Below are 72089 nucleotides of genomic sequence, written 5' to 3' on the forward strand. Positions count from 1 at the left end.
TAATAATTTAAATATAGTAATTGGAGTTAGTGGTAATTCTAAGATCTGTGAGATGGTGAGGTTTAATGCATCTAAATATTAATTAGTATCAATTACCCTCTCGAAGGTTTTCCATGGTACAATTTTTTGTTAGGCAAGTTTCAAGTTTACCTAAAAGCATCTATTAAACAACTAAAGGCTTACTAATTAGATTAGATTTATTCCTAATTATCTAGGTGATTAATAGGTGAATTCATTTTAAATATCTATTATAAGTGTATGCATGTGGCAAATACATATACTAACCTTGATCTTTTTTTTTTTGGCCAAAATATACTAACCTTGATCAATTCATTTGATTTGAAAAATTTCACAAACTCACATTTAATTGAACTGAATGATCCGTCGTGTGGTATATATCTAGTTTGATTGAAAATCAATTAATACATAATCAATGACCGTAAAATTTGGATCTACATATGCAAACATTGTTCAAGAATCCTAAACCTGGATACTAATATCAACTTTTGGAAACACAACCAAATGTGGAAAATCACATTTTGGTAGAAAGCAATCCATTATCTCGTTCATCTACACTCTTTCAACGTGATCAAACATACACACTATATATGTTACAATATAAGTAATACCTAAGTGTAATGAGTCATATTTTTTCTGTGAGATTTGATACGATGAATAGTGAATATTGAATATGAATACGAATAATATGTCTAAACACAAGCATGTTTGATGCTAATATCACTCAAATAAGTCACCCTTTATAGTTTACAATCACAAAATATAGCCGTTTTAATGTCACACAAGGCTTAAAATAAAATCTCCTCATAACTTATAAATGCTACAAGTGAAAAAAGGTAAAATAAGCATATTTAAAAGAAAACTAGCATGCTTGTATGTAAAAGAAAGAATAGTAAAATGTATTTAAACGGATTTTCTGGGGGGTGATAATTTAAAATTTTGAGTTTTAAATATTAATTTAATTTAATTTAAAACAGTTTAAATTTAACATATTATTTTAAAATCGTCAATATATCATGCAATCTTAAGTATTTTTTATTTTTAAGGTTGTACAAAATTCTGCTTATTTTGAATGGAAAGAAAATCTACGCAAGCCTTAATGTAATTTTTAAATTAAAATGCTCTGTGATATATATTTTTTAACCAAACAGTTTAAATGACAGATATTTGATCAAGCAAATTTAAAATTTAAAATTTAAAATTGAACGATGACATATAAATATAAAGTAATAATTATAACTTATATTAAGAAGATTTTTTAATTTATTTATTTATAAAACAAAACTCGTGTAATAAGACCTAAAACATCTCAGGTAATTAATTAATTTATTTCTTTAATTTTCCTGATGAATTAGTATAAATAGTTTTTGTCTGAATTTCTTATTATTTCTCGGATGAAGAACAAGTTGGTAAGTTATATTTTCTCCAGTTTCTCTACGAATTTCGCACAGTGCAGTGAAACGAGCTTCGCTCTTGCGAAAACCCTAGGGGCGATCACTAGATCGAAGCTCACAGGGCTAGGATTTGGAGAGAAACAATGGAGGGAGTATTGTCCTCTAACGATCAACAGATCATGGTCAAGTCGTTCTTAGAGATTGCCGTGGGGCAAACCGCAGAGACGGCTAGACAATTCTTGCAGGTCCTTTCACTGCGAATCTTTTCTTTTGACTATCTAATCTAAGGTACTCTAAAAATGTGTTGACCTAAAAAAATGATTTCTTTTGGCTGGAAATGAATTGGGTGTGCTTGAAATTTTACTTTTAGCATATTTGCTCCTTATAGTTAACGTTTTTCCTTGAGTTGGCTGGAATATTGTATTCTACATCGTAGAGAGGAGTTTAGTGATGAAAAAAGATACTCACCACCCAGTTGCTTGGCGTCTTGGGGGCGCTTTCCTGACTGGTAGTCGAATTTTTGCATTTTCTTTACTTCTGGGGGAAGGCCGAAAACATAAGCTTATTCTGGATGACTATCTGACACAAGTGCTTTCCTGACTCGTAGTCGATTTTTTGCATTTTTCTGTACTTCTGGAGGAAGGCCGAAAAAATAAGCTTATTCTGGATGACTATCTCAGACAAGTGCTACTTTGGATTTGGATTTGTTGGATCCAGAGGCATTCCTTAGAGCATTAACCTGCAAGAAATTGAGAAATCAGGAAAATAAGTAATTATTGAAACAGATAAAGGAAGAATTATCAAGAAGTTATCTCTTAAATTGTTGAAGGATAAGTGCCTGTTTGGAGAGGCAAAATAAACAATTCTAAAAGCCCAAACCATGGTTTTGGCAAAATAAATCCAAACACCCTATTACTATCAAGTAGAATTCTGAAGAATGATGTTTGAACAGGCTACAAGTTGGAAACTTGAGGAAGCTATCCAGCTGTTTTATCTTGGTAATGACGGTGGCGCAGGGCCACAGCTATCATCATCACATAATCCTCCTGCAGAAAATGCTGATTCCTGGACGGGTCACCCTTCAAGGTAATATAGGCATTTGCTGCCAATGTTTATGTTCAAATCTTTATCATTTGTTGGTTGTTCTTAACGCTGCTCCCTTCTATTATTAATTTCAGTGAGCTGAGAAAAGATACTGCCCTTGAAAGTAGCGGTGGTGATGATGGAGATGAAGTACGCCCTCCATTACCTGTTAAGAGGGAAACCCTTTATGATGATCCAATGCTGTTTGGGTATGTTTGATTTTAATCGTCCTTTTCTCTCCTTGGTGATTAAATCCTTATATTTTGATCAAGATGTATATTCGGTGCTTTCCCATTCTTTGAATTGCATGTCTGATATGCTTTTTATATCTAAACACTGTGTTTCATGGCTACACGAAACATGCAAAACATGTTTCTATTTATTTAAATCTCACTAGACATTAAATGCTGCATTTTATATGCACCACGTGAAAGCTGCATTTTTTATCTCTCATTTTGTCTTTTGTACCTTATTGAAACGCAGCATCCTGTATTTGAAAGGATTGTATCTCACAAATGATTCCTAAGTCTTTCCCTTTATGTTAAAAAAAAAAGGAAAAAAAAAAGACAGATCGGGTGATGGAGTTCTGTTTTTTTTTTTTTTTAAAACCCCATTTTGTTCCCTTGCTGATTGGGTCTCCCAATTTGGTTTTCCATATAATTCCTTTCTCAATCTGATTCCTCACATTTAGGTATTCTATAATTTTTAATTTTACCTTGTTTAAATAGTTATTAGTAATGAAACTGATTCTTAGTCTTGTATTATATATTAATCTACATATTTGGTGACTAAGTGATTGTTACTCTAAGTGATTGTTACTCATTGCCACATCTGCCCATTTCATCCTACAGTATATTGTTGAAAACGACATCATGGATGAGAATTCATTTGTGAGAACCAGTTTTTTGTTTTTTGTTTTTTTGGGTATGATTGAGAATTAAACTGAAACCTACCCATTTATGAGGTTCCAAATTGAGAAGGAAATTTTATGAGGAACCAAATAGAGAAAGCAATTCTATGATGGGTTCAACTAAGAAGTTCCATCTGTCACGTAAAATGGGGGTTCAGTCATTTTTTTCCCGTTCAAGTATACCTGATAATTATGTTATTGTCTTTGCTTATCTTTTGTTGTGAGTCTTAACATACAATGTTGGTTCTTGTCTGTCAAATTATTCACTGAGTTGTTTTTCATGACCTTTATATAGAGTATCAAGGATGGGGCCTCGTACTCAAGAAGGTAGCTCGTTAGTTGCATTCCGTAATTTTGAAGAGGAAATGAGACGTCCAGGGGTTTGGGAGTCTGAGCAGGGCGCTGTCTCTACAGCAGAGAGTTCTAGGGACAATCTTGCTTCTCTATATCGCCCTCCTTTTCATTTGATTTTCACCGGTCCATTTGATAAGGTAAACAGGTTTCGTTGTTTGTAGTGTTTGGGTACTGCAATATAAAATATGTTATTTAAAATAAATTTATGATATTAGGATGTTGGTCAGAAGCATTGTTGGTAATGGTTGTATGCGCTGTTGCAAAAAGTTCTGCTGAAGCCTGGTCTGTGATAGACTGGGATGTAGTTGCGATGTTGTAGTAGAACTTGCAAAGAAATGACTTGCTTGCTAGTTATATGCTTAACACAAGAAGCCTCTAGTTAGATCCTGACAGAGACAGCTAAAGAAGAATTTTAGAGACTACAAGTAGTACATCATACCCGCTAAATCATTTTATGGTGCCTGTGGATGTTCTAGACTTTTCATGGTGTAACAACTAAGATTTTATTAAAAATATATCTTAATGATTCATTCGGTATATTGACGCTAGGTACTATGTTAATTATTAATTCACTTGATGACCTCCTCTTTAACCAAGACTAACCAACCAGCCTTCTTTGCAAGACAACTTACTCTATTGATGTTAATTGATGAATGCTCAAGAAGCATAGGAACGGAACCAAAAATTGAGGAATAGTGTATCTATTGGAGATTTGAGACCTATTATGTGATGGCGAATGGCTTTCCGACAGTCAATTATCCATCAATTTCATGTAGAAGAATTTCATTTCTTTGGTCTTAGATGAAGTAGAATCCAATTGAAGTTGAAACCAAACTGTTTCATTGCTCAACTTAACTATGATAATTAGTTATCAATGTATCCAAATCATTTTGGGTTCATCCATTTTACAAGACAGAACGAAGAAGTCAGTTGTCCATGGAACATGTTGGAAATCACATTTTACCTGTGATTATTCTCAAACTATTGCCTTACTTTGTTTCGTCATGTTTGCCAGTGAGTGGGCTATGATTCTTGGTCAATTAGTGTGGACACTGGAGTTTCTTCATAAGGATCACATGGTTTTTTATGGTTAATATGGTGGAATCAAATGCTTATTTTGGCAATAGTTTCCTGTTTTATGATTTATCATTTTTATATGTTCACGTTTGTTTCTTTTTGAGGGTGTTGGCTGAATATTCTATATCCTGTGTTTATTGTGTCCAGTGTTTTTGACATAAAATGTGAGCTCACAAGGCCTGAATGACAAAATACATTGGTGGTCAGCATGAGAGAATCTTAATCTTATTTTATGGTTATTGTGAGGAACCAAAGACCTATTCCCAAAGATTTAAGGTGAGGATCTCCAAAACCAATACCCTCTCTCCAAAATGGATTGAGGATGGGAAACAACCATGGAGATCCGGAAGTGAAAATGAATCAATGAAAAAGAATAGAAATGCTTAATGGACTGTGACCCTTGGGTGTTTAGTGGGAAGCTGATAGGATCCAAGATGGGTAGAGAGAAATAAGGAAGATAAATCTCTATTAACATATGAAATCAGAATCGAACTTCATAATATTAATAAGAGAATGTAGAAATGATAGAAGAAAATAGAATAAATCTATCAAGATAATATAAAACAAAAATCTCGTTTTATATTTCTTTCAATAGCCACGTTTATGAGAATTTTCAAAGGACCAAAAGCCTCAGAAGTCTGTTGTATTCATAATATGCCTGCTATTGAGTTGGTGAGCATATTTATAATGCTAAATACACTCTAAAATAATGAATAAAATCTAGAGAACTAAATAGTTAAATAAAACTGAAAAAAAATCTCCTAAAAATCTATATCTATATAAAATGCTGAATAAAATCTAAAGAATTAAATATCTGAATAAAATCTAAACAATTAGATTTCTTGATAAATGTTTAGATATCTAAATAAAATCTAAACAATATTATTAAATAGAAAATGTATAAAATAAAATAAAAGAAAACAATATTTATTCCTAATATATCTCTAACTTCTCAAATTATCCATTATCCCACCATAATCGGTACTCTATCAATACTTCCCCCTTGAAAATTCGCCTTGTCCTTAAGGTGAGACATAGGCAATAGCTAAATAAAATGTAGATATCTAGATATCTAAATAAAATCTAGATAACTAAATATCTAAATAAAATCTAAACAATATTATTAAATAGAAAATGTATAAAATAAAATAAGATAATATTTATTCCTAATACATCTCTAACTTCTCAAAATATTCATTATCCCACCATAATCAGTGCTCTATCAATACTTCCCCCTTGAAAATTCACCTTGTCCTCAAGGTGAGACATAGGCGGCAATAGCTTTCTTCTGCATCTGGAGGTTGAGATGGGAGTGAGAGATAAAGGGCAGCAACTCCAATGTGGATTCCAAAAGGTAGAACAAGAGGTTGCATGGAAACTTCAAGGATAAAGTAGCAGTTAGACCTACCATCCACCAAGTTTAGAACCTTGTGCTCAAAGAAGGTCTCCTGAAGCTTCATCATTGTTGGAGCAGCGTTTCCTAAACCTGCAGGAAATGAATTTGGTTGGCTTTGATTTGTTTGCTTGGCACAATTGGTGGTGCCCTAATGTTGGAATTAAAGACATCAAGGAGGGCTGTGATGTAAAGGAATAGGTGCCTTTCATAAAGTGAGGAAAAATGGTTAGCTAAGGAAGTGCATGTTGAGATAGGCGGTGATGGTGAAGTTGTAGAAGTAGTGTAGAGGTGGTAGGAATCCATTAAGGATTGAACGACTTTGATACCAAATGATAGGATCCAAAATGGGTAGAGAGAAATAAGGAAGATAAATCTCGATTAACAGATGAAATTAGAATCTAACTTCATAATATTAATAAGAGAATGTAGAACTTATAGAAGAAATTAGACGGAATAAATCTATCAAGATGATATAGAACAAGAATTTTGTTCTATATTTCTCTCAATAGCCACGTTTAGGAGAATCTCCAAAGGGTTAGAGATCTCAAAAGTTTGCTGTATTCATGATATGGTTGCTTTTGAGTTGCTGAGTATATTTATTGTGTTAAATACAATCTAAAATAATAAATAAAATCTAGATAACTAGATAATTAAATGAAACTGAATAAAATCTCCTAGAATCTATATCTATATAAAATACTGAATAAAATCTATAGAACTAAATATCTGAATAAAATCTAAATAATTAGATATCTAGATAAATATTTAGATATCTAAATAAAATCTATATAACTAAATATCTAAAAATCTAAACAATATTATTAAATAGAAAATGTCTAAATAAAATAAAATAAAATAATATTTATTCCTAATATATATTTAACTTCTCAAATTATCCATCATCCCACCATAATCGGTGCTCCATCAGAAGCTCCTTTTAACTTGGGTTTTTGTTGTTTAATAGACTGAAGTCAAATGCTTTTTCCCCCTTAAATAGTTTTCTGCTATTTGATTATTTATCATTACTTGTGTTAATGTTTGTTTCCTATTGAGATGATTGATTGAAGGTTCTCTGGCCCACATTCTCCTATAAATTGTAATGATTGTGTTTGAAATAAAAAGAAATTTTAGAGTGAAATTCTCCCCAAGAAAAGGATAAAGGATTTCATGAAATTAGACAGGAAAAGATAAGCTATCATACATTCCCGATAATGATATTGATATGGTTAGGGTGATTGGGTTGATTGGCCGTTCTGTAAAGGTCCTGTTAAATTTTAGGATTAAAGCAGGACTATGGTGACTCAGAAGGCTAGGCTTCCCCTCGCTCACTGTCTCAGCCTTCCAATTTATTATATTTATATTGTTTTGGAATTAGATATTAATTTTATGATATACGATATGTTATTCCTAAGTTTGACTGATAGTGGATTCCGAAGCGTCTAGATTATGATAATTTTCTAATCCTACAGGAGCCCTCTTTTATATGTATGACTTGTATTTGGAGAATTGGTGGTTTTCTCAAAGTCCCATATGCATTTTGCTGATGAGGTTTTCTTGGATTTACACTCCTATTTATTCTAATTCCTGACATCAATGACCGATCAATTTGTGATTGATGAAGGCTAATGTTGAGGCTCTTGTAACGTTACCACATCATCTCATCTGGTTCATGGCCTAAAACTAGCATTGGTTTCATTGGTACCTCATTAATTGGCCCGTGTGTATCATGTTCAAGACTAATCTCAATTACATGAGATTGTGATATAATTTTTGGACGCTCTGTTGAATATCTCTTGTTCTATAAACGGTCTCTTAATAGTCAAATGCTCAGAGCTATTCTTATTACTATGGCTTTTAAATGCAGGCAAAAACGGCTGCTTCAACAGAGGACAAATGGCTTTTAGTGAATATACAATCTACCAAAGAATTCAGCTCACATATGGTATTATATTTTTGGTGCTTCCTCTATTTATAAAGCATACTGCTCAACACACAATGCATATTATCATTGGCTGATTTCTATGTTGCTTTGTGAAGCTTAATCGAGATACTTGGGCCAATGAAGCTGTCTCTCAGACCATTAGCACTAATTTTATATTCTGGCAGGTCAGTTTGTTGCTTTGTTTTCTTCAGTGCTGTGGTGTGTGATATTTTCCCATTTTTCATTCAAGTCCTATTTCACACCATGCTATTATTCGCACCCCCACATTCAAGAAAAAAAAAAGGAAAAATTATGGCTCGTCATTATCTTGAAAAAAATGATATAGTTAACTCTTCAGATGGATTGATTTATTCATGTGACTCGTAAGGCTTGCAGTGCTAAACCATATGCTCTTCCATGATTATATCTGCAGTCTTTTCAGACTGGTCATGTGGTGAAATGGAAGAGCAGAAAAATGAAAAGAAAAAGAAATGGGCTAGTGTAACATTTTATGGTTGGCAGTCATGAAGGAAGAGCCATAGATAACCATAAACTAGTATGCCCTTTGGGACAAGTTACAACATGTGATGGTCTAATCTACTCTTTCTCTCATATCTTAGCTGGGATCATCTTGATCCTCATGGTTGCTATTGGAGGAAAGTTTTGGAGAGGACCAAACTGGAGTGTACAAAATAGTTTTTGCTTTTTGTGGTCCAGCCTAGTTTTCCCAATACTATGACTTGTCTATGTCACTTGGAGTTTTTACCTGCAAAAAAGATTGTGATATTGAGTAACGCATTTGTCCAGGCTAGATTGGAGTTTAGACATGTGTGTCATGTTTCCTGGTTTAATCTTATTCTGATGTTTGCCTGTTATTTTGAGCATAATATTTGTGCAATCATGTTGTTAGTAAATTTAAGTCATGCAGTTCTACATTGTCAAATCATTCTTTCTGTGAGCATAGGTTTACGATGATACAACTGAAGGCCGAAAAGTATGCACTTATTACAGACTGGATTCAATTCCTGTAGTGCTTGTAATTGATCCCATCACTGGCCAAAAGATGCGTATCTGGTCTGGAATGGTTCAGCCTGAAAGCTTATTGGAGGTATGTGATACATGGCAGCTTCTGATGGGAAGGTTACACGAGAAAATTATGGGGAAATAGTTGCACTGTTTAATTTAATTTTGAACTCTACCTTTGATTTGTTTCTTTGCTGATTTGATAATTCAACTGTTATTTTAGGGTCTGCTAGCATTCCTGGATGCAGGCCCTAAGGATCATCACAATACTTTATCTCACAAACGTCCAAGAGAAAGTTCCAGCCCACCTAAAATTAAAGGTCTTGTAATTTTCTAGTTGTATTTATTCACTCAATCTTAGAATTAACTCTTATTGTTAAATTTTGTTCTCATTTTTCTGTAGGCTTTATTTACATATGAACAATATGTATAACTGACACCTGCAATGTCTTTCAATTTGATGCGCCTTTTCCCTTTTTGTTCATGCTGTATTCTTCTTATCATTTCTTTTTGTTTTTGTATTTGAGGGTGTTTTCCTGTTATTCCTCTTCAGTGTTGAATTTATCGTGATAGTCTTGCTATAGTTGTCATCATCATGCTAGCATATTTGACAATTCATTCTGGTTTTATTCAGATGAAAGTAATGAAGATGAGGAAGTGTTAAAAGCTTTGGCACTTTCAATGGAAGGCATGAAAGAATCAAGTGTATTGGCTGGAACAGATAAGGATGCTGAGTCTGTTGACCAGGGACAAGAAACTGGCTTGCCTTCAAGGCCCACATACCCTCCCCTGCCTGAAGAACCCAAGGGTGATAAGAACCTCCTATGCAGAGTTGGTGTCCGGCTTCCTGATGGATGCCGAGTTCAGCGTAACTTTTTGCGCACTGATCCAATTCAGGTAAACTTTGTTTTCTTTTAAACCTGTAGGATTTCATTGGATTGTGCTGCTATGTTCTTGTCATGGTTGTTCCAATGCTGATTTTATATGACTGTTGATGTGCATTTCCTTTCCTCCCGGACTTCTGGATGTCTTGTGCTCTTGTTTTGGATTATGGCATGCAAGACTGCTATTAAAAATGACTATTACGGATGTGAACATATCTTCAATTGTTTTATTATGCACACAATTTGACATGACATATTACTATTTTCAGATATATGAATTATCATACGAACTGCTGCTGGACTATCAACTGCCAAGTGTAGTTTTGTGCTTGTGAAATACGGGCATATGTTCCATGCTTGGTTATTTTCTATCGGCCTTGGGAAGAGAGAACTTACCAGAAGGATGCTTTTATTTTCTTTTTCTTTCTTTCTTTGTTGTCGTACGAGCCAAAAGAAGTGAAGCCTGGTCGGTCCATGACCACCTTCAAATTTCAACATCTAAAATGAGCTTGTGCTTGGAATTGTCAATTTCATTAACATAGTTGAAGTTACTTGGTTGGGATTGCCACAAGTTTATATGCCTTTCATTTTTCTTATTACTCGTGTATTTTGAGCTTCAGAGGTCTTCGGTCAAAACCTTCATTTGTCTTCATTTATTGGGCTTGTATTCTTAAACCTTAGATGCCTTAGATCCAGTATTCTTTGGGGTCCCAGTTGGTGTGGTGCCTATGTCTTTTTGGCTCTGGTACATGTATGAAATTAGAATCTTGTTTCTCATTCAGTTTATCCCAGTAGAATAGGTTACAAAATACAAGGCCAAGATAGCTATCAGGTCTCTGAGTCGTGTAACAACCAGTAACAAAATGAATTCAAAAGATATTCTAATCAAATCTAATTCTGTGAGATAGGAAAGGATATCAATAAGAAATAGCTAGATTAGTCAACTAATGGACCCAAACAAATTTGTCATTGTGTTGGTTGTATATTTCTTGTTCTGTAAAACTTTCATGAATGGCTCTTGCTTTGCACAGCTTCTGTGGTCATTCTGCTCCGCTCAGCTAGGGGAAGATGAGATGAGGCAATTTCGGTTGACACAATCAATTCCAGGAGCTTCCAAAGTGCTGGACTATGGAAGTAATGCGACTTTAGAGGAATCAGGGCTTGCAAACTCTATGATCTTGATGACATGGGAATGAATCCAGATTTTTGGGTGACTTCGCTGGAAAAGTCAGACTGGGGAGCTTCTGTTTGGTGGTTCCTACTTATATAGCTATATGTTTTTCCTTCTTTGACATGGGTTCGTGTTCAAAAGGTAAACGGGAGTCTTAATTAAACTCTCATGTGTATATACTCTGAATGAAGGCTAAGATCAATGCCCCTATATCATTGCTTAATTATTTCCCCCTTTTTGTTTGAGGATATCTTAAAATTAGAGGAACTTGTAAAGAGAGAGGCTTTTGAAAGTTTGGTTATATTCATCATCCTCTAATCCTTATTAACAAGTCAAATAAGGAAATTGAAAATCCAGCAAGACATTTATCTTGCAATGGAACATTTCTTCCTTGTTCTGCCCAATTAATAATTCATGCAGGGTAACCTTCAATGACTACTCTCTATTATTGCCCTTGACATGTTGAAAGTCTCTTTCTTTTTCTTTGGAAAAAAGATCAAATTATTTTGTTATTTCCCTTTCAATTAAAGTATATAATTTATATTAAGTTGTACTATTTGGATTGTATGAGGTGAAATATATAATAAAAACAGGGTAGGTTATATTTTTGGCCTCATACTTGATAATCGATTTGGTCCTGTGGTGTACCAGCTTGAAGTTGAATCCTTACCTACCATGATACTTCATTTGTAAAAGATGAATGAAATAGGAAGCTTCCATGCTGATGAAATTAAGCAATGCATCAACGTACAATAATTAGAGGTGAATTAATTAATTAGCGGAGCTGGTTTGGATGTTAATGGGAATTGCAAATAATTTAAGTCCTGTGATATTACTTCAGACTTTTTCTGTTCAATGGCCCCTTGTCACCTCACCGAATCTTGAGAGAGAATATTTTAGAAAGGTACAGAAATGGAGACATCCTTTTTAGCTTTGAACCATCTCAAATTGCCTACAATACAAGTTTGCTTTGTTATTATATTTAAATTAAATAAGGGGGTTTAATGCTTACAAATAATTCAAATTTGTGTTTAAATAATAGATATATACTGGGTCTGATCAATGATGTTTTAAAAATTGGAGTCATTTGACCTGTATGAAGATTAAATGGCTCAAAATTTATTGATTGGATTGAGAAGCAAATTGATCATAATGAACTTAATGTATATTTGACAAAATGTTGGCATAATATTGGTGGAAGAGGTATTTTTGGAGGCGGGAAAAAGGGCAAGTTAGGAAAACAAAGAGGAAGACTGCCAAAAGTTGTTAGGCCGTTATGTCATTCTGGTGACCTCAATACGTTCCATTTCCAATATTCGCTGCATCACCTTTATGCTGCTAATGCATCACACTACAGTGAAAATGGATCTCTTTGATATTTTAAAGATATATTCTGATCTCTGCGGGCGCGCGCGCGCCGCGTGAGAGAGAGAGAGAGAGAGAGAGAGAGAGAGAGTTTATGTCAGATTCAAATGGTGTAAATTATATGAAGACCTATACTTTGAAATCTGAATTACAATTCCATGACTTACACAATGTATAGCATTCGTCACTTTGCCTTGTTTCATAATTTTTTTCCTGAGTTTGTTTTCTTAGGTGCATGCTAGTGCTGTGCAAAAATCCTCTAATTTAAGTGGTGGTATAGCCGAGCCATTCCTTTTTAAAAATCAACTGAGCCAATCAAAACCAATAAAATAAACAAATCCATTCGCCGAGCAAAAGGAGAGAGAGGGATTCGAACCCTCGATAGTTCTTTGTTTCGAATTATACCGGTTTTCAAGACCGGAGCTATCAACCACTCAGCCATCTCTCCAAAAGATTATTTCTATTTTATCGTTATTCCACCGAATAGAACATGACGATATGAGTTAATACCCTTTCTATATATTGGAAAGATATCTGCTATGGGTCTATTTTTCTCTGACCCAATTTAACATGAGATGGTCCTGTCCTATTCGGTCCTTATAAATACTGATCTTTCATGATCAAAAAGATTGAAAAGATTAAATTATTTCTTTGGATTAGGCTAGGCAGAAGACTATGCATCTGGACCACTTAGTCTAGTCTAGTCCTATTATTGTATTTAATATAATTGTAATTAATTTATTTTTAATAAATTCTTCAAGTGTAATTGATGTTAAGGAGATAATTGCATGAAAATTTATTGAGTTTATTTCTAAATTGTTGTAATGTTATGTTATTGAAGTTTGTTAAGTGTTGTTTTTGTTGAAATTACAAATTTAAATCATTTGAATTGTAATTGAAATTTTTTTTCTTCTTGTTGAAAATTATTTTGGATTTATTATGATTATAAGTGATTTTATTATCTTAATTGAATTTATTAGATTGAAATGGATTATTGTCTTTCATAAAAAAAAAAAGAAAAAAATAGCTAAGTAAGTACTAGACTAACGGGATCAGTCTTCGAGTCCTATGACCAAGTTTGATCCTATTAATCTTTGATTTATCACTAAACAAGATCAAATTATGAGTTTCTTAACCTAGTTTTTTTTATGAAAGAGACCAGACTTCGAGTTAGGTTAAAGTTCAATGCCGTCTAGTCCTTTGCGTAGCTTTAATATATACCTTTACATTAAAAACTATGTTACAATTATTTGTGTTTGTGTTATATAAATTTCTATAGGGTTAAGGGATAAAAATATCCGATAAGTTTTTTAAAAGAAATATTAGGTACCCTTACCTTTCAATTAAAACAATTTTGCCCTAAAACTTTCAAAAAGATAGCAATTTCGTCCCACCGTCGTCTCAAGCTCACGTTGACTGTTAAATAAGGTTGTTCGACCAAGCAAAATAACAAGTGATCCAACGTGGATGACATGTCAGACCCAACTCACACACCTATTCATCTTCTCATTCTCCACGAGCGGTTAGTCAACCCCTCTCCACATTTCTCCAGCCATTGTCCCTTCCTCCCAACCTTCCGTCGAGATTCTTCACCCACGTCGCCATGAACTCGTGCACCAATGCCACTGAAGACCTTTGAATTCGTCGCTGCACAACTAGATCGGGCCACCTAGGTTGCTGCCGTTGAGATGGTGTCTAGTTGGTTTAGTGCTCTCCTTTCTAGTTGGACTTGCCGGACCTCAAGGACGTGGTCTAAACTCTTTTCCGATACTCAGAAGGGAAGAACACGTATGGGGAAAATGAGGCTAAGTTGGATAGTGATTAACCCAAAGGGATAGTACGCGGCGAATGTTCTGAGCCCGAAGCCAGTATCAACGAAGTGGCGATGGCTTCGATTTTTGAAGTGGGTTTGGCTTTTGGTTTTTAACCTACTTGAATTGGGTTTGATTGTTATTGAACTGGATTTGATTGTTTTTAACTTGTTTGAACTAGATTCGATTGTTTTTAACCAGCTTGAATTGGTTCGATTTTAGTGTTCTGGGTTTATTTTTTAGCCTAGTGTCTGCTTCCTTAAACTGATTTTATTTTTGCTTTCTTGAACTCTCTAACTCATTTTGAATGTCTGTTTCTCCTTCGTTCTCTCTTATATGAAACTGAAACTAGATATGAAAAGTTTGAGATTAATTTTTTTTTATTGGTTGATTTTTCTTTAGAAATTAGATATGAAGCTTGAGTTGGGTTTTGAATACTTGATTACGAAACCTATCGTGAATGACAATCTATTAATGACAGTTGAAAAAATGGATGGGGTTTTGGGTTGATGAGATGGATATTGCAGAGAACTCAAGGGAGAAGGGTGGATTTGTTTTTTTTTTTTTTTCCTTTTTTAAAAAATGCCAGGTGAGTGCCACATAAACACATAAAGTTAAAGTAACGGTCAACAGACGATCACACTAACAACAGGGTGAAATTGTTCCCTTTTTTTTTTAGGTTTAGAAACAAAATTATTTCAACTAAAAAATAAGGATATTTAATATTACTTTTAAAAAACTTCAGGGATAATAAACAATCACCAAATGGTCACACTAACAACAAACAATCACACTAACAATAGGGTGAAATTGCTCCCTTTTTTTGAAGTTTTGAGACAAAATTATTTCAATTAAAAGGTAACGGTATTTAATATTATTTTTAAAAAACTTCAAGGACATTTTCTCCCCTTAATATATCTTTATATATTGTAAAGCTTGATGAGATTCACTATTCATCTATAGTATTTTGAATAGTAAACCTCCATCAATTTTTTTACTGGTTATTTTTTTTAGATTTTATTTTTATATTATTAGGAGAATTCAAAAGAAGGGGGCTTATGATGTACTCATAATTGAAAAAAAAAAGAAGATAGTAAATGTGAGACTACAGCAAAAATCCTTGAACTTTGTCTTTTAAAAAATAAAATTTAAAACTTTTATTTTTTTTGGTCAAATGCTTATATAACTTTAAAATTGATTACATAATTTTTTTATTTTTTTTATATGATTGGGAGAAGTTGAAAGAATGTAGATTAATTTTTCCTTAAGTTCTAAAATAAAAAAAATTATTTTTAATAATTTTATATAAAAATATTGTTATTTATTTATTCTAATTAGCAAAAATAAGTGCACCAAAATTAAATATATAATCATTTTTATTTTCATCATTACAGTTAATAATTTTTAATTGCTTATACAATTCTATATGACTATATCACACATTTTGAACGTTATTATTTTGATAAAATTATCACATTAATATTTATTCAATTTTTTTTTTTTTGCGTTGTTTGGTTTGAGGGTAATGGACAGAGGGGAGAGATGAGATTTGCATAAATTTGTTTTTTTAAAAAAAAAAGAAGTGAAAGTTTTTTAATTGGTTTTCCTTTCTTTTTCATCTTACATTTTCTTTGTATTAAATTTATAACACCACTTGTCTTTTCTTTCAAAATTGAAACCACTAAAATCTTCTCTCACTTTTCGTAATCAATTTAAACTCTTTCATACAAGATAAAGGATTAATTTTCCGTGCGATGCACGGGTATAAAACCTAATTACAAAAAATAATTTTCATGAAGCCATGAAGATATATATATATATATATATATGTATATATATATATATATGGGGTTCAAATCACTTTTCAAGTAAAGCACTTATTAGTTCCTTGCATCCAAATGAAAAGCCGAATTGTGAACCATAGTACACTCATTGTTAAAATTAATTAATGATCTTGACCACTTAAATCAATGTAAATGGTTTAGTGGATTGGCTTGGCACCATTACTGATTGTTGTAGTGAGATTTGGATCATTGAAATTTAATCTCGTCCATTCATATTTAAAATTTTTAAACCGTAATTTTTTATATGATAAATTTATTTTTTTTAAAGTGCCAGCATTAAAATTATCTTTATTTTAAATTTATATCTATTAAAATATAAAATTAAATTAAATTTCAACCATCCAAAATTTATTTGGATGATCTTAATTGATTATGGCACTCCACGCTCTTCAAAAAGATGAGCATGGAATGTCTGCTCGATGTTTCTTCTTCTTTTTCTTTTGGAGAGCCATATCCAACCTGACATGAATATGCAAAAACCAAGATAACTCATTAGCTGAATATCAAATATTGCAAAGCCCCCATATCTATTACCGTTTAGAATTAGACCATAACAGAATTTTGATCTATACTGGTAACATAATAGCAAATTTGGGGTAGATTAGAATTAGATACTGATCGAAAAGCAAGGATATGGGACCATGTGAGTAGAAAACAAAAAATTTCTATTTTAATTCTATCATTAGCTATGGGTTCGAATTTAAGAAAAATTTTAGAGAATGTTTGCTCCCCTAAAATTTTCTCGTCTTTCTGAATGATAAGGAAAAAAATTAGATCAAAAGAAAATGCTATTTTAGAGTTTATCAATAATTTACTTGTGTGGGTAGAGATCCGATATTTTTTGAATCTTTATGCAAGGAGTTACAAAAAAAAATTCAACAAAGATAAAAAATGATAAAAAAATACATAAATATATAATAGTAGTTTCTATAGCATGAATGAATAGAATATAGTATTTGTGGCACATGGGGTTTGAATAAAAAAAATGGATTTTTTTTAAATAAAAAGAGAGAATTTCTTGTTCGTGAAGGATGGTCCTGTTGTGGAGCTATGCAATGCAATGTCTCTCAAACTTTTCAAGTTTGGATCCAAATGAAGGGAAAGCAACACGAACAGAGTGGGGTCCACAAGGTGATGCAGCTTCACATGTCTCTCCAATGTCACCATCTCACTCACGTGCACATCTTCGCATACTAACTCCCCATTCAGATCATGAGATTTTTATCCTTTAAATTATATTTCTATTCTCAACAATTTCAATATTAAATAGTTTCATTGAAAATTATTTTTATCAAACTCCATATCTATTAACATAAAAAAATAAGTGACTTAAATTTAAATAATCTAACATTCAAATGAACATTCTACATGAAGGTTAATCATATCTTATGATCATCAATACAATGAGCAAGGGTACATTTTGGCATTATTTTTAAAACCATAATGGACGAGGTATTGAAAAAGTTTGTAGCTCATGCTCCTCATAGCTTAATGAGTTAAATCGGTGGTTAAATCAATGATATAATAATTAAATAAAAAATAATATTTATATGTATATATATAAGATTAAAAATACTAACAATATCATTCATTCTGTTAAGGATTGTTCAGGCATAACATGTTAAGTTTTAATTCTCATTTTTTATATGCATATGTTTTGTTTACCTTATTTATCCTTTTGAAACAAATGGGTTTTCAATTGTCTCTACACTTTAATTTATATTTTTTTGACTTAAAAGGAGGGAAAAATATCATTAATGGATGAAAATAATAGAGCTTCAGCAATAAGGCAAAGGCATACATAGAAACAGAGCAAAAAAAGAAAATTAGCCAATCACTTCATGCAATAGAACAAGAAGGACAAAAAACTGCCACCACTGCCGCCACCAGAACTCCTGCCATCGAACCACCGAAATCCATAGGAAAGAAAACAAGTCAACAAAACCATAAGGGGTGGGGGTCTAGAGAACCACCTAAGAGGAGTCTCACCCCTTTAATTCACATAGTGCCAATAAACAAATCACGCACTCAATTTTATTATAACAATCCAGAAGTAAGTTGGCAGTAATATTTTTTAATTGAATAAAAAAGTTTATTACTAAAATAAGAGTGAAAAGGAAAAATGGTCTAACTGTTCCGGATTTCAGGTTAATTCTGGTTATGTCAAACTTGCTCGAGCTGCTTTTGAATTCGAGCGACAATTTGACTACTGCATTGTGGTGACTACCCCATGTAACGCCCCGATCGAATGCTAGAAACTGTATATATTGTTCCCTCAATAGTTGATGTGCTTGTGCGTGTGTGTGTGTGTGTTTGCATTCACACACACGTACATGTGGATATTTAACACTGTTCACATACCCTTTTTGTTCTTTCAATTAATGTATGATATTGACATACCTGCCTCCTATACATATGTAGTTTGTTCTCTTCAGCAACACTATCTTTGATTCTGAATTTTATGTGTTTTGAATGAAAGGCTATATATGACAATAAAAACCCATACAAAAAAGAAAGTGCTAGATTTAGCAAGCAAAAATTAGCATCACTGGTGGGTGGAAAAAAAGAATTTTTAGATCGGTTGTTGAGGACTTTCTAGGTCGGTTATTGAAAATTAGGTTAATTAAAACACTACACCTACCATTACACTCCAAGGAGATTGCTTTCTTATATTGAAAGAGAAAGGTATGTAATTATCTCTCTGCTCCTTCCTTAATTACTACATATAAACAAAATGTAAGTACTAAATTATTATTTTTAACTATCCCATTGGACCTTTTCCATTCGTCTATTTGAAGATGTGTGTGTGTGTGTGTGTGTGGGGAGGGGAGCTGTATTTAAGATTTATATCTTGCTCCTTAGATCTTCTATGTTCATGAATTCATACATTTAAAGAGAAATTTATATAAAAGGATACATTGTGTGCGAGATTTAATAGCAAAGATTACTTTTTTCAAGGTACTGAAGGCAAATAATAAATACCCCCACAATTGTTAATTGTTTGCATTGTGTGTCTAAGATTAATTTAACATAATTCATTTCTTTTCTTTCTATTTGTTTATAGGATTTTCACCGATACAAATATTGGCTACTCTAATCGATATCCATTTTTTTTTTCTAGTAATGAAAAGACAAAACAAAGAATAAAGAGAAACTATAAACAAAAGATAAGGGACCTTGAATGTAACCGAGCAACTCTAAGAAACTGATTGCATTTTTATATTGTTTTTCCCTTCTCAATCTCTTATTAATTAGTCAAGAGTATGTAAACTAATGTGTATAGTTATTAACCTGTATGTACATGTCATTATCAACACTGATATTAGATTTTTTATACTAAGTATGTTTAAGGATAGCATACTCTATCACAATAGTTTAAACTATTTGGTTAAATACTTCTTAAGTTATATATTTATGATCCATTTTTTAATTCTTAAATGCGGGACTCTTTTTATGTTCTAATATTTTCTCTATCACTTTTTTCTTCTTTTTTTTTCTTGCCTGAACTTGTATTTTTTTTAGTTTTAGAAGCTTCGGGTGTATTTAGTTTCTTCTCATTCTCTTCCTCTCTCTTTTTTAATCTCTTCTTTTTTTATCTTTTATTCCTTTCTTTTTCTTTTTTATTTTTAATTGAATGACTCATGATATCATATTAAATTTTTTATATGAAGAATGCTTAAAGATAATGTAATATTAAAATATAAAAAAAGTCTCACATCTAAAAATTAAAAATAAATTATAAATATATAAATTTAGGAAGTATTTAATCAAATAGTTTAAACTATTTTAATAGAGTTTTTTTTTTTCAAGCACACTTAATATAAAAAATTTAACAACTGAAACTTCAATATCAATGGGACATACCTGTATGGTTTCAAAATGACAACAGATAGTGGATATATCATGAATGTAAGGTTGTATTGTATTTACTTATGATATTATCTGGAGATATTTTTAGAGTTCAAACATTGAACCCCTTTTCTCTCTCATTTCTAACGGTAATGACCAAAAAGAGTTGTTGCATCCATCCTTTCTCAGTGCACTAGTCCCACAATCAACACATAATAATTGACTATTCATCTTTCAGCTTACAATTCTGTGCCATTTGGCTTACGCAATCTTTTTTTTTTAAAAAAATATTATAAAAAAATTCACACGTTATTTTTCTTACTTTTAACTTTCAAATCAAAACAAAACTCTTGCTTAAGTCTTGTATTCCACAAGGCAATTTTTCTAAACAATGTTAAATAGGCTTTCTTAAATTTCGAATCCATATGCAAATAACTCTCTATTGACCTTCAAAACTTGATAACAAGGAAGAATTTTCTTAAGCTCTCAAAGAAACCACTACTATCAAGTATTCTATTATTTTATTGAACCTTATATAGTTATTAATATATAAATTTATATATTCAATTAAATTTTAATGTGTTAATAATATTAATAATAAGAGTTTGTTATTTAGAATTATAATAGATGATACAGTACCTGTCGGGAAAGAGGGGTATATAAGCACTGCAATATAATAAACGCTTAAAAGAGAATTAAGAAGAGGAGATTTTTTTTTTTTGGATATTTCAAAAGAAATAATGTGCAATGTATTATCAATAAACTTGACATTTATGCAAGACCATGGAATTGTTATATATGTATATATATAATGGGTGTGTGCAGAAAATGAGATTCCTGGAGAAGAAGGCCTAGGGCTTCGAGACCACTCGTTACACTGAAAGAGATATGCGGTGGGTTCCCTTCATATCAAATCGGAGCGTGACTGTGTCTGTGAGTGTAAATATAATATAATATATATATATATATATATATGTACAGCAGGCCACCGCCATGGCTACGATCTGAAGCCGCCAGAAGTTTCTAGGTGCATGTGGATAGGATAGGACCCACTGCTTCAGATTCTCTCTTTAAAGTTTACGTATATACATATATGCCTAATTAAATTTGACAAAAATATATTTTTAATTTTTTAACTTTATATAAAATTTTAATATAACTTTTTAAATTTATAAAATATCTTTTTAATTTTTTAATTTTTATATCATTATTTTTAAATAATTATTTTTTATATTAATTATTATTATTTTAAAAAAATTAAATTTAATATGTCAATATTTAAAAATATTTTATTAATATTTAAAAATGTAATGTAAAAATTTATTGAAATAAAATTAATAGTATTAATATTAAGTGACTAAAAATATACTTTATAAAATTAAGAGGTTAAAATAAAACGTTATATAAAATTAAAAAATTAAATGTATATTTTGGTTATAAAATTTACTCTATTAATTTCTTCTCTTTCTATATTATTCACTTTTATTCTATATTTATCATTTTTCTTCTTCTTCTTCTTCTAGTTTTTTTTTTTGTTGGACTACTTCAAAACATTTCCTACACAACCATTTTTTTAATACAAATATATGAGCAAGCATCCCAAAAGAAAAAAAAAAATCCAACACCCGTTAACTTTAAGAATTCAAATAACAAAACTATCTTTCGTTCACTTGATGTGTGATCCAATTTGTACACTGGTAATTGCATGAGGATATAGTCTCTGTTCTCATTAGATCCCGTCTAGCAAATAATTAGACCTAATTAACAAGTGATATAATATTATTCGCGTGGCAAGTAATTTGATTGACATAACAAATAACTTTATAAGTAATACAAAAAAATTGACAAGTAAAATTATTAAATAAACAAGTTTTGTGTAGTCACTGGACATAACTGTTAACACAAGGAGATATATTGATGTTTTTTTTTAAATGAAATTCTCTCTTAAAAAAAAGCTAGCTTTCACTATGAAAGTAACCGTACACGTCAGTTTTTGGTGACACAGCCACCTCAACTAATGGAAAGAGATGCATTTTAGGTGTTGACTTTACTGAGAAAATTAAACATATGTTGTCAAATCTGAGTCTCTTAATTTTCAACTTTTAAATTGCTAGTGCTGAGAACGTACGTACGTACCTCAAGCCTCTTTACGTAGCCTCTCAATCATGTTCCTGCTCGCTGGCCAGCTTATGATAAATATGATCTTCGTAGTATATTTGTCTGCGACAACTTAAGTCTATGTTTGTAATTAAACCTATACAAGTCATGGCTGCTAATTGCTAGCTGAAGCGTAACATTTTTCACATCATATCCTTCACAAGAACATTTGTTTTTGTATTACATAGCAATCCCAAGCCACTTGTTTCAACCGTATATATCTCTCCATATAAGATTATCGATCAATATATCTGATTTTATTTAATTTCACTGCCCTTGTATAAATTAATTCTTGATGCTTTATTTTTTTTTTCTTGGCCACAATCCTTGATGCTAAATGACATGGTAAGGTATCGTGGAATTTTGGATATCGATAAGGTAAAACTCGCTTGAGACCAGAAATTGATTTTTTTTTTGCTTGAATAGTACTATTCCCTTAAATTAAGAAAAAATTTATTAAATTTTTAAAATTTATTAAATTTTTAAAATTTATTTACCCAATCCAAAAATTTAATAAATTTTTAATTTTATCTATATATATTATTAATGTATTTTCTCTTACCAACATATATATAATGGGAGTAAAAAGAAAAATTTATGATAAAAAGTCAATGACATGATTTATAAATAGAACAAACTAATTTCTTTTCTCTCTATTTTATAAATAAGATTAAAAGAAGTAAACTTTTGTTCCCATTTTTTTAGGTAAAAAATAAAAACCTCAAGATTGTTTCATGTAAATTTCTTACCCGCCGATATGTGCATCATCGAGGAATGTGTTTGTGCGAGAGAGAGAGAGAGAGAGAGAGAGAGAGAGAGAGAGAGAGAGAGAGAGAGAGAGAGAGAGAGAGAGAGAGAGAGAGAGAGAGAGAGAGAGAGAGAGAGAGAGTATAAAGGGAGCATTGTTTAACAAAACTTTTTTTTCCTATTATATTGAGATTTGCCTTAGTGGAATTAATTTTGTATTTGTTTTGGTCGAGACTTAATTTTGCATTTTAAGGATAGTCATAATAAACCCAATGATAATATTCACACGTGCGTTCCGATAGAAAATATGAAAAACCAAAGAACTAATTAATTTGAACAGTTTTATATATACACGTCAAATGGATTATATTAAGAAATGCGTGAGAATTAATGTCGAGATGTTAATTATATTTATTCTCAAATATCAGGCATTATTCTCTTGTTGTTATATGAAGTCAGTGCTGGAGAATGATGCTTGGGAATCTTTTACAACATGTCTTTTATTTGAATGTTATTAAACTGTCGTCATTCGTACTCACATGAAAACAATGTCGAAACTAATTTATTTTGTCTTTGATTTTTTTTAAAAAATAATAATGTAGAAGAGTGCATGTGAGGAAAAGAACAGTATCATGATTTATTCTCTGTTACGAATGCCCTTGAGAGTTATTTTGTTGACACACCGGTAAATTATGAAATGTAAAGAGATGTAAAATAACTCTAACCCTTCGTTTAGATGAGGAAAAAAATATAGAGGAAATAAATATTTTTTTATATTTTCTTTCTACTTTTCCAATCCACATGAGTTTGTTGGATTAGATTTTACTGTTGATTGTGAAGATCTTATTGATAGATAATTTATGAATATTTTTATTAATATTCTTTGAGTTTGAAAGTATATCTTAGACCTGGTGATGATGCTTCCCGATCCAACTCACATAATTTTTTTATACCAAAAAAAATTTCAGTTTCCATATGAAACAAAGAATAAAAGAATCTTTTTCAAATAATTAATTGAATTGAAAAATAATAAAAAAATAATTCATTATACATATTACATCTCTCTTTTTCCATCTAATGGAAAAGGAAAAACAATAAAAAATAAAAAAAGAATCCTTTTCCTGCAATAATTAATGACATAAACAGTTAATTTGGCATGCAGAATAAATAAAAGAAGAAGAAGAAATGGTATGTGCTTCCAATAAAAAAATAGCAAAAAGGGCAGTTATTATTAAATAATCATGGATTCATGGTAAAATATAATCAGCTAATATAATTAACGTAAATACGTTTACAATACTTCTATCAAACATGATTAGGGTTGTCCGCATAATTAACTGGACTCATTCATGGCAATTTCAATATTAATTATAGAAAAAATGATAGTATAAAAATTAAAAATGTACGTTTTTCTTGCACCTTGAATATTTTTAAAATATCCAGATATTATTTTTAACAACATTATAATTAAGATTGTCCACTCATTTAATTCTTACAACTAACAAGCTCATAATATAATAAAGGATTAATGAGTATCATAAATCTTAAACTATTACGTGAATAACATCATCGATTTTGAATTCTTGAAATATGAAAAAAATTTCCTTAACTTTTAAATTTCAAGCGCTTTAAACCTTACTGTTAAGTTGAAAAAAATGATTGTTATTTTTATAATATGTGGAGCCAGTCACATGTTGGTATAAAACTCATCTTAACCTTTAAAAATAATGGACGTTTTCTCCAATTTAACGAAAGAGTATTTTAAGCCCTATGAAATTTAGAAATTGAAGAAAACTTTTACACATTTTAAAAATTTGGAGTCTAAAATATTATTCACGTAATAGTTTAGAATACATAATAGTTATTAACCCAACAATAAAAATGTTACCAGTTGCTGTGCTTTTTTGAATTGTGAAGCCTATCTTCTTTTTTTGGGGGGGGGGGGGATGTGAAGCCTATTATCATAACTTCACACCTGTAAGGAGACTGATCAAATTCAACTCAACTGATTTTAAAAAAAATAGTGTAAGATATAAATAAAACATGCATGCATATTAAAATGTAAAATTATTTTATATCAATTCAATATTTTCATGACTATCTCGTCAAAATTTTAAAATAAAATATCATATGGTAATTTCTTCGAAATTGAACAAATCACATGCGTGAAAAATATAAATATATTACATAACAACACCATGATGTAATGTAATTAACCTTTTTGGTAATGAACGGCAACCACTTTTGTAGCCTATAAATTGCTAATATTTAATCTGTAAAACAAACAAATACTATACAAACTCCCAATACGTCAACGTATCATATTTGAGACACACACATACATATGGTTCATTTGTTTTTATTATGTTCATTATGAAAAATTTTCTAATGCTCCTATTATTACAAAACTTAGATATAAACAATAACAGTACTCTATATGATGTCTATCTACTTCTGGTTTACTTATAAATTCTATGGTTTCTAATCTAATTAATTCACCAATTAAGTGTTGTAATCTAGTTTTATTAATTTGTAAGTTTTCAAATTACATTCTGATGTTTGATAAAACAATAATTTTGTTACCTTTCCTTCACATACTAGTGGCTAATGGCTTTGACAAGAGTACTGCTAAATTCATAGAATATTTTTAAAATCATTTTTGAACAATTTTTTGGATATAAAACTGACCAGTATATTATCACGTATTTTGGAGCAGTTAATTAACTCTCACTCTTTCACGTATGCCTTTATTTTTCTTCTTTTTGTTTTATGTTGTTTTGGTAATATATAAAATCGGGAGCAAGACACCGGAAGATCCAAAGCCATTTCAACTAGCATTAATTTTATTATATATGTATTGAAAATCTTATCGTAAAAATATTATATATGCGACTGAACTCTTCCAAGATCTATTTCAATAGAAAATGAATGGAATCTTGGGTGCCGACTAAGAGGATAAATGTTAATTATTCTTAAAGCGTTACAATATATGTTCATAATTTTTTGTAAGATGTGTTTAAATCAAATAAAACGAAATCCGTCTGGACATAAAGCAAGAGAAATTATCAGTTATTATTAGAGTGCTAAAAAAACCAGTTCAACAAAATCAGACTGATCTCCTAATAAAAATAACGCCAAATTATATTATTATTTATTTTTCTATTTTATTACTTACTGTCCTAGAAGTGATAAGTGAGTTCCATACATTCACGAAAGTTTAAAATGTAGTAATTCATGTGAATAGGACACTTTTATGCAAATTTTATATGATTATTTCATATTAAAGAAAATGCCACAAGCTAGGAATTGTCAATTTATACAAGGAATATTTTGTTGTGGTTTGACTATCCAATGGAAAAGAGTACAAAACATACAGGCACTTCAAGTATGCTAAGTGGCATTTTATGCATTGTTAGCCAATAGCCACCATGAGGTGTTGTTGAAAGTCCGCACTAAATCACATTCTGTGTGACTCAATTAATTACTCTTGATGAGGTGGGCAACTGAGAGAATAAAATGTGGACTTCCCTTCTCTTTCTCTCTTACTTCACTCACTCATATTACCAATTCACAAGACTTACTTGGAATATTCCACACTTGGGAGTCGCCTCACACCTATTTTATTATAACGTGAAATACTACGTACTGCATCTTTGATTTTTTTTACAACTTGACACGATTTTATTTTAGTCTCTTAATTATATAAAGCGTCTTTAGTTTTGTAATTCTGATATTGTTAGTTTCATTAATAAAAATTGTTGACATTAACTTTTAAATGTTGACACAACATTATGTCTAATTTTTTCAAATGTTGACAATGATTGGTACAAAAAATCACCATTTAGGACTAAACTGATGCTAGCTAGTACTTTATAAAATTAAGGATACTAGTAGTTATATATACATATGTATAATGTGCACTTTTGTCTATATATTTATATATGTTGATAAGTGACGCCTGAGTGTTACCAATTATTATTTACATAACAATGTAATAGTTATAATTTGATAACTGGTTTTTGAAAACTCTATTGGATAGGATCTCCTGACTCTAAATGGAGCCAGGTCAGACCACATGATTATGAAGCTCTCATTTATTACTGCAATTTTCTCCCTACTCAAACTCTGAGACTTTGGTTTAATTAAAAAGATGAGGATCGGAATCAAACTGCTTGAATCAAAGCCGGGGATATAGATTATAATTGTTTTTTGACTTGTAGAAATATCAATAATGAATTCATGTTGATCTCCATGCATGGAAACTATATATATATATATATATGATGATGATGATGATGATGATGATGATGTGAGAATAGAAAGAAAAAGATATACTTAAAAAGAGAAAAGATTAATTTGTGGGAGAGATTAAGGAAAGTAGATGAATTTGGATTTGTTAAGTAATTAACCTAAATCCACTCACGGTACTTAATGATTATCAAGATATACATCTCCCACCAAAAATCTACACAATCAAAACACTCCTAACTTACATTACTCCGTTTAAAAATTCAATACTTTTTTTAGTATTATATAATAGAATCTCTGACAATCATTTGATTAAATCACAAAAGTATTAAATTAAATGGTCGTGTATTGTGTTATGTGATGAGACATTTATTGAGTGTGTAGACTTAATTAAGCCACTAACCGAAGCCAAATCCGAAGGCGAGAGGGATGGATGAGGATGGGAGAATGACGAAAGGAGAGGTTGTGTTGTTGTTGGGAATAGGATACGAAATAAGAGAGAGATAAGGCCTTTGCCTATGTGTGGCCCCAAACCCATCATCTTCTGCTTTGCTCACAGTACGTAGCTAGCCTGTTCAACAGCGACATTATTAATCTTTCTTCTCTTCTTTACTTGCCTCCCTTAATTCACTCTCAATTAATTATTCCTTCCTCACATATATCATCCATATGCATGTATGCGAGCAGTATGGGTGGCCAAGCATGTTCTGTATTATTTATGTGCATGACATCAAATGATTGAGGAATAAGAAACCAGAGGGCTAAATTTTATGCACAACAAAACAATAGCCAGAGAGAAAAACAGGATAGGTAGGTCTACAATATACTTACATGCTTATTTACTTACAGGCAGCCATTGTTTTCTTCTCTCTCTCTCTCTCTCTCTCTCTCTCTCTCTCTCTAATTCCTTTCCGGATTCTAGCTGTCTCCTAATTCGATTCTTTATATTCCCTGGTGTTTTCTGGGTTTTATAATCTGAGAAGGGAAAAAAAAAAAAATCTTTTTCTTCTACGAGATCAGACAAAGAGATCTGGGAGAGAAGAACCAAAAAGAAAAAAGAAAAAGAAAAACCAACATACATAAACATACTTCAGGTTGTCTAGCTTCTTCCTCCTCCTTCGTTTTCTTCTGCAACTTTTTAATTTCTCCTTTCCTTTCTCTCACAAGATTATTTTTTTTCCTTCTCTTTTTTAATTCAATTTTTCTTACAGATTCGCTTGACTTTTCCCAAGAACATGTCTGCTGCTTCCTCGTCTTCACCGTTCTTCGGAATCAGAGAAGAAAACCCAATTCAGATGACACAACAGCATCATCAATCCTCCACAGCTGCTTCCTCGACTGCTCCAAACACAGTAGTTCCTCAAAAGAAACGAAGGAATCAACCTGGAACACCAAGCAAGTACCTCTACATATATATACATGTTCTTAATTATATATACCAATTCTTATCATCACATAAAATAAGACTCTCTTGTTTGATTCATCCCGAGCTTTTTCTCTCAGAAGCTTATAGGGCCTGCTTTCATGGTTGAAGTAATTAAAAGTTCGACCCATCTGCAGCCATAATTTTCTTTTTCAACAGTTTTGAGTTCCTTTTTCTGGTTTCAATATCTTTTCAAGTGGTTGAGTTCTTCTTCAGCTCTCGAGCACATGGATACAGTACAGAAATCTCTAACTTTTTGTGGTTTGTCATTTTCCCCGAAAACGCACAGATCCAGATGCGGAGGTGATAGCTCTATCTCCAAAGACTTTAATGGCGACAAACAGATTCATATGTGAGGTATGCAACAAAGGGTTTCAGAGAGAGCAGAACCTACAGCTTCACAGAAGAGGACACAACCTTCCCTGGAAGCTGAAGCAGAAGACAAACAAAGAGCCAAAGAGAAAGGTTTATCTGTGTCCCGAGCCTACATGCGTCCACCATGACCCTTCAAGAGCTCTCGGTGACCTCACTGGGATTAAGAAACACTACTCTCGCAAACACGGCGAGAAGAAGTGGAAGTGCGAGAAGTGTTCCAAGAAATACGCTGTTCAATCTGATTGGAAGGCACATTCTAAGACTTGTGGCACCAGAGAATACAGATGCGACTGTGGCACTCTCTTCTCCAGGTAATTAACACTCGATTGTCTCATTAATTAATCTATCACTTTTAGCTGTCATATCTGCATTAATTGCTGGTTGTGATATATATATATATAAATATAGCTGATAATTCGTTTCTGCAAATTTGAGGAATAGTTTCTCGGGGATTCTAAGACTTGCATATATATTTAGGTACTTCTTACAATTGGTGCTGCTAATTAATTAACAAAATGATGAGTAATGTGGCTATAAACCGTCGCATGAGAGCCGGCCCTTTCGAAAGTTGCATTGATCAGTTCCTTTAAGTTTATGATTGAAAAGCAGCATTTTAATTTACAGTCATATTACTCATTTTAATTTACTATGTATGTCATTTTATATTAATTATTTGTTATTAATTAAGCTTAATGTGAGGATAATAATAATGGCCGAAAGTAAAGAAAGTGATCAACTAGCTTACAATGACTCGGACTAAACAGTAGCATGGATTCCTCGGGAAAACTGACTTACTATGAGTTAATTTTAGCCGTCCAAATCAATGAAGACATTCTAAATTTATTATTTTGTTATAAAACTAAAAAAAAAAGATTATTTTGAGGAAATCTAATCAACTGAGCAGTCAAATACTCATCAAATGATGGTCGGGTGGGTGTGTTGGGAGATGATGAGGGTGAGGAGGAATATGGCAGAAGACTGGTCGCACGTGAGTGCTTCACTGTAAAACTAGGGTTTCAAAAAATGAAAATGCGTTTGGTTTGAGAGAAAAAAACAAGGAAAAGTTAAAACCTCTGGTCCTTGGGAACATCGCCCTTAACCCTTATTCCCCATTCACGTGTAGTTATAAGCAACAATGCAAAGGGACAGACACACTGATGATACCAGGTTTTGTTCTCTTATGAGTTGGCTATTTGTATTTAGTTTCAATTGTATTCAGGTACCTTCTCGCCATGGGACCTAGATGCATCAACATTAATAGAATATATTAAACGTAAATTCATTTTCCACATTTCCATGTGAATGATATTAATTCTCCGATCTATATATAGTCTTTGTATTTCCTCACTTGTTTTCCGAGAATTTGGCGATTCTCCCGCTGGTACGATTGTGCTGAAACAATGCTCATCATGGAAATTTAATTAGTGGACAAGACATGTGAGATAGTTTTCATTTATTGAGGTTGGTCCCATGCCCAGGCATATCAGTATTGACTTTCATCCAATATGCAAATAATTTTCTCTTTTCACTCGTTCAAAAAGATGCTTCAAAGTGGAATTTCTAGTTGGAATTATTGGCTTTACATCACATTTTGGCATAATCCTCTGGGCCCTCCTCTCGCTCGTAGTCTAATCTTCTTTATTGCAATTATGGCTTAGCTCTGAAAATAATTAATTACATTACATAATTACATATACATTTCTGTTTATATATGTCGTATAATATTTGCTTCGATCTTTCCTCTGCGACTAATATCTGAAATTAATTCTTGACCAAAATATTTACTACTTGTTAAGCCTACAAATCATGCATGTAAATGTATATGTATGTTGTATATCTTTCACTTTAGAATTAGAATGCACATCTTATATTTAAAAATAACGTATAAGTACATGTGTACAATTAATTTCATACATGTGTATGTGCATATATACGCATGAATTATTTTATATTTTAAATAATGAATGAATAATTATGTATGTGTACATTCTTGCATACTTAAAAGTCGTCAGTATATGTGTGTGAGATATTTTGAAACATTATTAATTGACATGGCATATATGGTAACCGTTAATTTCCATAACGTTTTGATGCAGACGTGACAGTTTCATCACTCACAGAGCCTTCTGTGATGCCCTAGCACAGGAGAGTGCAAGGAACCCGACAACCTTAAACCCTATGAGCGCTCATAATCTTTATGGCACAAACTACCAGCAAGTTGCGGGTTCCACGATGTCGCACCATCTTCATCATCAAAATCTTCACGCTCCTGCAACAAACCCTAATACCAGTATCTTGCGTCTAGGCAATGCCAATGCAGCCAAGTTCGAGCCCAGCTTAATCTCTCCCTCTTCAAACCCATCAATGCCAAATAATTCCTCGGCTTTTTTCATGACAGATCCCATTCCTAACCAAGGATTTCATCAAGAACATCATCATCATCATCATCCATCTCAGCAGCAAGCAGCATTTTCGTCTTCAAGCAAGGCTTCGTCTATACATGGTCTCATGCAGCTTCCTGATCTTCAAGGAAACCCTAGTAACAACAACAGTTCGTCCAATCCTTTTAATCTAGGTTTCTTCCCTAATAACAGTATGATCTCTGATCAGTTCAGTAACCCTATTGGCGATCATCACCATGTTGGGTCTGGTTTAGCTTCGTCAGTGCTCTTCGGCAACTCGATCGACGACGTTTCTCCAGCGGCGGCGCATATGTCTGCAACTGCATTGCTTCAGAAAGCTGCTCAAATGGGTTCCACCACAACCACGTCGAATAACGGCTCTTCCTCGTTACTCAGAGGAATGGGTTGTTCTTCAACCAATAATAACAGTGGTGCTAAGTCGGATAATCTCGCCACTTTTGGAAGTGACGTTACAGAAAACGACCATCATCAGCATCTTCGAGGGCTGATGAACTCTCTTGCTAATGGGAACCATTCCATATTTGGAAATGTGCAAGCAGTAGGGAATGATCATCAGGCTAATAGTCTGCAACAGAATCTGGGTGTTAGCTTTGGAGGTTCTGATAAGTTAACGTTGGACTTTCTGGGGGTCGGAGGAATGGTGAGAAACATGAACGGTGGATTTTCCCAGAGATCAGAATCTCAACAACATGGAAGCATCAACATGAGTTCGCCTTTGGAACCTGAACAGGCAAGCCAAACTTTCAGAAGCACGACGCTGCAATGAGAAAATTAGGAATTCAGAAATTAAATTACTGTCAAACATGTGGACTAGTTTCATCAGATGAAGCCAAACTTGGCTAAACCTTGGTTTTTTCTTTTCTGGAGTAAAATATGCAATTCGGTCCTTGAAAAATATATTTCCTCTTGCACGTGCGTGTATAATTGATTTATTAGTTAGTTCCTCAAAATTAATAGGTATAGGAAAAATATATACGACTTGGTCCAGTTTATAGACTAAATTAAAATGTAGCGAGTTACATGGTTCAATTTGAGAAGCCAACTCATGCAAAGGAATTAATCAGTCCAAAAACTAGTTCATTATTAGGAGGAATGTACCATCTTTGTAGGAACCAAATTGTGTATTTACTTTTAATATTAGGGTTTCATCATTTCTCGAAGTTTCAATCCTTGAATGTCTTTACCTTTCATTTACTTTCTCTCTTGATATAACATTCCCAATCTCTCATAACCCAGACTACTTACTTATATTACACCTAAGCTTTAGAAAAGAGAGATACATACCCATATTTTATGTATAAATGACTATATGTAATTGGGTCAAATTTGAGCAAAAATACTCAACAATTAGAGACCCCATACTTAAACGACTATATAACCCCGTCCAATAAGCAAAATCAATACTTGTTCAGAACTCTTTTTTCCCGTATGTTACTTTAAATTGTTGAATACACATACATATATCCCTATTTTAAAATTGCAAGAATCACACGCACACACACATAAACAAATTACTGTTACATTGAAGTGAGGAGGTGTAGGATATGGACCAAATCAAAGACAATGAAAAGCATGTGGCAAAGTCAAATGTGTCTTGTTATTTTCACCCAAGGAGGCGAAATTGCTACTCTCTTTCCAAGAATCTTCACATGTTGACAACATTCCAAAGGAAAAGACAAACCCTGATTTTGTTCTACTTTCTTTCATTATTTTTATACTCTCGTACGTAACTATTCACTGTATATATTGACTTCCAAATAAAGCGACTTGGCATATATAATTTATGAAATTTATATATCTTGCTTAGCTTGTTGCCTATACCTAATCCCTTAGATTTTAATTCATACAAATAATTTTATAACTAATCACTCTATCACTAGTACAACAACTTTATAAAATATGGACACTTTCAGGTACTGTGTTGACATGTTTTCATATTTTAATGTTAACAAATTAATTTTTAAAGCTTTGGATTTAAATAAAATAATTCTTATCATGTACATTTTTTGCTTACGAGTTTTACATTATTATGGCTAAACCCAGCTCAACTGCTCCGCCTCACTTTATCATATTTTTTGGCTTAAATCAATATATTATTGTTAGAACGCTAGAGCTTTTCTATACAAATCTCCAATCTGAATAACCTATTAGGCTCTGATATCATAAAAGAAGTTAGAAAAGAAATAAATAAGATTAGAAAAAATGTCATATTTTATTGATATGAAGAGCTTACAATATATATAGATGAACCAAATAATAACTAATAAATATCTTAACAATATCTATAATGATTACAAAATATTTTTTAAATCTAAATAGAATAAATCTTAATAGATAACAAATCTAAACAAAATAAATCTTCATAAATAATATGTCCTAACAATTATTATTGACTAAACCCAGCTTATGAGAGACGAAGATCTCATGGGTATTTTAGGGATGCCTGTTGGCATATTCATTTAACGTATTCCAAAATTTAAATTTAAAATCCTACAATAAGCTAATTCAATTTCCTTAATTTGGCTTATTTGAATGCGTTAATTACACGTAACTACGAAAGTCCCTTTTCTCAAACGCACATTGCAAAAGGGTACTCAAATTTATCTTAAATGAATAAAAAAAAGTTACCTTACAAAAGAAGTAACGTATAAAAAAATGACATTTGTCTTGAAGACAAGGTCCTTGCATTGCCTTCCAGGAGCATCAAAATTTATGCACTAGTAAAGCAAGCCACTAATTAAGAGTAACTAGCTAGGTTATTCTACAGTAAATTCACAATATTCATATACTATAATTTATTATGATATTTATTTTCATCTTTAAATTTGTGCAAATTGTAACTTCTATATAGCTCAAAGTTTCACGGGTTATTATTAATTTATACAAAATAGATTTTAATGTGGTATTTTATCACTGATGAATCAATGTCATAACTTGGACTAGTAATTAACTTACTTGGAGTTATAATATGTATAAAAAGTATCCACGCTATTGATCATGGAATTATTGATTTGAAGTTTGAACTACTACTTAGTTAATTACATCACAATGAAAAGATGAAAAGGGCACTAAATGCGATGTTGAACTTTTAAATGTTAACAAAATATTTTGACATATTAATTTTTTATAATAACAATTATTGAAATAAAAAATTATCATTTGAGACTAAGGATATTAGAATTACACAATTAAAAAATATTTTATAAAATTAAAGAATTAAATTGAAGCTTTATATAAAATTGGAGAACCAAATAGAACATGTACTTTTTCTAATAATAAATAAATTTCAATTAATTCTAGACATTTTAAAAAAATATTATACTAAGTTTGAAGTAGAAGTTGTATGTTTCATATCTTATTAATAGAAATAAAATTCTAATTTTGATTGCTTTTAAAAGGACCTGAAAGGTGCTTAATTCACTTGATTAAAAGAGTTGAATCAATTTATTTTGAGATAATTGATAATAATGATTTCACACAGTAAATATTTGGCTATAACATTTTCAGGTTTCTCGAGCGCCATTGGAATAAAGGGGAGAAAAAAAAGATAGCCTGAAATTCTGGATATCGCTCTCTGCTGAACTGGTCGATAACACGGAGTGCAAAGAGGAATCAATGGCGGCGTTAGGTTTTGATGAAACGTCATTCATTGTTAAAGTTGTGAAAAATGATGAGCCTGCAACAGTAAAAAGGTAACCTGTGATGTTGGCAATTAATTATTTGTTGAAAAAGGCAAAAAAGAAAATACTGTGACAGTTTTTGTCCTAGTTTCTGTCTTTTGTTTCCTGCCATGGAATCATCAATCCGTGAGTGAGCACCACTCTCAGTAATCTCTCATGTCTTCGTCTCTATGATTCATTACCTTATTCCTTTTCTTTCTTTTGCTTTTTTTTCCCCCACTTTTTTCTTTTAAGAAAATTTTCTTCCCAATTCCATGTATATAATTCGCTTTCAAATTGTAATGACCAGTAATGAGAACATAACACTTGAATGACAGATTTAAGTTGTGAATTCATTGAGACTATCATTTCCAAACAATGACAATCAAATTATTAACATTTATCTACACGTTCAGTTTTAAGGGGGGAAAAATTGATGTGTAAGTAAGAAACAAAGCATTTCAAAGATTCAATTTAGGCGAAAATTAGAGAATCGATTATGCACTTTTGCTTTCAACCTATCTATCTCGAGTGAGATGAGAAAGTATTTGGATGAGACCTTCAACAATTGTATATATTATTTATTAATCTCGGTTCTATTTGTATGTGATTTTCTATAGCTAGTCAGGGCCTCCCTTAGCTAATACTTAAACATCCTAACATATATAAGTTGGAGATGGGCTTAAGTTATTTTAATACAAAGGTCAATTTTTTTAAATAATATCTGATTATTCTATGCAAATAAGAAAAATTTATCCTTGAGAACTATATTTTCTTTCTCAGTGAATTCTCCAAATGTAGGCTTTACATCTTCTGTAATATTGTTTTAACATAGTAATAGAGAGAGTGATATAAATAAATAGAAGTATATAATCCTCATTTAATTAACACTGTACAATAAATTAGTTATGTCTAAAACACTTCCTGATGACACAAGCAAGTTAATTATGTACTCAAATCATAAGATGCAAAGGAGATCATTTAATTCAATTCAAATATAAGAAGAAACTACAACAGTCAAAACTGTACACAAACATTATTTACAGGGGAACAAAATCTCACACTGATATGATGTAGAAAAGCTTTTGGAGAAAATGATTTTGTAACTACATATTTTATAAGCCTTTGTATTTCTCTTAATATATATAGTGAGGGTATGAAAACATAGATATAAGAATCAAGCCATCTGGCTACTAATTGTTACAAAAAGGTATTTATAGATAAATATCTAAAGCCCAATTTGTGTTCTCAACATTTATTGGGCTTATATATAGTCTGTAAAGCTGCTTAGAAGATGGAACATATCTGACACAAAGCTTGTGATTAAATACACAGTCACGAATGAAATGAACATCCAACTCGATGTGTTTTGACCAAGTATGGAAGACAGGATTTGAGGCTAGGGCTACAGCATTAAGGTTCTCATGTCAGGCTATTGGAGGTTCTTGAAGATGAAGGCCTAACTCTTGTGTGAAGGATTGAATCCATGCTAACTCAAAGACAAGATCAGCAAGAGCGTGATACTCAAATTCAGTGGTAGAATGAGCAACTACTCTTTGCTTTTTCACTGACTAAGAAATCAAGGAGTTGCTAAAAAAGACACAGTACCTACTAATAGATTGACGAACATTTAGGCAAATAGTCCAATCAGCATCAATAAACCCTTGCAAGGTAAGATGATTACTTGGCTTGATATGTAAACTTAGATCTAGTGTTCCTTTAAGATAACATAGTACATGCTTTAGGGCCTGCAGTGAATAGTAATTAGGGAACTCAAAAATTGACTAAATTTATTCACAATGAACATGATATATGATTGTGTATGAATTAGGTATTGAAGTGAGCCAATTATCTGTCTATATGCTAATAGATCTTTAAGGAATACCATCATTTTTTTGATAGTACTTGTTGACAACCATGGGTGTAGGAATAAGGGCAGTATTTGACATACTAAATCTGTTGAGAAAGTTTTGAATGTACCTCTCTTGTTTTAACTAAGCAGAGTCTTGTCTCATTTTTGTAGGCTTCAATTCCTAGGAAATGATGGAATTAACCTAGATCTTTGGGAGCAAACATAAGGTTGAGTTGCTAAATTAACATGGTTAGAGCTGTTGAGGTGTTCCCAGTGATTATAATATCATCTATGTAGATCAAAACAAAAATAACAAACTTGTCATGTTTAATGAAAAACAGTGATGAATCACTTTTTGAATGCAGGAATCCCTACTTAACACGAGTACTTTGTAGCTTGTCAAACTAAGATCTAGGTGCTTGTTTTAAACTATACAAGGCCTTTTTCAGAAGACAAACATGAGTAGGAAATCTTGAATCTACAAAACCATCTGGCTACTTTAGAAGAACTTTCTCTTGTGAAATCACCATTTAAAAAGTCATTATTGATGTCCATTTAGGGAATTTGCTAATTAAAGTTGATAGCAATAGTAAGACCAAATCTAAGTGTTGATGCCTTGAGAAATAATCTTGCCTTATTTTTTTTTTTGGAAAAGTTCCATTTGCATTAAACTTTCTTTTAAATACCCACTTGCAATCTACCACATTTCTTTGACATGTGAAATGTATTAATGCCCACATTTTGTTGACAATTAGTGTACTAAACTCATTTTGCATTGCTTTTCTCCAATCTTTGGATTTTAATGCCTCTATAATATTTCTAGGCTCACAATCAAATCTATTTCAATCAAAACAACACTAACATAAGGTGTTTTATTTTTATAAATGCCAGCCTTGCTACGGTGATCATAGGGTGTTAATTTTTAGGGATAATTTTTTGAGTATGCTTAGTTGATGAACTACTTTTTGAACTGCTATTAGAATGCTCAGTAACTTGTTGAGTTAGTTGATTTTCAAGATTATATTCATGACTTATGATATGATGATCACCTTTTATATTTGGTATAGTGGCAAAATGAGACATGTATAAGTGCAGTTGTTGAAGCAGAGATATTGGAGACATTGGAATTAGAGATATTGGCAACAAACTTCTCTTATTTTATGATAGAGTCAAGTCATTGTGATATTTTCTTTTAATTGAGGCCAAAGTTGGTTTGAAGAAAATTCTAGGATGAATTTATTCTTTAGATATAACACTTTTGTTTATGAAACCTGTAGAAAAAGGAAACTTAGCCTCATTAAATACATGTCTAGAAATACAAATCCTGCCATTAGGATTTAAACATTTATAACCTTTATGAGCATTGCTATATTCTAAGAATACACATTTAGTGGACCTAAATTCCCACTTATGTTGATTATAAGGTCTAAGATAGGGATAACAAATAAAGCCAAACACTTTGAGTCTTTCATAATATGGATTTTTACTAAGCAATCAAAAATAAAGTTAAATTCCACCTAACACAGTTGATGGTAGTAGATTAATAAGATTGATAGCAATGTTAAAGGTTTCCCACCAGTAACACAAGGGAATTTTAGCTTGAACTAGTAAAGTTAAGCCCATTTCAACAATAGGTTTATGTTTTCTTTTTGCTCTGCCATTTTGAGCTGAAATATGTAGGCATGAGTATTTAAAATGAATTCTTGAATCTTGCAACTCCTTAGTGAAACTTCTATATTTACCTCCCTAATCATTTTGAATCATCTTAATTTTTTACTCAAACTAATTTTCAACTAGTTTCTTGAATTGCATGAACATGCTTAAGGCTTCATCTTTAGTTTTTAAAGAATAAATCTAAGAGCAGTAACTGTAGTCATTAATAAATAAGATATAATACTGAAAATCATTCATTAAGGCTAATGAAGAAGGACCTCACAAATCAGTTTGAATGAGTTCAAGTGGCTTAAAGGCATGAGAGATAGAAACTTTAAATGGAAGAGAGTGTGACTTGTCATATTTGCATGATTCACAAAAAAACATCTTTATTCTTAGAAACATTCAAATTACAATGACTAATGGATTCTGTTTAGCACCTTAGGATTAGGATGTCCAAGTCCATAATGCTATAAAACTCTATTAGAATTAAGCTTCCTAAGTATTGAATGATCAACTTCATTAATTGCAGCAAAAACTAGCTTTACTTCACCATTATCATTAGTCTCACTAATCCGAAACATGCCACTTTCACTTGGCTTCCCTTAGAGCATTATCTTCTCTATTTGCTGATCCTTCATAGAAATACCATTTTGTTAAAAATAACATCAGCATCATTGTCACTAGTCACTTTAAACTCTCCACAAGTTCTTTTTAATCTTTGGGGAATAGAGTATATCAAGTAACTTGATTGGTTTGTGAGATACAGCCTTAATTTTAGATAAACCAATCTTTTCAATACCAAGTTTGTCACTATTACCAATTATAATATTCATCTTACCATTAGGATCAACTGGATTGTTAAGGCGTGTAACGTCATTTGTTACATGGCTTGTAGTACTACTATCAATAAACTATGCATCATCATTAACAGTTTTTGGGGTTGCCTAATAAGCTACATTAAATTCTGAATTAGCATAAGAACTAAAGCCAATACTATTGGAATTATGATCAACCCTAGGAGAAGATTTCACATAAGTTCTATCATAGCGATAGATGTAATATCCCAATTTAAATTTTAATAGTTAATTTGAGTTAATAAAAATTTTAGAGAATATTTAGAGGTAAGTAAATTAGTAAGAGATGATTATTAGATCTAATTTGAGATATAATTTTAAGTTAAGATTTTTAGAAATTATTATTATTATTATGAAAGAAGAAAAAGAAATATAAAAGAGAGAGAGATTGATAAATAAATAAATAAAGAAGAAGAAAAGGGGGTAAGGGAAATAAAAATACATCCATTTGCAATTGAAAAATCATAGAGAGAGAAGTTACATTCTCTCTAAATTTTTGGAAAGAAGGTTCAACTTCTCGCTTTCAACATTCTTGCTTTGCTCCATAATTACCAAGCCTCTACTCGATCCTAACTTCATTTACCCAGCATCATCATCTCATGAAGAGACCATGAATCTACCTGCATCTAGACAGGAGATTGATTTATTACTCAAAAACAATTTAAAGCTAGATGATGAGATGATTGATAAAAATATATAAGTGAAACAGTTACCAAAAATTTAGATTCAATGTAATAAGAAGGCTATATCTATAAATCATCATGATCATCTAATGGAAATACAATCTAATGATGGTCCTACAACTAATGCAAATTACAGTAACCCAGCACTGCCTGGTTACAATGATTATTATGGAATCACCACTGGGATAGAAACAAGTCATAATAATGAAGCCCTCACTAAAGAGCTTGATAAAGAATGGTTACCATTTGAAAGAACCAAAAAGCTAATGGACTAGTAGCCGAATCTATAAATCTCTAATGAGGAATGGAAAAAAATATACCTACCTTGAATGAATGCTATAGTCATTAACATATTGGGGTTACATCTTAATCTAAAATCTCTCAAACCTAGGTTAGCTAGAATGTGGCAATTAAAAGATTTTAAATTAATAGATCTAGTTAATAGTTACTACATTATTAGAACCAAGGATCAATTTGCTTATGATAGAATTCTCAATAGTGGTCTTTGGACTATATTTGATCACTGTATACTTGTGCAATACTGGTCACCTAGTTTCAACCCAAACTCAAATATCCTTGGTAAAATTGCATTATGGGTTAGATTAACTAATATCCCAATTCAATATTATGAAAAAGAAATACTGTGGACATTGGGAAATTGTATAGATAAAACTCTAAAAGTTGATGACAACTCCTTATCCAAATCTAACTTTAACGATAAGTAGGAGAAGATATAAGGGGGAATTTTGTAAGGATTAGTGTTAAAGTAGATCTTCAGAAAAAACTAGTACCCAGACTTTTCATCAGGGATGAATTATACAATATGGAGCATGAAAGTCTAAGTCTGATCAGCTTTGGATGTGGTTGTTATGGGCGTAACAAAAACAATCCAAAAAAAAAAATGAGAATAAATCTAAAGAGTATGCTAATAACATAGGCCAACACAATAATAGCCACCATCAGTTCTTAAAGGTTTCAGAAGAAGAAAAACATAACCATATAAATCAGGACGCATAAAAAAAAAACCTCAACCTACTGGAGGAGGAATTCAAAGAATGGATGAAGTACATGCATTTAAAAAAATGCTTGATTTTTAAGAAACCCAACAGATTATCAGGCTCTACATTACAATCATGGATCAAGCTTCATATCTAAATCACGATTTGACATCCTTGCCATCCTAGATCAAAATTCTTATGGCATAAATTAGAGAGACTCAACATCTAACATTCCACTTAAGGCTTTACCTATGAAGACTATCAGAAAGGTTTGGAAGAGAAAATAACTAGGTGGAACGAAACAAACTCAATTAAAGGAACTGTAACATCCTAAATTCTTAATTCTTGCATTAATGCTAATTAAGAGATGCATTAATAATCTAATGAGAGGTTAGGGTTTTGGATGGTGGAGTGTTATTTAACTCTTTAAGGTGTTATATGAATAGATTTAAGTGGGAGAATGGTGTTGTGAAATAAAGCGTGTGAGTGTGGTAAGGAGTTTCCTTACTGTGCCACGAGTCGCGATTAGTTGTGTATACATCGTGATGCATGGCACATAATTCTAATAGATAAAGATGTGTAGGGCTTATGGAAACAGAAGAGAAAAGAGGAAAAGTGAATAAGAGAGTGGAGCTTTGTTAGGGTAACAAGTTTCGAGAGCAAGAATGATGTTTCTAACTTGTTACTTATCGAGTAAGTCTTATACAGCCTTAACCTCTAATTTTACATTATTTCTTAGTTTAAAATAGTAAGATATTGAATCTGGAAGTTTTAAAGAGTTAATTTCTTACCTTATAGTAATAGAAAGGTTCTTTAAGACTAAATTAGGATTTTATGATTGGTTTAAGTCTGAACAATGAAATTTTAAAGTTATTGGCTTAAGCTAACCTAGTTTAGAGAGAGAAAACTAAAATAAATTCAATAGTGGGTATGTTAGTACCTAAATTGAGTAGTGATTGGGTGTAGAAGGTAGGAATAGACATGAGTAAAGCAAGTGATAGCAATTAGGTGCTTAATTGCTATAATTGACACTTTTAGTCAATAAGGTAATTGACTTTAGTTGTCAATTATGTGTATATTTTCATGTGTAATGTGTTGTAATAGCAAGAAAGAGTTTAAATTGAGGTTAAGGAACATAGGTAATCCTTTCTTGCAAATAAAAGGATTGAGGTAACTATATAGCTTATTATATTTATTATCTATTATAAACATATAGAAGTAAATGTGCAATCTAAGTTTTCAATGGTTATGAGTTTTGTGCATGGTTTTGCAATGCAAATGATTTTGGCATGTAAAATGGCTTTGTAAAGATTTTTGAATTGCTATAGGATTTTAAATTGTCATGGATATATATATATATATATATATTATAGTATGAAATGTGAAAAACAAGAATTATATATGAAAAGCATGATCATAAGGGGCAGGAGTTCACCCAGGTTATATATGAATATGTGTGTAGAGATGTGAGTGAATAAATTTATATGGTTGGGCTGGCACCACGAGACATCTGGTATAGCATTATAACAAGACTGTTACCATGAGACATTTGGATAATCTGGCAACTCCTTAATGCCTGTGAGGGTGCAGTTAGAAGTCAACGATACCTCTATCATAAGTTTGTGAAATAAGGGAAACTGTAGTTCGAAAATGAAATAGAATACCTTTGGTCGGGTTTTTTTACCACCAAAGGTGTGCTCGGGTTAATATGTGATTAACCTAGCAGGGCTTATGGTTTCATGTTGAGGAGCTTTAGAGCCTTGGTGGATAGATGATCATGCTATTGGTTGTGATTATGTGGAAATGCTTTGAAAAGAGGAAATTCTATATTTGCTTTTGATATATAAACCATTACTTTTGTTTTTGTTACTTTGACATGGTTATTTGTGCTAATAAATACTAAATAAACTACATTGGTTACTAAAAATTTTATCTCACCTATAGTTATTTACATTTTTTATGTTCCAGTAGTAGTGGTGTAAAAGGAAAGGAGTTGGGCCGAGAGTAGAGATTTCCTTATCGTGCTTATTGTAAGATGGTGTAGTGAATTCATATATCAATAGTGTAAAGACCAAGAGACCAAATTGTAAGGTCTCCCTTACTAATCTACTATTTAACTCTAAATCATGATAATCAAAGGAATTAACCCTCAAAGGATTATTAAATTATAAAATTTTACAAAAGGGAATTTCTTCAATTATTTTTTTTTTGTGAAAAGAATCCCAAATTCAACATTTCAAATCTCAAACATTATTTAATAGTCTCAAATCAAAATTTTGAAAGCAATGCGAAAGCTTGAAAATCAATTGGAACCTAAAATCTTGAGTTTTAAAACTCAAAAATAGATTTTATACAGAAAATGACACATACACCGTGGCTTACGGCATTTATGCTGCAGCTTGTCTTCTCTGTGCCATGTGCCGCAGCACATTGCACAAATTTGATAGCACAGGGAGCAAACTTTTAATGCGTCCTAAATCTTCATTTGATGTTCGATTGAGGTGGTTTTGATGTCTACATGGAACTTTCTCCTAACTCACACTTAAAATCATTTTCTATAAAAAGTTGGACACCAAAACTCATTTTGATGACTTTTTATAAAATTTCACAAATAGGTGTTCCAACTTAACTACTAGTGCCAATAGCTGACACAATCATCTGATCCCTTAATAGACTCTGACGGACCTATACAATGCACCACACACAATAAAAAACACTTATATTATAAAATTACCACTCAACCTTAATTTTTACAAAACATAAAAGGAGAGAAAATCTTGCACAAAATCATCAATTTCATTCCAAATCTTGCAAAATACATATATTTTTAATTGCACAAGTATTTTAGCTCTATCTATGTTTACAACTAAAACTCACTAACCCAAGGCGCAAAATACACAAGTGATACACAAAATCATGCAAGTAGTGCTTAAAATATGTCAAATGATCATAGTTGGCAAGTACATCAATAAATAAACATGAAAGTAACAAAAAGAGGCATAAAGAGGATAACTCCACAATCCTAAGCCTATGTGTGTTTTCCTTGATTCAGATCCGATGAGCTATGTCTTAAAAATATTGATAATTGAGGGGTTAGTACAACCACTCAGTAACCAAGTTTCACCTAACCCATACAGTCGTATATTAATTGTAATAGATGGGATTAGGCAAAAACACATATGTCACACACAACACTCGGCCACAGTTTACAAAACTAACAACCATATGACTGGGTTTATCACAACATAATTTATCATGAAATTTCATAAGCACAACATGAGGTCGCAAAAATAACAACCATGTGCCCTTAACACATGTCGAACTATAAAACTAACAACCATGTGGCTGGACTTATATGCATGATCATATGCTAACTTTATATCCTCATGTTACCTCCGACACGAAACTGGTGGCTATTACATGGCTATGTCCTTCATGAACTAAGCCAGCCTTTCACTTGTGAGGAGCTATTGGGTCAGGTGAACTCACTCACTTATATAATCCAGTTTCCCTCAATACTAACAATCATGGAGTGTTGTACCTTTAATCTAGCCTCCTCATGAATTAATGGAGACTAATTAGGTTTGAGTCCCTCGTAAAACAAGTGGGATATTCTCAAATCAATCATGGGACAAAGGCTACCTCTTGATTCTAACGGTCGATGCCAAGGCTAGTTCTTGATTCCAATAGTCACTGCCAATATCACGTGAATTTAAATCAATCTACTCCTCTCCTTAGACGAACTCCCGCCAATGATCATGCTATACACATTTCTCACATAATATGCATTTTAACAATCAATTTATAGTACATGAACTCACATAAACTCAAATACTCCATAAACTCAATATATAATACATCACAATTTTTCACCCATAATAACAAATCACAATCAATTTTGTAAAATACAAGGGTTGGCATATTCAAGGTTATCTTTCCAAAATCATTTAGCAAGTCAAACACATTGCCAGTATGTATCATTGATTTAAATCATAAATCACATTTCACAAACACAATTAACATTCAACTATAAAGATTAAGTTTTTTCCAGTTACCTCAAACTTTTGAGAGGTTAAAGATTTACCCCTCACTATACTTAACTTCCTAAAGCTTCAATAAGCTCGAATGGTGACAAAATGAACCACACTACAATCATACCACAAGAATATTATCATTGTCTCAATCTTGAAAATTTATCAACACATAACTCCACACACACTATTTTATCAACCTACCCATTTATACTTAATGGGCTCATTAGATTCCTTTAATGTACATTATTACTAATAACACCTCAAATCATTGCACATAAACCCCTAACTATCATATTTATGTCAATTTTTGGATATTAAATGATCCCATGGACCAACCACTTCTAAAGTCATCAATGTGGTGTTCCAATACCTTAAACAACTCTCATTATACTCATTCTAACTAATAAAATTAGACCCATAATTCTATGGATCGAAAATCTATCTTCCAACTCAAACTTACCATAACTCATCATAAATAAGGGAGAGAAATGAAAAAGAAGTATGATAAACTTACCTTAGGTGTTTGGAAGCTTCAATCTAGCCTTAATGTGATCCCATAATGTGCCTTAGCAGAGCAAAAGTAGAGCTATTCATTTTCTTCCTTTCCTCTTTTCTGTTTCATCGCGCAGATACGAACTAGATATATTTGATTTTTGGCTATGCACCACAACGCACGTTGCCCTTCACCTTGGCGCATGGCACAGAGGAGCTCGTTGCATTCAAATTCATCTCTATGCGTTGTGGTAGATTGACCACGCGTCGTGACATGTGGCATAGAGGATAATTCTTCACTTTTTCTCCCTCTTTCCTTGCCCGGGTGGCCCGCTATTGATTTGGAACTACTTCTAGGGTTGAATTCACCATAAATACACCAAGTTAAGCCCTTCTAGTCACACCTCATTAACTCACTAATTACTCTCATTAGGTTAATAAACCAGGATTAAATTTTTCTGGATGTTACAAGTAGTCATGAATGTGTATATAAGTTACCATAAGGAATACATTACGGTGCATGAGTTTTGTGAATGCTAATATGAGTGTGATTTTGTTATTCTAACCCATTGCATATATACATGTGGGAGATAAAATTTGATGTCATGGGCTAGAATTATGATTATAAATATATGTAAAGAATGAATGTATGATGATATGTGCAAGTTTGGCCATTTTCATGTATTGAAAGGATAAATATGTTAATTGTGCCCAAATGCCTAAATGTGTGTGATAGGCAATTTACAGGCCAAATATCTATATGTGTGTGTCATTGCTTATGTAATAGTTCTATCAGGTGTAAATTATCCATTTGAATGTAGTCAAGGCCCTAAAAGTAGCTAATGAATTGTGGTTTCAAATAGTGATAATGAAGTAATGAATTTTGACTTTAAACAATCAAAATACACTTGGGTGTCCAATTTTGAAGGGAATGATGAATTAAAATGAAATCAGTGTCATTAGTTAGATTTTGAAACAACCTTCATGTGAATGCTTAAATCACCTTGATTGGACATCGGATATGAAAATGTTGTATGTTCGAAGTTCATACAAGAAACTACTATTTAACATAAGAATATATGTGCACCATGGCACATGAGTCAACATGCTGTGATGCATGGCATAAAGTATGATACTAGTGACTCTGTGCCATATGCCGTGGTGCATGTGGCACAAGCCGTAGTACACAAGCTTTATTTTGCCAAATTTAGATGTTTAAAATACTTCTCTTAGTTGACTTTCACATGCATAAATGAAGTACTTCCATTGTTACTATTTCTTTTAGTGAATAGAATGTTTTCAAAATGATTTGAAAAAGTTTTATGTTAGGATCTCAACCTTTCAAAGAAAATGGTTTTATATTGTTTAGTAGATTGTGTAGAAGATCAAATGATAATATCAGTGAGGGCATTACAGGAACAAGATGACACCAAGGAAGAAATTAAGGCTAGAGTCAGAAATAAAGGAGAGAAGCATAATAAGACAAAAAAGGATGGCCTAAGGTTTGAGTAGGAAGGCCCAAGGACCATGAATTTAGACAAAAGGGCTTTTAATGAGACTCAACCTAATAACACAGCTCACAGGCCCACTAAGCAAATTCACAACATGATTAAAGGTAACAAAAGGAAACTTGGGCTCTTGTGGCAAGCCTATAAATGAAATTATGAAATTAAACAACCTTGAGAATAATGTTGAGCAAATCTCGACTGAAGCCTCCTTCTCCCAAATCCAAAAGTCTAACAACATCATAATACTGACAAAGAAATTTTTGTCTAATAAAATTATAAAAATCCTTCTTATTCCTAACTTGATCATAGAAAACCACCAGATCCTGATCATGGCCCCAGCATTATACCTGAAACTCAATTCATAGAAAACCCTCTTAGAGATATAAATAACAACTTTTTAGCTCTAGAAAACATTCAAAATGGACTCATTCAAAATAATAAGAAAGATAATATTCTTGATAATGATCTCCTGGATGAAGACAACTCTAAGTCAACCCAATATGATGATCTTGAGGATGATAAATTTAGTGATGACCAAATCAAGGACTTTATGAAAATTCAAGAAGACTGGCCACTATCTAGGTTTATCTACTCCTTTTATTTTAGTATGGATTTACTTTGTTAGAATTGTAAAGGTGCTTATGCTAAAAGTTTTCCTAAGAACATAAAAGAAATCAATAATAATTTTGATACTCCAATTCTTATTTTCCTTGAAACTAGAGCTAGTGGTTTCAGAGCTAATAATATTATTGTCAAGAAGTTGGGTGTTTTTTACTGGATTTGTATTAAAGCTATTAGCTATACAAGCATTATTTGGTTAATCTAGAATAATGATCTTGTTAACATTGATTATATCTATTCTAATATTCAATTATTGCACTATAGGGTCAATATCTTAGCTAAAAATTGCTCTTATTTGCTCTCATGTATTTATGATAACCCTAACCCGCACAAACATAACCTGCTTTGGGATTCTATAAGTTATCTTGCTCATAATATTTTTAATCTTGGCTCACCAACATAGATTTACTTAGGAAAAAGGTAATTTGAAAAAAACAGATTGATTGGGCTTTTTGCAATGTGAAATGGAGACTTAAGTTTCACCAAGCCAATTCCTTTCATCTCCTTAGATATGGCTTTGATCATTGCTCAATTAAAATCTAACTTTTTAAAGAGACTCTGCAAGAACAACAGCCAAAACCTTTTCGTTACCATGTTGCTTGGATGCTTGAGGAATCATTCCATCTTTTGGTCAAAGATTCTTGGATCAATAATGACTAGAAGAAGGGTGTTATTAAATTTTTCCAATGCTACAACTACTTGGAACAAGGAGAAAACTGGCAGTATCTCCTCTAAAAAGAAAAGAATTTTGAAGAGATTGGAAGGAATAGACAAAAATAGGAGCAACAGAGACAATTATTTCTTAAGAAAACTGGAAAAATATCTATGGGAAGACTATAATAAGGTTCTTTTGCAAGAAGAATTGATTTGATTCCAAAAGTCTAGATGCAAATAGTTTAAATGGGGAGATCGAAACACAAAATTCTTTCACTCCATGTCTATTATTAGAAAGAAAAGAAATCAAATTATATCTCTTTAAAATAATGATGATAACTAGATTGAGGACCAAAGTATTCTAAAAAACATGGTTGTTTCTTTCTTCAAAGACCTTTTTAAGGAAGACATTGATCTTAGATGCAAACTTTCTACTTTTAGATGCTTCTCTTCTCTATCTTCTATTCAACTTCAAGCTTTACATAGGGAAGTAGCTGTAGACAAAATAAAAAATGCTTCCTTTGATATTGGGGCATCCAAAGCCCTTAGACCTGATGGCATTAATGTTAGATTCATTCACTTTTATTGGGACAACCTAAAGGATAGCATTGTCACCTTGTCAAATGAGTTTTTAGAGAACCAGATTTTATAAGGAAGATCAATGACACTTTTATTACCTTAATTCCTAACATTGATCACCCTACCTACATGAAATACTTTCATCTTATTTCGCTCTGTAATGTTAGCTATAAAATTATCACAAAAATTCTGTCCAATTGACTATGTGCTTGCATGAATCATCTAATTGGTGATAATCAAAGTATCTTCATCTAAGGGCTGCACAATAGCAACAATATTATTATTGCTCAAGAAATTATACATTCAATGAGGAACAAAATAGGAAAAAAAAAGGTTTTATGGCTATCAAGGTGGACCTTGAAAAGGCTTTTGATAGATTATCTTAAAACTTCATTGATAAGACTCTCACTGGGATAAATAGCCACTTTAAGAAACTCATTTAAACTGCTATCTCCACTACTTGCATGAAAATTCTTTAGAATGGCAAACCTTCTAAGAATTCACTCCTTTACGTGGTATTTGCTAGGTGATCCTCTCTCTCCTTATCTATTTGTTCTCTGTATTGAATGATTAAATCATTAGATTCTTAGTAGCATTAATAAAAATGAATGGAAGCCAATCAAGCTAACACCTAATGGGCCTCTTATTTCTCACTTATTATTTTGCTAATGATCTGTTACTTTTTACAAAGTTATCCCTTCCTCAAGTGTAAATCATTCAATAATGCTTATCAAATTTTTGTAGTACTTTTGGGAAGAAGATTAATACTGGCAAACCTAAACTTTATTGCTCTAAAAATGTCGACATAAATAAGGCATTACATATTAGTGAAGATCTAGGAATTCCTCTGACTAGAAACCTAGGCAAACATCTTGGAATTCCTCTTATCCATAAGAATATTTCTAAACTTACCTTTGTGCTATTAATTGATAAGACGAACTCTCAATTGGCTAATTAGAGAAGTCGATACCTTAACATAATGGGAAAATATATTCTCATAAAATCTATTATCTTAGCTTTTCCCAACCATATCATGCAAACTATGCTATTACCTGATAATGTGCTTGTGGAATGGGATATAACCTCTAGAAATTTCCTTTGCAATTCTTCAAATGGGAACCAAAAATCCCATCTTCTCTATTAGGATTGTGTTACTTTTCATAAAAAGGTTAGGGGCTCGAACTTAGAAAGCTCAAAAACCAAGAATTACCTTTATCATGAAGCTTTATTGGGGCCTTTTAACCAAACCAAATTGTCTAAGTACGAGTTCTATAAGATAAATACAATTGTAGCAAACCCACAATCCTTATGGTCGTTAAATCAAACTCTTGCTCCTATATTGGAGTAGTATATGTAAAATCTAGGACAAATTCATGTCTCACATTGGTTGGAAAGTGGAAAAAGGGGATAAAATATCCTTTTGGTATGATAAATAGACTTCCCTACCTGATCCTCTAGTTAAGCATGCTTTTCATAATGCTGATTCCATTCTCCATATGAGAGTCACAGATTTTTGTAAGCCTAACTATAGTTTGAATTTTGATATTTTAACTTGATACCTCCATCCTAATGCCTCTTGTGTAACCTCCTAATATCAATGGTGAAGATGACATTCTTATTTGGAGGCCCTCTTTTGATAGAAGTTTCTCTATAAAATACACTTATAAAGCAAAAAAAAAATTATTAACCTCAAGAACACTCTGATAGCTAGTCCAAACTTTGAAAACAGCCTACCTATGAAAAAGTTAAATATTTCATCTGGAAAGCTACTTGAGATCATCTCCAACTTAATATAACCCTTTCTAATGAAAATACTCCTAACAACATACTTGCCACTTTGATTGTAACTCTCCTAACTCTTCTATTCATATTAAGAGATTGTAAGTAAGCTAAGGAGGCTTGGAAAAGATTAATCAATCATTCCAAACATAATATCTTTTTCTCTCTTTCTACATAAGACTGGATAATCTAGAATGCCAAAAATGAAAGTGGAAGCATGTCTATTAGAAAATTCCCATGGTAGAAACTTTTTGCCCAAGCTTATTGGAACATATAGAAATCCAAATGTAAGAAAGTCTACTTTGAAGATACTAACTTAGACAATAACATTGTTTTCTCCTGCACCCAACAAATTATCAATAACCTAAGGCTTCAATCCAAACTCAACTTTTTGAACAAAATTGACACTGGACATAAAGCTAGATGGAATCCACCAAATCCTAAAAGACTTGACATTGATGACTCGATCAACTATAATGGTGTCGCAGCTTGTGGAGGCCTTATTAGAGATGATAAGGGTAACTAGATTAAGGGATTATCTAAAAACCTTGGTTGCCAACCCAACACAACAGCCGAGCTTATAGGAATTATAAAAGGATTAAGCATTTGCTATAATGCTAAGATTCCAAAAATTAATGTTTGTTTTGATTCCATAGAGGCTCTATCCCTTATTGAATGCAACTTCGATTGTAGCCATCCTCTCTGAGCAACTATTAGAAACATTAAAAATCTCATCATGAGGAACTTAGAGATATCTTTTGATCACATCTACAAAGAAGCTAATCGATGCGCAAATCTACTAGCCCACAAGGCTTCAAAAGAGCACTTTGATATTACCTTTTTTAACAAACGTCATATGGATTGTATTAGCCTTATGGCTTTAGACATTACCTGAACTTGGTCTCTTTGCCCAGTTTTCACCATGGTCTTGTATTAAAAAAATGAAATAGAAAGTAAGATTGTAGGACCCATAATCAATTAAAACAACGCATCCCTCTTCCTTTTTTTCATTTTCCCTTCCCTTTTTCATTTCCTCTTCATGTGCCGACACGAAGAGGGATAGAGCATGAGTTTGTCAATAATAGAGAGCTAATTTAAAAGGTAAGGCTTCCTAAAAGAATATTTTGGGTATGATTTCAAGCTTTTCAAGACTATGTAAATGTCCTAAAAAATTTTCTTAACCATCTATCCTCTTTAGTTTTTGATTTAGTGATGGTGAAAAATCTAAGATTTGAAAGAGTGATGAATTTATGATGAATAAATATGGTTGTTGAGGTTCTTGATAGTATAATAAATATTTTAAAGTATTAATTTGTTGATGGGATTTGAATTTGAGGCTTATGAATTAAACTCTTGACCTCTATGGGTAGATTTTTATTAAATCTAAAAATATAAGTTGATTTGTTGATGTTTAGATAATTATTTAAGATGAGAAATAAATTATTATGGATATAGAATGAAGATTCTAGACTTGAGACTAAGTTTGTAATTTTTAGGTATTTTTACGTGCGAATTTATTGAATAAAAATGAAAATTTTGATAATAGAAAATGAGGTTAAGGTGCAATTTTGCTCTTAAACTAGAGGAACAATGTTGTCTCTACCATTAAAATGTCTATTATTATAGCTAGTGGAACCCACTTTTCACGAGTTAAGGTGCAATTTTTTCCCTATATTATTCTTAAAGGAGCAATATTGCTCTCACCATTTAAAAATTATAAAATTAAATAAAAATAAAATTATAATAATATTAAATAAAATAATATTAAATGTATATATAAAAATAAAAATAAAAATAAAATTATAATAACATTAAATAAAAATAATATTAAATGTATATATAAAATAAATATAAGAAAAAATATAAAATATAATTTTTAAACTTGTCAAATATAAGAGAATCTTAGTTAAATTATATATGAATAGACTTAAAATTATCTGCATTTACACTTATAACTATCGACATCTTTATAAAAAAATAGTCTCAAATCATATTTTATACATATAAATTGTTAAAAAAATAAAGTTGGCTTTTACTAGAATTTAATTTTTTAATTTTTTTATTTTTTAAAAAAATTAAGCTTTTTTAATATTATATTTAAAACTGTCCTATTTTTAAAAAACCGCGCCAATTCCTAATTTAACTTCAATTTGCGGCTTAATAACGGCATAACACTTGTCCAATCTAGCTCAATCATAAAAATAATTTTGTTGTCCAAATCGAGTTGTTAATGATGGCTCTAGCCGATAGTCATAGGTGTAAATGCAGATACTTTTAATTCTACTCATATATAATTTAATCAAGATTCATTTATATTAACAAGTTATAAAATTATAATATATAATATTCTTAATGATATTTTATTAACATACTATTAATTTTTTTCTTATATTTATTTTATATATACATTTAATATTATTATAATTTAATTTTATTTAATTTTATAATTTTAAATTGTGAGAGAAACATTGCTCCTTTGAGAATATTTTAAGGGCAAAATTGTATCTTAACTCATAAAAAGTGGGTTCTACTATTTACAATAATGGATGTTTTAATGGCAGGGGCAACATTACTCTGATTTGATTAGTTTAGGGGCAACATTACTATGATAAATAGTTTAGGGACAACATTGCTCCTCCAAGAATAATTTAAAAAAAATTACACATTAACCCATAAAAAAATAGTTTAAAGATTGATTTTAGCTTAGTGGTATTTATTGACTATTAAAAGAGGAGTTAGAAATTTTACTTGAAGGTACTAACTCTAAAGTTATATTAATAATTAGATTAAAAATTATATTATACTCTCTAATTCTATTATTACAGTAATTTTATTAATTTCAATAATTGAAATTAATATTTTTAAATAATATATTATGTGTAGATTGTGTTGTTGATGAGAGTTGTAGTGAAAGAGTTGTAATTGAAAAATTCATGAGGTAACTATTACTTCATGTTAATTATGTGATTATTGAGAAAATTGTGAATTTTTTTTTGAAAATTTATTTTATTATGTTTATAAAAAAATTCTGAATTTGTATTTTGAATTATTTTTTTCAAGTATGATGTCATGTTATAATATTATTAAAAATGAGAAAATTGTGAAGATTATAATGTTGTATGATTGTACAATGTTAATATATAATTGTTAGATTCTTGTGGGAGGTGTTGAGAGACTTGTTGTTGTTGTATTTTTATGCCACATGATATACCCCTATTAGAGGCCCAATAGGTGGCTTGTAAGGGCTCGAGCTAATCTACTTTTGGTCGAGTAATTTAGCATCTAGTAAGGGCCATGGGTCAAGGTTAATGGAGGGAGATAATGATGATTGTTTGTCATGTATCTCTTGTATTTTTTTTTGGAATTATGTTATTATTCCACTTAGCAAGCACACATTTAACTGTTTGTATACATTATCATAAATTGACATTAGTTATTGAGACTTTTAAGTTTCATGTAGTTAATAATTTTTAAGAGAGGAGCCATAAGTGGTGCGTGGAGGAACCCCTGAGGCTTAATGGTATAGATCCATTATCTCTTTTGTATATTTTTGATTTATTATTTTTAATGTGTTATATGGCCACTATCAAGGCTTTTTGTTTATTAATCATTATGTAAATGTAATGATATAATCTTGTCTTTGAAACTATTTCTACTTTTGGTACACTTTGGATGACTATAACTTTAATGTTTAGTCTATTTTTGGATGGTTTAAAATGACATGATTATGGAGTCATATAACTAGCTTGTTTTAAAAATTGATTAAATTGTCTATTTTGTGTGTTAGTTTATGGATTGCACTTGTTGGGAGCATAAAGTTAAAAAATTATGATTTTAGCCTAATGGCATGTGGGAAGTTAAAAATTTACTTGAAATGTCATATTGTGCAAATCTAAGCCAATTATTAGCTATTTTTATATTTGATTTATCGATATAAATTGTGTTGGATAACTATAACCCAACTATGGCTATAGATGTGTATTAGTAGTATAAAAAATAATTTTATTTTATTTGGAAATATTAATTGGTGGTTACAAAATTTTAAAATGCATAACTATTTCTATTTTTCCTAATCTATTGTGTTTATCATGCTCTTAACTTTAAAGGAAATTTTTTGGGCCTTTCACACTTATTTTGTTTTCAAACGCTTGGGATCCCAAATTTTGAAAATAACAATTTAAAAATTTTAAATTCTACTTACCATAATAGTACTTATTTATCTACCTTAATCTTTTCTACCATGGTAGTGAAAGGTAAAATATTTATAAAACTATATTTTATCATTTCCTGCTATAGTAGTGTTTTAAGTTATAGAATTGTTTAAAAAAGAAAATATCAAATTAGTTGACTTTTATTTATCATGGTCAACACTTTTCTATCATGGTTGAATTAATTGTTTTGAAAAAAAAATTGAGTGTTACAATAGTGTCCACTTTATGACCAAATCTCTCATATAGTTGACATTTAAGGGTGTTTTGATCCTTTGCCTCCTCTTGAACCACAACCATTTCTATCCCTTTCTCTAGATCATCTTAAGCCACGACCACCACACTGAACATTTAGAGAGGAAGTTTCATATATAGCATTATTAACTAAATTATTAGACAGAGAGAGATTAGAAATTTAAGTAAATTGTTATAAGCAACTCTCATAAGTTAATAGTTTAGCTTGTAGTTCTATCCAGGTAAAATCATCAACTTCATGACTTAGATGAACAACAATAACGTTATAATCAGTATCAAGCCTAGTGAAAGTCAGGGAGAGGTACAATGTTACTAGCAATAGTTAGTTATTCTGATATATTCTTCATTTTGGCCAAATATTTAGCCATTTTCATATTGTCTTTTCTTATGCATTGCAAGTCAGCTTTCAGCATCAAGATCCTAGCCTTGATCTGAGCACTAACAAGTTGACAAGCTACTACCCACAAACTAGCAGAAGTAGAAACAATAGTCCTCTGAGAGGAGACATCAAGTATCATTGTATTGGGAAACTACCCAAAAAGAAGTTGGTTTGTAGCTGCCTAGTCTTTAAAGGCTGGATTAGTTTTTGTAATATTGTTTTCTATAATAAATTGAGGAGGGTACTAGTTTGTGCCATAGAGAAAACCCTCTAGTTTGTGACTCTTGATAATAAGTCACACATGAGTCTGCCATACCAAGAAGTTAGTGCCATCTAGCTTGATGGCACAAGGTTGGTTCATGCCATTAGGACCTCCCACATTTTTTGGAAGTTTGTTTGCTGAGGCAAGAGACTTTGATGCAAAACTAGTGAAGCCTTGAAAGACACCATGAGCTTTAGGTTTTTACAGTGGAGGCTCTAATACTAAGAAAAGCTTTTAGAGAAAATGATTGTGTAACTATATATTTTGTTGGCCTCTGTATATATACCACCTGGCTATTAATTGTTACAAAAAAGGTATTTACAGACAAATATCTAAAGCCTAGTCTGTGTTCTCAACATTTATTAGGCTAATGTATAGTCTAATGAATATTCAAAGTATTGGGCTTAAATACGAAAGCTCGTTTAGTCTCAACAAATGTCATAACAATGTTCTGTCTTATTGGCTATCTTAGCATCAGTAGTAACTATCCATTTATAGCGAGAAAAAAGATATTATGGAATAGGGTTTGGACTTGTTAGAAAAATGGCTCTTTTGCTGTCAACGAAAAACCTCTCTCTCCAACCAAACTGTCCTTAGTCCAAAGAAGAAGATGACCTACTAGTCAAAACTCAAAGAAAATAAAGAATGTAGAAGATATAGATATTATCCAAGGACACTAGCCTAAACTAGGTTCTAAAGGAGTGAAGTAAACGAAAGGAAAGAAACTAATGAAAAGGCAACCTTTGTAAAAAAAAATTGATAAGTAATTAGCAAAGAGGATGAGTCATCTAATGATGGATCAATAAAAATTGATAATAAAGGCTCGGAGGAAGATCCGATAGCTGATTCTGAATCAAAAAACAAAGAACTAAATTTTAATACCATTACAGATCCTCAAAGGAATTTTTTAACCTTTGTCTTATCTTCAAAAGTCAAGAGGAGATTATACAAAGCTTGGAATAAAGCTATGATAGTTAAACTATTAGATAGAAACATTAGTTTTAATGTATTGGAAATAAGACTCCAAACTCTGTGAGCAAAGAAATGGGTTATCAGATTGATAAATATCGACCATGGTTTCTTTATGGTCAAGCTATCAAATAAGGAGGATCATTTTATAGCCCTAACGGGAGGTCCTTGGATGATTTATGATCATTATCTCATAGTTAGGCCTTGAGAAGCAAAGTTCAAACTGTAAAGTGCTACCATTGATAAGGTAGCATGTTGGGTGCAAGTACCAAAGGTTTTCTTGGAATATTATGATAATGAAGCCCTTACTCATATCAAAAATAGGATTAGCAAGATGATTAAAGTAGATATCCACACTTCTTGCCAATTAAGGGGCCACTTCACTAGAATCTGTGTGTTAGTTGATCTCACAAAGTAGCTGATGTAAGGTTTTTAATTAGATGATAAAGAGTATTATTTAGAATATGAAGGACTACATGTATTATGTTTGAGTTGTGGGATTTATAGCTATAGGCATGATGTATGTCTATCTAAACTAGTCTAAAATATTCAAGCAGAAAACATAGAGCATGAAGGGGTCTCAGCTGAAGCTACACTAGCTAGGATAAATCATGGAGCGTTGATGACTAAACATTAGTCAGTAGTCTAAAAATGATAGAGGAAAGGGAAGGAAAGAGTAGTGGAATTACAATGCAGGGATCTATTTGCTTCACGTTTTAGGGTGCTTACTGAAAAAGGTGGTGTGCATGAAGAAGAAGATAATGATACATTTTATTTCATGCAAGAGAAAACATGTTCTGACAAAGAGGGTCCATCATGTAGAAACAAACAAAAGAAGGATAAAAAAGCTAACAAAAGCAAGAGCAGTAAGGAGGATATCAACTGGGGGATCATTACCAAGCACAATACCATAATACAACAAATAGCAGCCCAGAAAGAGCAAAATGAGAAAACATAACATTTTTAGACCTTGGCACAGAAAGCAGTGTCCGATTAAAACAAGCAATATATTAGCAGAAGTCAAGGAAAGAGAAGAGCAGAAAAGAGATGAAGAGACATAGTTGGGCAATACGCAAGGAGTAACAAAGTATTAATGCTTAGATAGGAGGATAATGATGATGTTGCATTTCAAGAAGCTCAGGCTAAAAGGGACTACTCCAAGTCAAACATGGATGATATGGTCAGTTTCCAAAAATCACAACTCCAACCAATTTTTTTAAAGATAATTTAGACCCAAGAGATCTGCATGGGATGACTAGCCAAAGCCCACAACTAAGTCACTTCTCTTTAGACTCAATGGTGCCTGAGACCCAGCATCCTATTGGGCCTTAAAGGTGTACCTTTTATCTACTTTTTATTGTTAAGATGATGATTAATAAACGCTTTTACTAGTACTCTAGGGGGTCACATGGAAATAGACTCTTTAGAAATTTGAGAGCAATTTTACCCAAACCAAGACCCAATATATTGGTCCTGATCGATACTCGCTGTGAGAAAGATTCATGCTTTCGTTGCCTTATTTCCCTCGACTTTGACTCTTTAAGAATAATACCCAGTATGGGACATTCTAGAGGATTGGTTATAGCTTGGAATGCTGTTCATGCTCAAATTCAATTCTTGGAAGAGGATAGACAATATTTCCACTTTCGATGTAGCTTTGATGATGCTATTTCCTTTTCGACTATGACAGTTTATGCTCTCCTGCACTCTGGATTTTGTGAGATTTTATGGACCAAATTAAAATCTCTTTCTTCTACGATTTCAGAACCATGGATAGTGTACAGTGATTTCAATGACATTGCTAACCCCTCTACAAGGATTAGGGGTAAATCTAGAAATTCTTCCCATATTACTTGGTTTTAGGACAGAGTGAATGATTGCAGCCTTAGACTTAGGTTTCTCTGGCTCTAAATTCACCTAGAAAGGACCAAAACTAGTTGGTTGTTCATGCCTATTTGAAAGGTTAGATCGAGAAATGGCTAACACCTTGTTCATTTTGACTTTTCCTACTTCTATTGTTACTGTGTTCCTAAGAATAAATTTCTCTGATCATAATCCCCTGGGAATTTCCTTTACTAATATGCTCACTATGAGAAATTTTTGTAAACCATTTCATTTTAAGGCTATATGGCTAAATCATGAAAATTTTAAGAATTTCCTCAAAGATTAGTGGTCCACGTTTAATGGCTTGGATAACAATCTCAAAATTTTTTGCCAATCTGTCCAAATTTAGAATAAAAAAGTATTTGGCAAGGTACGAAAAAGGAAGAAGAATATTCTTGCTAGACTTAATGGTGTCCTTCAATCCCCTGCTTACCCTTATTCTAGCTTTTTGTGTAATCTTGAATTTTCTTTGCAAAGTGAACTGGAGGAAATCTTGAAGCTTGAGGAGACTAAATGGTTTTAAAAAGCCTGGATTGAATGGATTAATAGTAGTGATAGAAATACTAGATATTATCACTTAAAAACAACAATGAGAAGAAGGAGGAATAGAGTGATGTCCTTTAAAGATGAATCTTAAAAGATTATTGAAGATGAGAAGAGCCTTCAAAATCTTGTTACTGAGTTTTTCAAAAAACTTTACAGTAAGGAAGACTCAGGTGATGCTATTTTATCTACCATCACTTCCTTCCCTAATGTTAACTAGAATAATTTTGAGAGTTTGGCTATGATACCATCAAAGGAAGAGATTAAGAAAGCAATTTTCTCTATGGGACTTTATAAAGCTCCTGGTTATGATGGCTTCTCTCCTATCTTCTTTTAGGCTAATAGGGAAATAGTGGGAGATTCCTTTTGCCACTTTGTCTCGAATTTCTTCAAAGGTGAGGTCAATTAAGATAAAGCTAATAAAACCCTCATCTCTTTAATTCCAAAAAGAGATAAGCCCGATCTTGTTAGCCATTTTAAACCTATATCCCTCTGTTATGTTCACTATATATGTATTACCAAGATTCTCAACCAAAGGCTGAAAGGATACCTGGGCTCTATCATTTCTTCTTTTCAAGCTAGCTTTATCCCTGGACATTTAATCCAGGATAATATCATTATTGGGTAGGAAATCATGCACATAATGAAGAAGGCAAGACATAGAACAAGCTTCTTTGCTATGAAGATCGACCTGGAAAAAGTTTATGATCGTCTAAGATGGGATTTTGTTCAGCAAGTTTTAATAGAAGCTAGTATGAATTCTGATTCTATTTCTTTGATTATGAGATGCATTTCTATAGTTTCTTATAATGTAATTTGAAATGGTTCTTAAACTGAATTTTTCACCCCCCAAAGAGGGCTTCGTCAAGGAGACCTATTCTCACCTTTTCCCTTTGTTATGTGTATGAATAGACTTCCCATCTTATTTGTGATGCAGTTGGTTTAGGACATTGGCTTCCTATTCATGTAACAAAACAAGGACCCTCAATCTCACACTTAATGTTCGCTGATGACTTATTTCTTTTTAGGGAAGCCTCTGAGAAGTAAGCTTTAGTGATGATGAAATACCTTAATGACTTTTGTGCTGCCTCGAGAGATAAGGTGAACAAATCTAAATCTTTACTTTTCTTTTCCAAGATGTGAGCTAGGAATTGAAAGGTAAGATTAAGAGAATTGCTGGAATGAAAATCTCCACTGAAATAGGCATATATTTGGGATTTTCGCTTACTAATGTAAAGAAGATCAACAACCAGATTCGGTTATATTGTGGATAGGGTCAAAGAAAAATTAGTTGGATAGAAATCTAAGCATCTTTCTGCTGCTGGAAGAGTAGTACTTGCTAAATCTGTTCTAAGTACAATTCCTATTTATCCCATGCAAGTAGCAAAAGTACTAATTATGATTTGTAACAAGATTGAGAAAATCCAACGTAATTTCATTTGGGGAAATTCCACTTCACATGGTTATCATCCCTGAGTTGGAAAAAGATTTCCTTGCCGAAAATGTATGGAGGGTGTCGCACCTAAAAAATGTGACGCGGAAGGCGCGTAAGCGGAGGTTCCGACCTTCACAGAGGAAACCAGATAGAACGAGGAGTTGCTACCAAGATTTTGAGAGAAATCTCGAGAAATCGTTTAAAAGGAGGATAAGGGTGGTCTGTGAAATCAGAGAATAGGGTCGAAAGTCGGTTGAATGTAAGGACGATGTTAGACACCCTACAACACCCGTTTGTTAGAACGGTTATCTGAAATTTGTTGTGCTCTATTAATATAATTTTATAATTATTTTAATTATCCCTTTTATATTCATGTGTTTGATATAAAAATGATAATAATTAGGTGAGAAATGTTTACTTATTTACGAGAGAGGACTTGACTTAGAATTTGACTCTAAGGCCTACATACCCTGTGATAGGGATCAAAGTCCACATAGTTTGAGCTTAAAAATTTGTTGGTGAAAATATTTTTTTGAAGAAAAATTAATTAAAAATAATTCACCATTTTACAAATAAAATAATTTTTGAAATTTTGATATGTGTGTTTTAAATTGCAAAAAAAAAGTGATTTAATTTTAATTATTTTCTTAATTTTTAAATTTTTGGAATAAAGAAGGACAAGAGTTTAAAATTATTTTTCTTTTATGTTTTATGATTGAAAATTTTAACTGCTATACCTGCAGATCCTTATTGGTTCATATGGTAATGCAATTATTCTAAGTATCTGCAGAGATTTTGAAATCTCACACGATAAAAGAATTTAGTAATTTAATTTATTTATTTATATTCTTATATATATATTTAAGTATTAACAATAATTTTTTAAGCATGTATGTACATATTTTTAAAGAGTCTTAATCGTCATACCTGCAAAGCCTTATTAGCTTATACGGTAATATGATCATCCTAAATATATGCGAAAATTCTAAAATCTCACACGATGAAGGAATTAAATTTATTTAACTACATCATTAATGTAATTAGTTTAATATATATATATATATTAAAAACTTAATCGTTATATTTACATAGTCTTATTAACTCATATGATAATACGATTATCTTAGAAGTCTACAGAGATTCAAAAATCTCACATGACTAAAAGATATAATTGGTAAATATGATTACAATTTAAATACATTAATTTGATTAATTAATTTTTTTAAATTGTGCATTATATGATTATTTACAAAAATTCCTTATTTATTATAGAAATTGAAAACCACTACATCTGCGAGGACTTATTACTCCCACAATAATGCGATTAATTTAAATCTCTACGAAGATTCTTGAAATCTCATATGAGACTTAAATAAATTATCTGGATTATAAAAGAGATTTAATTTAATGATGGGCCCTTTGAACCCATATTAACATATAAGTTTTACTCTCATATCTGTGAAACCTTATTGATTTACACGATACGAGATTATCCTAAATATCTGCAGAGATTTGAAATCTCACACAATAAAAGGATTAAATTTATTCACTTTAAATATATTTTAATACGTAATTATACAATGCATATTTTTAAATAACAAATCTTAATCGTTATACTTACGAAGCCTTATTAACTCTCACGGTAGTATGATTATCCTAAAGGTCTACAGAATTTCTAAAATCTCACATGACCAAAATATCTAATTAGAAAATGTGATCATAACTCAAATTTATTAACTTAATTAATTAATATTAAAAAATGTTTATTATTTTATTTACAAAAATTTGTTTATGTATTTACCATACAAATTGTGAATCATGATATCTTTGAGAATTTATTATCCTACAGGATAAGGCAATTAATTTAATTCTCTATGAAAATTCTTGAAATCTCACGTGAAACTTAAATATTTATTATAAAAAAATTAATTTTAATAATGAGCTTTTGAAATTCATATAAATACCTATCCAATTGATCCTCATCTGTGAAATCTTATTGATTTTCACAGTATGAAATTATTCTAAATACCTACAAAGATTTTTAAAATTTCACACGACAAATAGATAATTAAAATATTTGCATTTATAATCGGTGCATAATATTATAGTTGGCTAAACAACTTATGCAATAAAGGTAATGGAATGAATAAATTAATTTGATGATTCACTATTCTTTTGACTTAAGGATATATTCTAAAAAAAATTAGATTTGGCATAAACTTTGAGCAAGATCATAACCACAATAGACACGGCTCCAAACCACAATTAACCTCACAAATTATCAACAATATTTTCACAGGCTCTTTTTTTTATCAAACATCTCTTGGGTATGTTCTAAATTCTACATAAAATATTTGATCTCTAAATCTTTAATGTATATCAAAATCAATCGACACCCTCAATATCTATCAAGATATACACACACACATATGTTCATTAGCAAATCCAAATTAAGGGAGATGACATGATTTAAAGATTACCTGATTTAACTATTAATGACCACGTCCTCAAGTTGCAACAGCCCGTGATTCCAGACATGCATTCTTCTTCCACTCAAGACAATGCTTTCATCATCTCCATCTCTCTCTCCTTTTTTAGATCCTCAGCTCCCTCTTCTCTCCTTCCTCGGTCTCTTCGAATCTCACTTATCACTGTCCAGCTTTCTCCTTCTCAGTCTCTTCTCTCCTTCTCGGTACTCTCTGTGTGTGCGTCTAGCGTTCTCTATATGTGCTCTGTTTTTCTTCTTTGGTCTCTCTCTCCTTTTTAGATCCTCCTCTCCTTTCTTATCTGTGCTCTCTCACTCTCCCTCTCTATCTCTTTTTCCTCCAGTTTATCTTCTCTCAGTCTCTTCCTTGCTTAAACCTCTAGTTCTCCATCTCTCCTTCAGTCTCTCTTCTTTCTCAAACTTCTTCTCCTTCTCTCTCTCGTTCTCCATCCAAACTTCTCTCTCGGTCTCTCCCTCGCTCTTCTCAATCCTCTACTCTCCTTCTCGGTGCTCTCTCCTTCCTCGGCTTTTCTCTCGCTCATCACTATCCAGGCTCTATTTTTCTTCTCTTTTCCTCTCAGGTCAATGCTCTTTTCCTCTCAGTTTTTACTCTGTTGCTATCTGTTTTTTCTTCTGTGCTTTATCGCTAAAGCTTTCTCGATTTTCTGCTCTCATTCTCGTGCTCTCTTTTCTATTTTTTCTACCTTTTTGTTTCTCTCCCTCTGTGCTATGTTTTTCGTCTGTTTTCTCGTCTGTTCCCCTCTCCAGTTTTCGGTCTTCTCTCTTTCTCCTCTCTATCTCTATTTTGTCTATTTTTTTCTTATGTTTTCTTTCCTTTCGGTCCCTCCCCCTTTCTTCCAGTTTGCTCATCCCTTTTTAAAAATTAAATTAACACACACACACACACACATAGATATATATATATATATATATATTTAATAAAAAATAAGTTTTAAGGAGAGAAGAATTAACTCTCAAAAGTTGACTCTCAATATTTTTGAACAATTGAGATAATTTAGGAGAGATTTAAAAAAATTAAGCAAGATTTTTTTTTTTGAAAATATAATCCTAAAAAAGGATTAAATTTCATTTTTATATTTTTATATTTTTTTAATTATTTATTATTATTTTTATTAAATTTAAAAAATGACCGGACAAAATACAATGTTCACAGAGGATTTGGAATTAAGAGGCTCTCCTCAATTAATAAAGCCTGTGGTACTGAGCTGCTTGGAACCTAATTACTGGTTCTAATAGTCTATGGGCTAAGCTATTACAAAAGAAATATATGTATAGATCAGATGAAAATCTGTTGAACATTAAGAAAGGGGATTCACAGTTATGGAAATTTATTTGCCAGCTTAAAGCTTATGTGGAAGAAGGAACAAGATGGCAACTTAGGAATGGAGAGTCTATCCTTTTCTTTGAAGATAAGTGGTTATTCGCTGACAAGAAAATCAAAGATATGATTTTGAGACCACTTTCTGATGAGGAATTAAATTCAAAAGTCACAAAATGGATTCGCTATGGTGCATGGGACTTTGTCAACTTATCATTCATCGTTTCAAAAGAAGTACTTTCTAAATTAATATCTATAATGCCTCCTTCTCAAGCAGCCGATGAGGATATTATGTTGTGGAATGGAACTACTAATGGTTTATTTTCAATCAAGAGTGCTTATTTTATGATTGAGAAACCACCAGTGGAATTGCTTGATCCTCTTTATAAAGTAATCTGGAAATGGAAAGGGGTAGAACGAATTCGTTTCTTTATTTGGCTCACATATCATAATAGAGTTCCTACCAATAGCTGGAGAAGTTATTAGGCGAGCTGCTCTTCACTATGCTTGTGGTGTGAATCTAAAGAGGAGGATGTACTACATATAATCAGAGATTGTATTTATTCTCAACAGATTTGGCGTAAGCTGCTACCACCAAAACACCACCTAATTTTCTTTTCATTAGACTTAAAGGAGTGGGTGTCTCGAAACTTGAAGCCAAATTCATTTTCCAACTCTTCTTCTAACTGGAGCTTAATTTGGGGAGTAACAATTTGGAAGCTCTGGAAGTGGAGGAATTGTTTCATGTTTTAGTTTGAATACCTAAAGCCTAAGGATCCTATTATGGATATTTCCCACACTTGGAAATCTTTTGTTATGCATGAAGAAGCTCTTAGTCTTGAAAATGAGGTAGAGGCTGCTATCCCAAAATGGATACCTCCTCCACACGGCTAGGTTAAATTCAACACTGATGGTGCTGTCACAATGGATACACACAAAGCTGGTTGTGGGGGAGTTCTCAAAGATGATAAAGGAGTTTGGATTGTGGGCTTTTCTCACTCTCTTGGATCTTGCAACCCATTTGAAGCAGAGGAATGGGCTATTCTTAGAAGTCTTCAGATGGCGTGGGGAATGGGTTTCAGGCGGGGAATCATTGAATCAGATTGCAAGAACCTAGTAGAGCTTATAAATAATCCTCATGGGAACCATTACAGCGGTAGTCTGGTTTTTTTAAATGCTCAGAATTTATTGAGATTCAACTGGGAAGTAGTGGTGACCTTTGCTCCCAGGATGCAAAACATGGTGGCAGATGTACTGGCCAAAAAAAGGATCTGACCCTCTTGTTTGTGATTCAATTCCCCCATTTGTGAGGGAATTAGTGCTGGAAGAAAGCTTGGGAATTAAATCCCCTAATGTTGTTTAATTTTTACTGTTTATGGGCATAGCCCTCTATTGTAAAAAAAAACTATCCATTCATACAATAACAAAGCAAAAATCATATTGGCAAAACAGTCTTCAAATCCTTATGCATTGTTCTAATTACAGTAGAGACCTGCTCAGTTTGATCCTTATTGGAACATGCTGCTAGTAGTACCTTAGCAGTTCCTGCATCTGGGTAACAACCAGAATCAACCATTTCTTCAAATATTTCCAAGCATCTGCCGTAGAGTTTCTTTCTAGAGTAAGCTCCAATCCGAGATGTCCAAGTCACCACATCGGGTTTTAAATCCTTGCCATGAAGAGACAGGAATAGCTCTTCCATTCTCTCAATAAAACCAGCTCGTCCATACATGTTTATCAAGATGTTGTATGTGCTGATATCATCTAAATGTGATCTTTTCTCCATTACTGACAGTACTTCCTCCATCTTTTCAAATTGGCCTAGCCTTCCATACAAGTTTAGCATACTGTTGAGAACATAAGTGTCTAGTTTCAGGCCAGATTTATGCATTTGGTTGAGAATGTCCTCGCATTTACCAACATTGCCTGTTCTCGAGTAGGCAGACAAAAGAACCATATGGGACTTCATTGTTGGTGTGATTCCTACTCTTTTCATCTCTTCAAAGGTAGCTTCTGCCTCTACATTTCATAAAAGGACATCTTTCAAAGAAAGACTATATAAGATAGTTAACAGTCCATTTGTGTAAACAAAAGTTGACAAGTTTACCTTCATGAAGACCTGATCTCCCATAGGCATCAACTAAGATATTATATGATGCTCGATCTGGTTCACATCCCATGTGCTGCATTAGTGAAAAAATTTCTGCAGCCCCATATGGATAACCTGCACGACTGTTGCAGTATGTCAGGAAGCATGACATTTTATAGTATAAATTACTATTATAGCTATGATCATAAATTCGACTGTGGCAAGCATTGTGCATCTCTTGAGAACAAATTCAGGGTCTTCTCAGGTCATTTATTTATTTTCTAGTTTCTCACTACACCCAACTGGTTCAAATCCTTATGCTTCAGGTCTCCCAAGATTTATGAAAGCTTTGTAGTACATATGTTTTTATATCTCAGACTCCCTCATAGTTAAATCCTGGCTCCACCCCTGCCATGGGTCACTTTGAACCCAAAATACTAGAGTTCTAGTTGCTAACATATTCATTTATACATCTTCAAAAAATTTCATAAGACCTAAGAAATCAGAAATCAATTTATAAGGATTAAATTTTAATATTCATAAGAATATACTGCATACCAACCTGTAAGCTTCCATAAGGGCATTATAAGCGTACACATCTGGTTCAAGCCCAGCTTCTTGCATTTGTTCAAATATTTCTTCTGCCTTCTCACACAGTCCCTCTCTAGCAAATGCATTCACCATGGCAGTATACGTGCAAATATTTCGTTTACACTTCAGACTCTTCATTTCATGGAACAATTTTAGGGCCATGGAGGATTTGCTTGCCTGTACAAAATTCAATTTCAAAGCATAAATAATTAGAGGAAAATAACATTATTTGGACATGCAGATGAAGTGATGACTTAAACATTGTTGTCACAGCATCATCAAGCAAAACAAGTTTGCATCATGCATCTGTAACTATAGTTTGAGCTGATTCAGAATCAGTATTCTGTCCCAAAAAAGGGGGAATAGATGTGTGCACGCAAAAGTTATAAATGAACGTGACAACCAGGAGTGCCAAGTATGTGAATCAAATCAGTGGATAACACGTTATTGTTATTTTGAATCTCCCATTATCTAATAACATCATGCTTGATTTATTAGCTTTTAAGTAACTTCATTTTGTTTCAAAAGTCAGATTGGCTTGAACCAACCAGATGCCAAAATACATATTCCAAAAAACCATGAACTCTGAAAAGGATGGGTCCTCTTCTGATATTGCCAAGACTACCAGCCATGGCAAAATAGACAACTGCTCATCACAGGGCACAAACACAACAGACTCAATTTTCTCCAATGGGGTCAATTTGTGTGAATATATATCACAACATGGGAAGAAGATTACTTGACTAGAAGTGCTCCATCCTTAGAAGAATGATCCAAATTTCAAAATATAGAAAGCCAAGATTACCATGGTGATGCTTGATGCTTGACATATTAATTTCACGAATAACAAAATAAAGGAGAGTTTTGCTTCTGTTTGACACTGCAGAGATGATTGGGAGGATCCTCAAGAAACCTACTCAACCAAATGACCAATTAAACATGGCTGAGTCGTTCAAGATGGAAGACCCGGTATGAACTGAACAGGGAGATAGGTCTGTAATCCATTATCCCTCCTTAAACGATATTGGCAGCAAATCAATGAGCTTGCATGTCTTAAACATGGAGTTGCATCATTGATGCGGCCAACCTCAAGTGAATTGTGTGGAGAAAGAGGGTATATAAGTTCTTACTAGCGCTGAATACTACACTTGAGGATGTAAGGGGGCATTATAAGAACAAGATCACTAGCTTCCCTCAAATAAGTCTATTCAGAGGTAAAGTGTGAGAAAAGTTGGATGAAGCTGCTTTTCAGAGCACCAAACAACCAAATCAGCACCAAATCCTCTGCAACTGCTACTTGTAGACCACATATGAGTTTCAGCAATAAACTACTTTCGTAGACCATGAGATCATTTGGAAAGCTTATTGCCAGCATGTTCATAACAATGACATTTTATTTCAAATGAACCTAACTATCTTACCTTTCCATATAAGTTTATCATCATGGTATATGTTTCAGTAGTTGGCTTGCAGCCATCCCTCCTCATCCTCTGGAAAATCTCTTCAGCTTTTTGGGGATTTTGGCCTTTCATTAGCCCATCAATATATGCATTGAATACAACCGCACCTGAGTTTTTCAGTCCAAAAACTAATTAGCTAGCTTCAAAGATTAAATGTATTTTCATGAATATCTAATAATACATATGGATGTGTATATCAGAAGTTCTCTTAAAATATGTAATCATGTGATGTCTAGTAAACTTGAGAACATACAGAGTTTGACTGCAGAAGCTTACTATACATGGAGTATGATAATAATATTGAAGTTTTTCTGCTCTACATGGGACTTCCCCCAGTACATTGTATTTCCTCCCTAATGCCTAAAACCTTAAACAAGGATGCTCGTCAAAATTATAATTGTCCAGAAAAAGAGAACATTAAATATTTTTTCCTTTTTTAGAAACACCCTAGCAATCAGTATCCCAGCATAAATAAATTGCCAAGAAAGAAATGTTAAAAAGGAAGAACAAAAACAAAACTGTCACTGTCATAGTACAGATAAACAAGGAAGAATAGTCTGCACCAACAGTTGGTACTGCAACTTTCTTAATTCCTCGTCAACAAGTCTAACTCATACATGAACCAGGAGGGGATTAGAAGAAGGCTATAGCATATTTCTCGGAAATCAAAAGATTGACAGTGATTGATGAGGGAAAATTAAGATTGACATTGAACAACCTAATAATATACTCAGCTACATGGATTTTTAAATGTAACATAATCCTAGAATACTAAATGGCCATTCAAATTCACAGGCCTAAATTGTTATTTAGCAAAAGCCAGTAAATAATTCACAAGCTCCATCACACAAGTGTTTATCGGGCATGAAATGTGATCAAAGCACAGCCCCACCTTCATTGTGCTGAAATTTCATTTAATTATGAAGACTGGTAGGAAAAGATTGAACTCAGGGCCACTTGGTCATAGAGACTCTAATACCATGTTAAATACTAATTCAACTAAAAAGCTCAATAAGTTAAGCAATTGGTTATGATTTATTTCACTCAGGTGTTAAAATCTTTCATGATTCATCTGATTCAGTGTAAATAGACGATCATTTGATTAAGCTTCATACTTGGAGGAAGGCCATAATTTCGCATCTCAGCAAAAACGGCTTCAGCTTTCCCATACAGACTAGACATGCAATAAGCCTTTATCAGAAGAGCATAGGTATCTTCAGTAGGTATACAGTGTGCCTCAAGAAGTTTCAGATAAGTGGATTCTGCCTCCTTGTATTGCAACTTTTGCCCAAACGCATCGATGAGTAAGTTGTAGCATATGACATCAGGCTTAAAGGAGCTCCTATACAGTATCCATTGACATAACTGCACAGAAGACTGTGTTATGCGCGATAAATAGCAAATTGCAAGCCAACAACAACAACAACAACAACAACAAGCCTTTATCCCACTAGGTGGGGTCGGCTACATGGATTGCAAGACGCCATTGTGCTCTATCATTTATTAAGCTTTTAGAAATATTATTAATTAAGAGATCACGTTCAACAACTTCCAAGAGTGTTCTCTTAGGCCTTCCTCTACCTCTCTTAATCGGACTCAAAGTTATATGTTCCACTCTTCTCACTGGTGCCTCCCTTGGTCTTCTTTGTACATGCCCAAACCATCTCAACCGATTTTCTACCATTTTTTCCTCAATAGGTGCCACCCTCACTTTTTCACGTATGTGCTCATTTCGAATTTTATCTTTACGTGTATGTCCGCACATCCATCGTAACATTCTCATCTCTGCTACTCCAACTTTATGCTCTTGCTGTCCCGTTAGAGCCCAGCATTCACTACTATATAACATTGCCGGTCTGATAGCAGTACGATAAAACTTTCCTTTAAGTTTATTAGGCACCTTACGGTCACAAATAACTCCTTTAGCTTTTCTCCAATTAAACCACCCAGCTTGAATTCTATGTGAAATATCTCCACTGATTTCGCCATCATTTTGGATAATGGCTCCCAAATATCTAAACTTTTCCACTTGAGGTATAATTTGATCTCCCAATTTCACTTCCAAATTATTTTCGAATAGTCCTTTATCAAATTTACAATATAAATATTCCGTCTTACTTCTACTCAGACGAAAACCTTTCGACTCCAATGTCCTCCTCCATAACTCAAGTTTGCAATTAACCTCTTCTCTTGTCTCTGCTATAAGAACTATATAGCAAATTGCAAGCCAAATAGGAAAAAATATCCCAGAATAGTTGAGATAGAGCCTAAGTAATTACGAGGTATAACTAAGTAATTACAACAGAAAAAAACGGGTTGAACAACATATAAGAAAGAGTAGAAAAGTTTCTTACTGAAATGATTGAATCCCACTGTTTTCTCATTCGGAGCTGAACAGCTACATTAAATACATCATCCCATGTGGAAAGAGAAGCAGGAAGCGTATCAAGTGAACTCCAAATCTCCTCAGTATTCAGTTCTTTCTGGACATAGTCCAGAATCTGCTGCGCAGCTGGACTTAAAACTGGGAAAACTCCATCAACAAATCCAGACCCATATTTCCATCCTCGTCCTCTCAAAGAGCCACCTGCTCCAAAGAAATCACAAATGTTATTGAATGATACGCTCCAGCATATATCACAGAGGGGAAAAAAAACAAAGTACAATTTGGTGTTCAGTTATACATCTTTTCCGAGACAACTGCTTGTGATTGAAAGTTCTTAAGTTGCCACGTTTGTCAATATAGAAGCTGTCTTGCTTGTACTTCTTCAAGGGGCCACCATTGGAGTCATTTGCTTTCCATTCGAAATCACCAATGCAATTCCTTGGTTCTATAAGTCTATTATTCAGAGTGCAAGCACAGTTTAACCTGCAAAACAGCATAAAGCAATTTCATTAAACGTCAAACAGGCGTAACAGGTGTTGAGAAGTTAAAACAATTACAGATTCACCGGCAATGGTATTCTTACTGCAACAAATGAAGATTACTGAGAACTTATAAAATGGCACCAAATGAAGAAGTATAGCAAGTACCCACGGAAGAAAAGAATGGATTGAGACTCACATGAACGCATGCGGGGGAGTTCCAAGTCTGGATAATGAATGAATGAAATTTGTGAAGACTGAAATATAAGTAGGACAAATAAGGACGAGAATGTAAAATCCATGAAAATATCTTGTTGGATGGCCATAGTTTACATATACCCCTTTCCGATCGTTTCGTGCATAATATCATATCAAAAAATGAAATATACTTTTATTTTCATCCTTACTTTAAATCATGATACAACTTTTATTTTAGATCAAAATTTACTTCAAGAAAGTAAGGCTACACAAAAGGTAGATTGA

At 32.3% G+C, this 72089-nt stretch overlaps 3 protein-coding genes and 1 non-coding gene across 7 annotated transcripts; 2 read left to right on the top strand and 2 right to left on the bottom strand.

Moving 5' to 3' along the window:
• Positions 1–1420: 1420 nt before the first annotated feature.
• Positions 1421–11538, top strand: LOC129322344 (plant UBX domain-containing protein 7). 2 transcript variants are annotated; one of them, XM_054968654.1, is made up of 10 exons: positions 1421–1657; positions 2365–2498; positions 2591–2704; positions 3701–3896; positions 8097–8174; positions 8270–8338; positions 9118–9261; positions 9400–9496; positions 9811–10073; positions 11092–11538. In XM_054968654.1, the coding sequence occupies exons 1-10, from the start codon at positions 1556–1558 to the stop codon at positions 11254–11256; spliced, it is 1362 nt and encodes a 453-aa protein (XP_054824629.1). In that variant the 5' UTR covers positions 1421–1555; the 3' UTR covers positions 11257–11538. The 2 variants fall into 2 exon arrangements, with proteins under 2 accessions (XP_054824629.1, XP_054824630.1); XM_054968655.1 differs by lacking the exon at positions 11092–11538 and adding an exon at positions 10330–10647.
• A 1413-nt stretch (positions 11539–12951) lies between these two features.
• On the bottom strand, positions 12952–13044 carry TRNAS-UGA (transfer RNA serine (anticodon UGA)). The gene has a single exon. It is a non-coding gene; the product is annotated as a tRNA-Ser (tRNA).
• Positions 13045–27904: 14860 nt separating this feature from the next.
• LOC129322965 (protein indeterminate-domain 4, chloroplastic-like) lies at positions 27905–32370 on the top strand. Of its 2 annotated transcripts, none has more exons than XM_054969444.1 (4): positions 27905–28062; positions 28464–28647; positions 28965–29361; positions 31147–32370. In XM_054969444.1, the coding sequence occupies exons 2-4, from the start codon at positions 28488–28490 to the stop codon at positions 32237–32239; spliced, it is 1650 nt and encodes a 549-aa protein (XP_054825419.1). In that variant the 5' UTR covers positions 27905–28062; positions 28464–28487; the 3' UTR covers positions 32240–32370. The 2 variants fall into 2 exon arrangements, with proteins under 2 accessions (XP_054825419.1, XP_054825418.1); XM_054969443.1 differs by lacking the exon at positions 27905–28062 and adding an exon at positions 28108–28346.
• Positions 32371–65956: 33586 nt separating this feature from the next.
• LOC129321405 (pentatricopeptide repeat-containing protein At2g35130) lies at positions 65957–71882 on the bottom strand. 2 transcript variants are annotated; one of them, XM_054967157.1, is made up of 8 exons: positions 71806–71882; positions 71426–71610; positions 71096–71328; positions 69857–70106; positions 68703–68848; positions 67253–67458; positions 66709–66833; positions 65957–66620 (listed from the first exon to the last, which is right to left on the bottom strand). In XM_054967157.1, coding segments are annotated over exons 1-8 (1731 nt in total). In that variant the 5' UTR covers positions 71808–71882; the 3' UTR covers positions 65957–66036. The 2 variants fall into 2 exon arrangements, with proteins under 2 accessions (XP_054823132.1, XP_054823131.1); XM_054967156.1 differs by having other exon boundaries at positions 71775–71825.
• Between the last annotated feature and the right edge of the window lie 207 nt (positions 71883–72089).

This window comes from Prosopis cineraria, unplaced genomic scaffold, assembly GCF_029017545.1.
Source record: "Prosopis cineraria cultivar Desert tree isolate PC_DT_omini unplaced genomic scaffold, ASM2901754v1 PC10, whole genome shotgun sequence".
In the NCBI taxonomy this organism is placed as follows: domain Eukaryota; kingdom Viridiplantae; phylum Streptophyta; class Magnoliopsida; order Fabales; family Fabaceae; genus Prosopis; species Prosopis cineraria.

What these genes read in the sequence shown, in the direction of transcription:
- LOC129322965 (XM_054969444.1), top strand. Translation starts at nt 28,488, where the DNA reads ATGTCTGCTGCTTCCTCGTCTTCACCGTTCTTCGGAATCAGAGAAGAA. An exon ending in GAATCAACCTGGAACACCAA is followed by an intron (nt 28,648 to 28,964) that starts GCAAGTACCTCT and finishes GAAAACGCACAG; the next exon opens with ATCCAGATGCGGAGGTGATA. An exon ending in TGTGGCACTCTCTTCTCCAG is followed by an intron (nt 29,362 to 31,146) that starts GTAATTAACACT and finishes GTTTTGATGCAG; the next exon opens with ACGTGACAGTTTCATCACTC.
- LOC129322344 (XM_054968654.1), top strand. Translation starts at nt 1,556, where the DNA reads ATGGAGGGAGTATTGTCCTCTAACGATCAACAGATCATGGTCAAGTCG. An exon ending in TGGACGGGTCACCCTTCAAG is followed by an intron (nt 2,499 to 2,590) that starts GTAATATAGGCA and finishes TATTAATTTCAG; the next exon opens with TGAGCTGAGAAAAGATACTG. An exon ending in TCACCGGTCCATTTGATAAG is followed by an intron (nt 3,897 to 8,096) that starts GTAAACAGGTTT and finishes TTTTAAATGCAG; the next exon opens with GCAAAAACGGCTGCTTCAAC.
- LOC129321405 (XM_054967156.1), bottom strand. Translation starts at nt 71,815, where the DNA reads ATGCGTTCATGTGAGTCTCAATCCATTCTTTTCTTCCGTGG. An exon ending in GCAGTTGTCTCGGAAAAGAT is followed by an intron (nt 71,329 to 71,425) that starts GTATAACTGAAC and finishes TCTTTGGAGCAG; the next exon opens with GTGGCTCTTTGAGAGGACGA. An exon ending in TGATAAACTTATATGGAAAG is followed by an intron (nt 67,459 to 68,702) that starts GTAAGATAGTTA and finishes AATTTTGTACAG; the next exon opens with GCAAGCAAATCCTCCATGGC.